The 52068-nt window shown below is 40.0% G+C and overlaps 1 protein-coding gene across 1 annotated transcript; it reads left to right on the top strand.

Moving 5' to 3' along the window:
- Window positions 1-3916: 3916 nt before the first annotated feature.
- Window positions 3917-51795, top strand: CARNMT1 (carnosine N-methyltransferase 1). The gene is made up of 8 exons (XM_036330809.1): window positions 3917-4371; window positions 13452-13647; window positions 14707-14870; window positions 34708-34848; window positions 35785-35963; window positions 37494-37607; window positions 47499-47602; window positions 49249-51795. Exons 1-8 carry the CDS (start codon window positions 4127-4129, stop codon window positions 49348-49350), a joined length of 1245 nt encoding a protein of 414 aa, XP_036186702.1. The 5' UTR covers window positions 3917-4126; the 3' UTR covers window positions 49351-51795.
- Window positions 51796-52068: the final 273 nt, after the last annotated feature.

Raw genomic sequence — 52068 nt, forward strand, 5'->3', positions numbered from 1 at the left:
GAGGGACCCCCCCGGAGTGCACAAATTTTTGTGCACTGGGCCTCTAGTCTACACTAATAAAAGAGAAACATGCAAATTGGTGTCACTCTGCCACACCCTCCAGCCAATCAGGATGAGTATGCAAATTAACCCAACAGAGATGGCGGTTAATTTGCATAAGCAGGCACGGAATGAAGACTGAAGACTGAAGACGACTGAGGACTGAAGAGGCTTGGCTTCTCTGCTGCGGTTGGAGCGAAGGCTTGGGTCCCGAGTGCCGGAGGAAAACCGGTGCCGGCAGCCAGGGGAATGAACGCCTATTGCACAAATCTCTTTGTGCAACAGGCTTCTAGTATTCTAATAATTATCCTCAGTTCCTCTCTCTTCTCATCTCACTCAGGGAAACAGCCCCAAATCTTGGTAATTCTACTTCAGAAATCTCATATTCAGACTTTCACCCCCATTCCTGCAGCCACAGCCTTTGTTCAGACTACCTTCATCCTCTACCTAGCTATTACAACAGCCTCTTCATTGGTGGCTTTGACAGCCTTCCTTTACTCCAGTTCTAGCTGTCAGAGTTATCTTTCCAAAGAGTAAATAGTTTCATGCCATTCCCTTGATTAAAAACATTTATTTGACTTTACATATCCTCTAACATAAGGACACATCATTTCTGTGGTATTCTAATCAAGAGAAGACACCAGCCAAGCCCAGCTGAGTAGCATCGTATGAAAAAAAAATGGTCACAGTACTTTTCCAAAGTGTTAAGATCATGAAAGAAAAAGAAAGACTGAAGAGATATCCCAGGCAGACAGATAAAATGAAGGGAGGTGATGACTAAATAGAATGCCAGATCTTAGATTGACTTCTGGAACAATAGAACATTAGTAGGAAAACCTGTGAAATGCATATAAATTCTGTAGCTTAGTTAATGCTACTCTACCAACTTCTTAATTTTGACCATTGTACTATGATTATGCAAGATGTTAACATTAGAAGAAGCATCACACTAGCATCATATGACAAATCATGACTGCTGGACTTCTCACACTTATTCACAATTTAATAGTCTTACTTGGGATCACATATGATGAGGGAGGTGAGGTACCATAATCCTTCAGTGCTTAGAATCTGTCGTAGTCTTTATCTAGCCTACTGATGGAAATCATAGGATAAAAGAGCAGGCTTCTAGGGTAGGGGTATTGTGGAAGGAGAAACCCAGTCTCCTTATATATTTCTTTGTAATTTTGGATACAACCTTTGTCATCTCTTTTGTTGTTGTTGATTCAGAAAGGAAGCGAGAGGGAGAGATAGAAACATCAGTGATGAGAGAGAATCATTGATTGGCTGCCTCCTGCAACCCCCCTACTGGGGATCGAGCCTGGCAACCTGGGTAGGTGCTCTTGCCCTTGACCCGGGACCCTTCAGTCAGCAGGCCAATAATCTGGCTAAGGCTGTCATCTCTTTTGATTCTTCTCTTTAGTTATCCCCTATATTCAACTCTATTTTTTCTTCCCTAGAAAATACCATCTGGATTGACCTTAAACTCTTCCTTTCACTATTACTTCTAGCATAAACCTTTATCACACCATTTTAGAATTATTCGAACAACCTCCTCATGTGATCTTCCTGACAACAGTTTATCCCCTGGCTTTTGTCTGATTAAGCATTCTATAATACTACTTTTACCATATCACATTGCTGCTTCAGAATTAAAATGAATCTCCTTGGCTTAGTGATTCATCCAAACTTTTCTAATTTTTAAAGGTTCTAATAATTTTATACCACATGAATTAGTAAAATGTTTCCCCCCCCCTACTTCATCATATGGGTTATAATCAGTTCAGTTTTTGCCTTCCTCTCCACCTAGCTTATGTTATTACTCCCAAACTACACCAAAAATTGTTGTGCTTCCCTGTCCAGAATAGACTATACCTTTTGGTAACATCACTCAAAATTTCCTTTGGAGACCATTAAACCCTTATCTCAGTCCATGGTTTGGATGGACATGTGACCTAAACCTGGCTAATCAGAGAACCCTTGGTCACAACAATCAGTTCAATGAAGAGCACACAACTCGAGCTGGTCCAATGAGAGTCCTCAGGGGCTTTGGGGACTTTTAGAAAAGAACAGTGCTCTTTCAGCACTACTAGAAATAGCAACTGACAGATTCCTGATGATATCATTTGAGCTTCTAGATTTACCTATGCATGATCTTTTCAGTAATAAGAAACAAATCCTCCCCTCCCCCTTTTGTCTTAAACCAATTTGAATTGGTTTACAAAGAGTATTCCCACATCTTTGCCTCTTCAATTAAAGTCATCCTTAGAAATTTAGCTCTATGCCACTTTCAAACCATTCTCCCTTTTCTTAATTCCCATTACAGTTTACTTAATCCATACTATTTTAACACTAAATCTTCTTAATTGTTTAATGTTTTCTAGCTTTGTACCACAAGCTTCTTGAAGGCTTGGATCCTGAATTACATTTCTCTTGTGTTCAGAACACTTTAGGATTTTTCACACTTAAGATGCAGGTTGACTGGTAAATTCTTGGATAAGTTACTTTTCTTTAGGAAATCAATGGTTAGAATCTTAAGAATAAATGAAGTCTGGGCAAGTTGTTGTTGATCAGAGCTCAGCTCTTTTGGTAATTTAGTTCCCATCTTACTGATTTAAAAACAAAGATAGCAGGAAAGGGGAAATGATATTAGTGACTATGTTATAAAATCACACTTTTAGGGCATTTGGAGGGGCCTGATAATAACATTAATCATACTTTCAGGGCATTTGGAGGGGCCTGATAATAACTCCCAGTTTTAAAATGTAGGTTTTATTATTTATTCAGGCATGGTGAGACCATGAGATCAGGAGACAGCTGCCCTTGACAAGAGAGTTTGCTCCTTACAAGTACCCAAGAGGAGGGGATGCTACACATGCAGGGCCACACTGGAAGCACTAGGATCAGCCATGAGGCAGAAAGAGTGAGGGTAAAGCATGGGTACAAGCCTGTATAGTGGTTTCCACAGGAAAGGAAAGGCAAAGTAGAGTACGTGTGTTAGGATTGACTAGTTGGAATGATTTTAGCAGGATTTGGGGTAGAGACTGTCTCAAATTGGTGCCTGGCCCTGGGTTGATCAGGGAGGGGAATATTGGCTTGGTGTGTAAGAATCTGACTAAGGAGGTGGCTGTGGCTTCAGGCTTGGTCGGTTTGCATATGAAAGGTTCTGGGAATTTGTTGCTCTCTCTAGGTGTTAGCTAGCCCTGGGCGGGGCAGTCCCTTCCCAGGAGAAGCTTTGGGTGGCAGAGCGTCAAGAATACAGAAAATAAGAAAACATAGTGAATATACTTCTCTATTTCCCACCTAGATGCCAGTGCATTGTTAAGGGCCACGATTAGATGCTAGTGCCTCGCCAATGGTGAGGCATTGGGGCCCCTGTGCACTTTGGTGGTCTTCCAGGGGCAGGTACCGCTTAGAGTTAGGTTCCTGCCTTTTCCTCTGCTGCCATCGCCAGTCAGGGCCCGATTAGGCTTTTCACAGGTCCCTAGACACGGACAAGATGGTAGTGTTCCTCTCCCCTTATGTAAGTAAAAGGAGAAATTCCTTTAGGAAATGAATTAAAACTTAAATTAGGGAGAATTCAAGACCTTCCTTCTAGACTTTGTGAAATAAAAATTCCGGATAAATTCATCAAAGCTTAACCTGTTGTTCTGCTTTTCCCTCCGCTGTCCTTTAGCTTCTTGCCTGTTCCACGATCCAGCAGTTGCAGGCTCTTGAACTCCACCCACGAGGCCGCTGGCAGGTGTCAGGCCAGCACCACCCGGGAATTCCTCCATCGCTCCTCCCACCCGGCCCTCTGCCCCGCCCACTGTGCGTGTCGTCGTGGCGTCACGCGCCGTCGCCCAAGGTCGGCAGCCAATGAGCGCAGGCGGCCGCGGCTCGCCGTCGTCCCCTCGCCTGGTCTTGCGCGCTGGGTCTGGGAGCCGTGAAGACCCGGCGGAGCATCCCGCGCGGCTGGAGGCCGGAGGCCGGCGGAGGCGGGGCGCACCGCGAGCAGGGGGCGTGACGAGAGGAAGGCCGAACAGCCGCCACCACGCTTTCCTTCGCGGCGAGACGCAAGCGAGCCAGGCTGAGGGCCGCGGCAGCGATGCAGCGACGGCGGCGCCTCTCGCCGCCCGCCTCTCGGCTGCGGGAGGACGGCGGGGGCGGGGGCGGGGGCCGCGACGGGAGCGGGGAGGTGGAAGTGCAGTTCTCCGCCGGGCGTTTGGGCTCGGTCGCGGTGGACTCGGCGGCGGCGGCGGCGGCGGCAGCCACGCGCAGCACGGAGGAGGAGGAGGAGAGGCTCGAGCGCGAGCACTTCTGGAAGATCATCAATGCCTTCCGCTACTACGGGTAAGGAGCCCGCGGCGGACCCCGGCCCGGCCCGTCGGAGCGCCCGCTGCGCCCCCGCGCTCGCCCTCCTCCCTCCCCCATCCCCCGGCCGCCACGCCTCCGGGATTCCCGGCCCAGGCCGCCTGAGCTGACCTCGGGGTCCCCGAGTCACCTCGCACCGTCCTACCCCCTCTCGGCCCTGCTCACCCGTCCGCTGCTCTTGTCTTCTGACCGCAGGATCAGATTGGCTCTCCTGCCTTCCATCCCACGTGGAAGGTCTGGCTTTGAGGCCGGTGGGGGTGATCAGAAAAATGCTGTGACGATTGCAGACAGAAGAGGGTGGTGGTAGATTGTCCAGTGCCGGGCATGATTGTGTTGTCGATGGTCTCCAAACTGAACACCCGCAGAGCCCAAGTTCACCTCCACGTGGGATGCGGCAGGACGCGTTTCCGCAAACTGGCCAGTTCCTGTGAGAACAGCCTGAGCTTCCCACCCCACCCCACCCCACCCCCTGGCGCCGAGGAAGTGCGAGCACGTTGGTGGGGAGCGATGAGTGATGCGGCTCAGTGTCTCGAGCTAGCTGGTGGGTGAAATGGGGTCGGAGGTGGTCCGGGTGTTCTAACATTTGCTAATTAAGGAGGGGCTGGAGAGAAGGCACGGTGAGAGCCACCTTTGCGATCTTTTATTTTGCAAATATGTATCGAATTCTCTGGGTGAGCCTGGCGTGGTGGTAGGGCTTTATAGTTGGCTAACTTCTACTTTTCTTCTAGGTGGATGTTCAACTAAGCTTAGCCACAAAGTTTTAATTTAGAGATCTGAATGGGACTTAAATCAACTGGATTTGTAGGCAAAGAAAAGTAGTATTTTATTCGTGTAAGAGATGAGTCCACTGGGGGACATATTCTGAGTCTGCGGTTGTAATCAAACATGACCTTCCCCGTGAGAAAAATGGTTTCCCTAGATGGGCTTCTGCTGTGCTTTATGCAAACTTTTTTTATGTTGCTTGACTCTGACTTTCCCAAGGGCAGGGACAGCCTCATTTATTTTTATGTCACCAGTGCTTGCCATAGGTTTTTGAAGCTCTATTTTTAACAAATAGGAAATAATAGCAAAGAAATACATGTCATTCCCAAGTAGTCTGTCAATTTGTGAACAGTTGGTAAACTAGTCCATTATTATTCTGAATTTAGAAACTCGCTCAATAAAAGCTTAAAGTTGTTTAGAATCTGATTACATTTATGACATGAATTTTTGAAGTTCAAAAATCTTTTTAAAAAATATATATTTTTTATTTCAGAGAGGAAGGGAGAGGGATAAAGAGATAGAAACATCAAGATGAGAGAGAATCATTGATGGGCTGCCTCCTGCATGCCCCTACTGGGGATCAAGCCCGAAACCCAGGCATGTGCCCTTGGCCAGAATGAACCTGGGACCCTTCAGTCCGCAGGCCGAAGCCCCATCCACTGAGCCAAACCGGCCAGGGCTGAAGTTCAAAGATCCTGATGACATAATTTACTAACTAAACATAAGGATAGGAACCATGAATTGCATTAATTAAAGAGCCCAAAAGGAAGTTAGTAGTATGGGGATTTTATTTAGCATGAACAGAGGAAGGAAGGCAGATAACCAGAGGATTGAATTTGATGTAATTATTGTGGCAGGAGAAGCAGCTGACATTAGATAGCTAAGAGTGGTAGATGCAGAAAAGTTCTGTGCATTTTACTATTAAAAAATCTAGAAAGAATATTGGGGAATGTCTTGGGAATATAATGGACATAATTAAAATGTGTGTGTGCACCCAGTTCTAAAATGTTAGGACTAATTTAGAAATGATATTATAATTAGGTATCAGATGGACCTTTTTGTTGTGGGGGCAGAGGGACTTTGACCTGAATCTAGGAGCCAAGTGTGGCAATATAAAAAAGAGCAATTGTGTGCATGTTCTAGTAGTGATACAGTTTTCTATACTCTCATCCCTCTCCTTTACCAGTTTAATGTGGGATTGAGGAAAACTTCATTTTTTAAAAACAATCCTTTTTATTTATGTACTCTCTGATGAAACACTTTATATCTTTAGACTGAAAAGTATATGATTAAAAATATACTTCTTAAAATATCACTGAAAGGATTAGCGTTACAGAAAGCATCGTGTAGCAGAAAACACTGGATTGTTACATTCCAACATTTTATGATTTTCTAGAGTTGCGCTGTTTAATACCTTGGCCGCTAATTACATCTGGCTAAATTAAAACTTAAACTAATTAAAACTTAATAAAATTAAAAATGCATTTCCTCAGTCTCAGTAGCCAGAGTTTGGTTTTACTGCTAAATGCCTTTTAATATATATGAGATTTAGATGAAAGTCATAGGGCAAGAAATGTCTTTTTATTAATGTTTTCTCTTTCCAGTGGCTTCCAATGTTGTACTTCCTACAGATTTTACTTAGATGGCATTCTCTAAAAATGACTATAGCATTGTAATGCATAGCAAAAAAAATGTTGTTAGCCTTAAAATACTACTCTTGTTATGAAGAAGATACCTAGTTACATGGAAAATATTACAATTGAACGATCAAAGATCTTGTCAGAATTGGCCAACTCTTGGAAACAGCGGTTAGGTGAGATTTATTTTTTAGAACTGAGATGTAGAGCTCATTTTTACAGGTGAGGGGATAGGCATATGAAGAGGTGAGTAACTTGCCTAGGGTTACACAACCAAATTGTGGTAGCGTCTGGCTTGAAATCCAAAATCATTTACTAAAATTTTACCCTTATAAGCAGTGATACTAGTAAGACAATTTTAACCTTGGGTATTTAATACATATTTTAAATGGATTGAAGCAGACTTTCCTTCTGAAAGGTATGCTTTCCTGTGTGGAATTCTAGAGTTCAACAGGTTCAGAGGGATGGGTCATTGACCTTGGCCTTCGGCTCACACCCAGCATAAACCCACCCTGATCAAAGGCCACTGAGTCAGAGTTAGGGTCACTGCCTAGACCAGCCTTCTAGAGAGAGCTGGAGGTAGAGACACCCTTACAGAAGTCAGCTGCTGACTACTTTCTCCCCTTAGCTGCCAAAAGATGTGGCCTTATTATGCTGATTGAGTTCAGAACCAAGGAGAGTCTGAAGGTTATAAAACATTCCTTCAAAGCAAGCATGTCAAACTCAGAGGCTAACACGGACCAAATAAATAAGGTTTAAGTTTCTGTGGGCCACAAAAAACCCCAAATGCTTCTATTTTCATAGAAACATAGGTTTATTTCGATAGAGAAATGCTGAATACAAAGGGCTGAAATAAACGAGTCATCATTAACATAAAATAATAGAAAATTTAAATAAAAATTAATATTTTTCTTGAACATTAACTTACCAGACACTGAATTACTGCACAAATTAATAAGCGTAATGCAAATGAACCTATTTTTCTTTTTCTCTGAAAGTGAAATATTTCCTGTAGTGCACACCAAACAAGTCAGTCCAAGACTAATGACATGGCAATAGGCTGCTAAAATATTCACTGCTAGTATTAGTGGAGAGAAATGGTGCGCCTGTGCGGATGGCGCCTAAGGGAAATTAATGCAACACGATTATAGTAATCAGTCATTAGCGAACGTTGTAGTTTGTTAATAATTATGTATAACAGGATATTGTAAAAATTAAGTTACAAAATTTTTATTAAAACGCTTCTTACATACTGTTATATTGGCTGGGCCACAAAAATATTAGTTGTGTGCCACATGGGGCCCGTGGGCCACGAGTTTGACATGCTTGCTTTAAAGTAAGGTAGGCAGACTTTTTTATTAAAAGGCTAGGCGATGAATATTTTAAGCTCTTGGGACTAAGTGGTCTCTGTTACAACTATTCAACTCTGCTCCGGTAGGTGAATAAGTGGGCATGGCTATGATCCAGTAAAACCCTTTTTACAAAAACAGACCAAGTAGCCAGGGGTGGGGAAGCATGTTTTGCCACCCCTGTCTTAACACACACTCAAAGAATTGTCCAACACACTCAAAAAAGAGCCTGGAGGCTCTGGCTAAAAATAAATGATATTCAAGTGTCCTAGGATTTACAAACTGGAAACACCACTAGGCAAAAACTCAGGTTTTTTTTTTTGAACTCAGGTGTGTTTTGAAGAAAAAAAAAAGTTAAGAGTTCTTATAGTAAAATGTGCATTTTTGAGAATAATCGGTCCTGTATTCTCTGCACTAGGATTGGTCCTGGGTATGTCAGGCATTCTGGATTATGGATGTCAGGTGGTCTTGATACATGAGTCCGTCATTGAGTGATCATGCATGTCCAGGCATTACTGCAGAACTGGAAAATTCAAAATGTTAAGTTCCAGGCTGATTAAAACAACAATAAAATAATTTCCTCAGACCTCAACCTGATTTTAGTAATTTCATAGCTTGACTATATAGTGACTCCATTTTATTTCTTCACTCTCTTCCTCATAAGCATTTCCAGAATAGTGAAGCTATCCCCAGTTATAATAGTACAGTAAGGATTGGACTCTTCTCGACTTTGGTAAAACCTCACTTCAAGAGAGTCACTGTGGATGTCTGTTAGGGATAGCTTGGCATATCAGTAAGTAACCAAGGGTTAAGGGATATGTTACAGCTCATCCCACGCTGTGTACTTACATCACTTCTGTAACAGGAATTGACAGCAAAGATGTTAGGTTTTTCTGACCAATCCATAACTTACTTCAGCTCCCCTGCTATCATGGAAATAAGTAGTCTCCATAGAGAACAAAAAGTGGCACCTAGATTGCCTCACTGAACATTTATTGATTGTTTTTTACATGTGGTGACATATGGAGGTTAAATAGTGACAAAGGTGAGACTTGTATTTTAGAAGAATTCATCTGATGGGGAGGTTAGGTTGGGGACAGCATTCCTAGGTAGCAGGCCTCTCAGTAATCATTGGGAAACATAATGAGGGCCTGAGCTAAAGCATTGGAGAGGGGTATAATTTTCAGATAGTTTTATGAAGTAGAATCAAAAGGATCTTGTGCTTAATTGATTGTGTGGGCTATGAGAAGAGGCATTTTAAGATGACTTGTTAGTTTCTGACTTGAGTATGGTATGCCACTCATTGATACCAGCCACGTAGGAAAAAGTACAAGTTTTTTTGGTGGGACGTGCTAAATTCATTTTGGATATGTTGATTTTTGAGCTATAGTGAGAGAATGATTGTGGGGCACCCAGTGTCCAGGAATACTAGAAATGAAGTACTAAAAGACTACTTAATCTCTTGACAGTAAATTGTAAACTTGCAACTCTGCAACATACCATGCATGGTCTCCTTAAATAGTTCCGTTAGTGTCATACTCTACTGCTGGAAATATAAATTGGTACAATCTTTCTGAAAATCACTTTGTATCAAGAGACTTAAAAGTACTATCCTTTCTGACCTGGTCATTCTTTGGGGAATTTGTGGTGATTTTTTTCTCTACACTATAGACAGATTTGAACACAAAAATTTATCATATGGGCAAGAGAAAGTATCTAGATGCCCAGTGTTTGGGAAATAGCTAAGTAAATTTTGGTTGCATAAGGTGAAATGATGAACTATCATTGCAGTCATTTGCCATATAGTCATTTGAGAACCTTTTTCTGACCTGGGAAAATTCCTCTAATAAGGATAAAGACTTACAAATGCTTCTAGAACTTGAATATGCATATGGATAATTTGGAGATCTTGTCAAAAGGCAGATCACATTTCAGTAGGTCTGGTGTAGGGCCTGAGATTCTCCATTCCTAACCACTTCCAGATGATCTGCTGTTTTGTCTACCTACCACATTTTCATGAGAAAGGTGCTAAATGACTTTGTCTTAAACAACAAAACAGAAATATGCCAACAAGTTAGAAGTGGTTGCCTCTAAAAGAGGGATTTATACTTTTAATTAAAAGAATACTTTCACTTTTCTGCATTTTCCATATTTTCATTGTCAACATAATAGTTTTATTAATTAGATATGCCTACTATATTTAAGCGCTTAATGACTTGGTTTAGTGGCCAGAATTTACTAAATCTCAATGGATGATAGTTTCTGTACTCATCGTCACCACTGTTGTTCATGTTTTTATATATGAGACAGTGGAGGACAGAGAATGGAAGTAACTTGCCAAGGGCCACATAGTAAATAGGGGACATTAGCTGGATTTCAGTCCAGATCTATTTGATTCCAGAGCTCACTATTATACTGTCTGGAGAGGGATGAAGCAAAAGAGCAGACATCAGTACAACCAATCACTGTCAATTTGATCTTTTCACATTGCCTCTAACCCCTGAATACCACCACACCCGAGCTCCCAAAAACATGTCTAGGTTTTTACTCAAGTTTTATAAGAAGCTTCTTCAGAACTTCTTTAAATATTACTGTTCAGAAACTACAGAGTAATTTGGCATAAGGTAAAAATGAGTTGTTTGGATGAATAGAGAAATCCAGGCAACCAAATAAAAATGTATTTTTTAATATTGAGTAAATAAAGAAACATACACGTTTATTTGTTTTTATATGTAAAATGTAAAAAAAATGGTGCAGTGAACACCATGAATCTACCACCCAGTTTTAAAAAAGAATAATATCCTATCCCTTTCCCCTCAAAGCACATCACTTTACTGAATTTTTGTTTCCTTGCTTTCCTTGTAGTTTTTCTACATATGTTCACTTCCTACAATATATTGTTTATTTTTACATAAAATGAAATTATACGTTAAGTATTTTTCTACAACTTGATTTTTTAAGCAAATATTTACATTCCTGAGTTTTATCCATATTGTATATAGCCATAATTTATTAATTTAACTGCATTTCCTTGTGTGACTATACTGTACTTTGTTTGTTCACTCTACTGGTGATGGACCTTTAGGTTGTTTCCAGATTTTTAGTTTGTTATATCTAACAGTGCTCTGATAAAGCTTTTTCATGTTTCATGGTGACCATCTGCAGGAATTTCTTGAGTATGTGTCTAGGAGTATAATTGCTAGGTCATGTGGAATGTGCATATTAAGCTTTACTAGGTAATGCTAAATTATTTTCCAAAGTAGTTGTACTAATTTATGTACCCACCATCGATCAGTATATAAATATCTAATTATTCCACTATTTACCAACATTTCAGATAGACAGGCTTTTAAATTTTGCCCATCTGATTGAAGTAAAATTGCATTTCACTGTGAGTATAGCATTTAACTTTTAAAAATGGATGTTTTTTTCATTTTTTTTCTAAATATATTTTTATTAATTTCAGAGAGGAAGGGAGAGGGAGAGACGGATAGAAAAATCAATGATGAGAGAGAATCACTGATTGATTGCCTCCTGCACGCTCCCACCGGAGATTAAGCCCACAACCTGGGCATGTGCCCTTGACCGGAATTCAGTCCGTAGGCCAACTCGCTAGCCACTGATCCAGACCAGCTAGGGCATGATGTTCTTTTCAGATTTTATAAATAGGTAGTTCCCAACGTGAAACTTTTAATCCTCACCTGAGAATATGTTTTTCATTGATTCTAGAAAGAGAAGAAGGGGGAGAGGGGAGGGGGAAAGAGGGAGAGAGATGGGGAGAGAAACATTGATGAGTTGCCTCATGCACATGCTCCAACCAGAGCCTGAAACCCTGGAATGTGACCTGACTAGGAATGGAACCCTTGACTCTTTGAGATTGTACTTTAGCTGCTGAGGCATACCTGACAGGACATAGTTCTTTGGAAACTTTAAGAATGCAAAGTGTGAATATTGTCATGTAAGATGCTATCGAATTTCAATTTTTAATTTGTTTACTACTTTTGTGATACATAATCCTGTATAATAAAGCCCTAATATGCAAATCTATTGAACCGCGAAACGACTGGTCTCTATGACGCACACTGACCACCAGATGCTCAATGCAGGAGCTGCCCCTTGGTGGTCAGTGCACTCCCACAGAGGGAGCACCGCTCAGCCAGAAGCCAGGCTCACAGCTGGCGAGCACACACAGTGGCGGTAGTGGAGAGCCTTTCCTGCCTCCGCTTCAGGCGGGCGGTAAGAAGTGAGGGGTCCAAGACCGCAAGAGGGTACAGGCTGGGCTGAGAGATCCAGCCCTCCCCCCTACAACACACAACACACACACACACACACACACACACACACACACACACACACACAGTGCATGAATTTGTGCACCAGGCCTCTAGTATCTTTTATGATATTTTGAAAAATTCAACTTGGTTGGCTCTTAGTTTATTTCAAAACACGTTTTTATCCTAAAGCAATTTCAGAGCAGCATTCTGTTAACTTGATGGAGGTTTCTAGGGCATTCAGCTACTTTTGCTGAAAATTTCAAGTTTGAAAATTGAAATCATAACAATAAACTTATTGTACACTAATTTTCTGTAATATTTTGTCCCCCTCTTCTCATTGGTGTTTATAACTTTTACTGGTTATAAACAGTTTGTCTTTTGTTTGACTGCTTAGAGAATTTGTACTAAGGTAAAAACATATTAAGACTTTCTAAGTGGATATCCTTTAGGGCAGCAGTTGTCAACCTTTCAGACCTCATGGACCACCAGTGGTCCGTGGACCGCTGGTTGGCAACTGCTTCTCCAAAGGTATCCTTAAACCAGTGGTTGCCAACCTTTCGGACCTCACAGACCACCAATAGTCCACAGACCACCAGTTGGTGACCACTGCTTTAGGGAACCAAAAGATTGTGACAGTACATTATTCAACACTAAAGGCCTGCACGAAATTCGTGCATGGCAGGGGGAATCCCTCAGCCTGGCCTGTGCCCTCTCTCAGTCCCGGACCCCTTGCTCCTTACCACCTGCCTGCTCGCTGCTCCTTCCTTAGCACTGCTGTGGAGGCGGGAGAGCCTGGCTTCTGGCTGAGCGGCGCTCCCCCAGTGGGAGCACACTGACCACCAGGGGGGCAGCTCCTGCATTGAGCGCCTGCCCCCGAGTGCGCGTCATAGCGACCAATCATTCCACCATAAAGGTCGCTTAGGCTTTTATTATGTAGATTTTAAGGGAATAATTGTACAGAAAGACAACCTTAAAGTAAGATTGGCCTCTGCTGAGAATTTTTTTTGCCAATTTAAAAAACACCTTTTATGTTTTAGCACCAGTATGCATGAGCGAGTGAACCGAACAGAAAGACAGTTTCGATCACTTCCAGCTAATCAACAGAAACTCCTTCCTCAGTTTCTTCTCCACTTGGACAAGATCCGGAAATGCATTGATCATAATCAAGAAATACTACTGACCATTGTGAATGATTGCATACATATGTTTGAAAATAAAGAATATGGAGAAAATGTATGTGAAATTTGTTCTATTTGTTTTTATTTTAGAGTTTAATCTCAATATTTTGAGGTCTTTATCTTTCTGGATTTCATTTTTATAATTTTGCATTGGTCATTTGCTCTACTTAGAGAATGTTTCCACTTGTGTACTCAGTCATTTGATTAGGCTTAATAGAACAGTATGCCAAAAACTGGATTTGTTAACTGACTTTTTTCTTTAAATACTAAGATAATTCTTGGCATTTTGATACACTTTCACGGTGTTCTGGCATATAGAGTAGTGACTTAAATTTTTATAAACTACTTTAGTAGTTATGTAAAATTACTTTCCCTTGCTAAACTCATTGTTCCCAGTATCTTGTATCTGTTGATAGTCATCTTTTGTTTATTTTATTTTATTTTCAACCCTCACCCAAGGATATGATTTTCATTGTTTCTAAAGAAAGGGGAAGGCGGGGAGAGAGAGAGAGAGAGAAACATCAATCAGCTGCTTCCTGCATGTGCCCCAACCAGGGATTGAACCCACAATATGGGCATGTGCCCTGATCAGGAATCAAACCCATGACCCTTTGGTGCACAGGATAATGCTCTAGCTAACAGCCATACTGGCCAGGGCAAGTCATCTTTTAAGAAATGATTTTCACTTATAAAGCAGAAGGGACTGGCAGTAATAGAAACTGAAGTCCTCTTTTTTATCCACAGGATAGATACAGTTGGGCCACTCCACTGTGAGCCTCTCCATGCTGCCCCATCAATGACCTGGAAGGACTTTCTTTTCTTTCTTAGAGAGAGAATGTTTGATCTCCATAGCAATGCTGGTCCTCTCCCGAGTAAAGACTGCTTAATTATATGGTGGTTTCATGATTAATGGACCATAATCTATTGAGGGTAGAAGTGAGACCACCAAACTTTTCATTTAGGATCGCAAGCTGCACTCAAACCCTGCTGAGGTGAGAGGCCAGTGATTTATCCACTAAACCATCTATATAGCCTCTTAGTAGCATGTTTATTTAACTATATTCAAGATTGATTACTTTTCTCAGAAACTAATTGATTTCTCTTTTTTAAACAGGGGAATGGGAAGATTATGCCAGCATCTACATTTGACATGGATAAGTTAAAATCCACATTGAAACAGTTTGTGAGAGACTGGTGTGAAAGTGGAAAAGCAGAAAGGGATGCCTGCTACCAGCCAATCATTAAAGAAATTTTAAAAAATTTTCCAAAAGAGAGATGGTAAATAGTATCTTGTTTTTAACCAATTTCTTTAAGATATGTAAGCACTGAGTTTTTCTATGAGGCATTTCACAGTCTTGATTCATTTTTATAGTTACTTGTGCCTGTATTTTTTTCATGTGTGGGTGTGTGGTGGTATATTTGTTCTTGGATGCTTTATGTGAGGTTGCAGTTAACGTGAAAAAATTTTGCTTTAGCACATATTGGAAATTAAATAATGAGAGGGTTAGATTGAATGTTCATTTTCAATGCTGTCTTTATCATTTGCTTTATGGCAGAGCAGAAAGCTGCAAACTGTTTTAATTTTCCTCATTATGACATCCTTGTAAGCAAATGAGGGATTGATACCTTACAGCAGATTCTTTACTTTTTTATGTTGAAACCTTGAACAGTCTGAAGCCTATGAGAATAACATACATAAATGTATAAGATAGAATACATAGGATTCCCAAGAAACCAGTTATTTTGAAATACAGTTATCAAAAACTTAAAAAGCCGCTCTTTCTCATGTATTGCATTAAAATCTAGCAGTAAGAATTACTGTATTTTGAAAATACTGAACAGTGCATATGTTATTTTGAGAATTTCAGTAACTAATATGAAGTGAAAACGTGATTTCTATTGTTGATAACAGTACAGGTACTCCCAAAACTACTATTTGTTGCCTGCGTTTATAATTGAAAAGTATCAGTTAAAGGTTAATGAAATTAAAGCGTAATTTTTTTCCTATTCCCATCATAGATTCAGTGAATTCTTTCCATAGACCCCTTGGGTCTCTGGATATCAGGTTAGAAACTCCTGATGAAGAGATTATATAAGGAGAACCACTGGATGGAATTCAGGTTTTCAGATAGGTTCCTTTTCCTGATCTCCTTCCCTTCTTCAGTGATTGACATCTTTAAGAAATTTCAGTGTGTGTGTGTGTATGTGTGTGTGCCTTCTTTCTCTCTTTTAAAGGAAGTTTTTATTTTGAAACTAGAGGCCCAGGTTATACGGCATCAGTGCACTGGGGCGGGGTGAGGGGGTGGGGGGGAGGCAGTGCTGTCCCTCTGCTGGAGCATGCCTAAGCTGCACTTGGACATCCTTAGCATCTTTAGCGCTGCTGCAGAGGCAGGAGAGGCTCCCGCCACCACCTCTGTGCTTGCCAGCCGTAGCCCAGCTTGTGTCTGAGCGGTGCTCCCCCTGTGGGAGCACAGTGACCACCAGGGGCAGCTCCTGCGTTGAGCGTCTGCCCCCTGGTGATCAGTGTGCTTAATAGCGACCAGTCGTTCTGCTGTTCGGTCGACTTGCATATTACCCTTTTATTATATAGGACTAGAGGCCCGGTGCACAAAAATTTGTGCACTCGGGAGGGCGGGGAGGGGTCCCTCAGCCCGGCCTGTGCCCTCTCGCAGTCTGGGACCCCTCGGGAGATAACAACCTGCTGGCTTAGGCCTGCTCCCGGGTGGCAGAGGGCAGGCCTAATCTCTAGGTGCAGCCCCTGGTCGGGCTCAGAGCAGGGCCGATTGGGGAGTTGGGGCGCCGCCCCCTGTCATGCACAGAGCAGGGCGGATCGGGAGGTTGCGATGCCACCCTCAGTCACACTCAGGGTAGGGCCGATTGGGGGGTTGGGCACCGCCCCCTGTCACGCACAGAGCAGGGCCGATCAGGGGGTTGGGGAGCTCCCCCCTGTCACGCACAGAGCAGGACCCATCAGGGGGTTGGGGCGCTTTCCCCTGTCAGGAACAGAGCAGGGCCGATAGGGAGGTTGTGGCCCCGCCCCCTGTCACACACAGATCCGCAGGGCGATCAGGGGGTTTGGGTGCTGCCCCCTGTCACGCTGATCCCGGTGCTGGGAGGCATATTACCCTTTTACTATATAGAATAGAGGCCTGGTGCATGGGTGGGGCTGGCTGGTTTGCCCTGAAGGGTGTCCTGGATCAGGGTGGGGGTCCCCACTGGGGTGCATGGCCAGCCTGGATGAGGGGATGATGGCTGTTTGCAGCTGGTCACACACCCTTCAGGGTGGGGGTCCCCACTGGGGTGCCTGGCCAGTCTGGGTGAGGGGCTGAGGGCTGTTTTCAGGCTGGGACTGAAGCTCCCAACTGCTCCTTTTTTCTTTCTTTTTTTTTTTTTATTCTGGTCCAGCTTTAGCTCGGAGGCTTGGCTCCAGCTCTGAGGCCTCAGCTGCTGAAAGTAGGTATCTGGTTTGTTTCGGTTCTATAATCGAAACTCTGTATCAACTCCAGCTCTGAGATCCCGGCTCGCTGAAAGCAGGTTTCTGGGGTTTTGTTTAGATTCTATATTTGTTACAATGTTCAAACTGCAGGCTCAGAGTCTGGCAAGCAGGCGGGGAACGTTGGAGTCCTCCGTCACTGAAGCAAGCAAGCCTCATGTTCAGTTTAAGCTGCCTGGCTGCCGGCTGGCAGTTAATTTGCATATCGCCCTGATTAGCCAATGGGAAGGGTAGCAGTCGAACACCAATTACCATGTTTCTCTTTTATTAGTTAGGATAACTTTAGAATTACAGATGTGATGTATGAATTTGTATAGAGAGCTCTCATATACTCTACCTATATTCATAAATTCTTAACATTTTACATTTGCTTTATTATTTCTTTTTTCTACTTTCCTGCCTCCTACTCTCCCTACTTTATATGTATGTTCTTAAGGACAATGATATTCTCTTATATTCTCTTAACACATTGTTTGCGGGTAGTTTTTATCGCACGCTAACAGGTGGCGCGGGCCATTTTTGCTAATTTTTTGCGCAAATGGCAACGTTCAGTAAAATTACGATAACTTTAGTTTACCTATTTATACGTTACCCGCATTCTACCGCTAGTCTATAAAAAACGTATTAATACGTGTCCCGCGCTCTACTACACTGGTAGAACGTATAAATACGTAAAGCGTATAAATACGTTTCCTGCATACAATGTGTTAATATAAACACAGTGCAATTATCATATTAAGGAAAATTAACTATGAATACTGTTTTCTAATTTATAGCCTATATTCAAGTTTCATAAATCATCCTGATAATGTCCTTTATAACACTCACTTTTCTGTCCAGTCTAGAATCCAATCTAGGATATTGTAGTACATTTGATTATAACATCTTAATCTTTTGTTTCCTTGTTTGTTTGTTTGTTTGTCTAGAACAGCTGTGGGCAAACTATGGCCCGCGGGCCGGATCCGGCCCATTTGAAATGAATAAAACAAACAAAAAAAAAGACCGTACCCTTTTATGTAATGATGTTTACTTTGAATTTATATTGGTTCACACAAACACTCCATCCATGCTTTTGTTCCGGTCCTCCGGTCCAGTTTAAGAACCCATTGTGGCCCTCGAGTCAAAAAGTTTGCCCACCCCTGGTCTAGAACATATATTTTATTCTCTTAGAGCTCTAGAGATCAGAAATCTCAAATCAGTTTTTCTGGACTAAAATCAAGGTTTTAGCTAGGCTGAGCTGCTTTCCTTTAGTCCCTTGGTTCCCTTCCTCCAACTTCAAAACCAATAGTATAGATAGCATCTTGCTTCAGTGCCACATTGCCTTCTCTTGTCTAATGTCCTAGTCTTTAATCTGGAACAGTTCCTTGGCCTTTTGCCTGAGTTTATGACATTGACATTTTTGAAGAATACAAGGAAATTATTTTATTGAATTTTCCTGTTTGACACTGATGTTTCTTCATGATGAGATCTAGAATACATGTCCTCTTTGAAAATAATAAAAACTTGTCTCTGCTCCTAGAGGCCTCGCAGTTCTGTATCTTGTGGGTTTTTCACAAATGGCCACTTTATCAAGTTAGCAAGAAAAATCTAGAACAGGTAGGCTCTAAATGGAGTCTTTCATAATGTAACATAAAAAAATCACAGGAGTTGCCCTAACCAGTTTGGTTCAGTGGATACAGCGTCGGCCTGCGGACTGAAGGGTCCCAGGTTCGATTCCAGCTAAGGGCATGTACCTTGGTTGCGGGCACATCCCAGTAGGTGTGCAGGAGGCAGCTGATCAATGTTTCTCTCTCATCGATGTTTCTGTCTATCCCTCTCCCTTCCTCTCTGTCAAAAATCAATAAAATATATATTTTTTAAAATCACAGAAGTGATATAAGTTGGTTAGAAGCAATTCTATGTCCTTTACACTTTCAAAGGGAGGGGATTATAAAAAGGAGTGAACACCAGGAAGTGGGGGCCACTTTAGTATCTGTCTGCCACAGTTATTGCCACGTACCCTTTAAGGGTTTTGCCTTCCTACTAGCAATTTATGGAAGTGCCTGTTTGTCAACATATTAGTATTAAAACTTTTGCCAGTCTAATGGGTGGGGAATTGTATATTGGCATAATTCTATTTTGTATTTCTCTTATGAGTGAAGTTATCATCTGCATATGTGTAAGGGCCATTTTGTATCTTTTTTTGTTTTGAGAATTATATATTCATGTCTTTTTTCTCCTCATTTAAAAAAATTAAGAGAGATGCATATAACAGAAGTAACTGTTTTAAACTCAATAATTCAGTGGCATTAAGTACATTCACAATGTGCCTCCTTCACATCTCTCTAGTTCTACATTTTCATCAACCCCAAATAAATCCTGTACTCATTAAGCATTACTCCCCATCCCTTCACCCCACCCCCAACTTTGTTTGTCAGCAGTTTGAATATAAGGTGCCTAGATGTGGGTTTCTTTTTTTTTAATATATTTTATTGATTTTTTTTACAGAGAGGAAGGGAGAGGGATAGAGAGAGTCAGAAACATTGATGAGAGAGAAACATCCATCAGCTGCCTCCTGCACACTCCCCACTGGGTATGTGCCTGCAACCGAGGTACATGCCCTTGACCGGAATCGAACCTGGGACCCTTGAGTCCGCAGGCTGACGCTCTACCTACGAGCCAAACTGGTTAGGGCCAGATGTGGGTTTCTTTGTTTATCCTGCTTGGGGTTTGCTTTGCTTCTGGAGGTTTGGATATATATCACCAAATCAAACATTCTTTGCTCTTGTCTCTTCATGTATTTCTCCTCCCCTTTTCTCTATTTCTTTCTCTTCTGGGACTCCAGGTACATTAAACGGTGACATTGTCAGGTTTGGTATGGCCCTTTTTCCATACTGCCCCCTAACTCTTTTTGTATATTACTTTGTATAATTTATATTGACCTTACTTGAACTTGACTGATTCTTTATTATGCCAGTCTGTTGATAAACCTCACTGAAAGACTTATTTCTGATACATTAAAAAAAAACATTCTAGCACTTCAGTATATACATATATTTTGGTGGTTCCCAATGTGGGGCACACATCCCACGGGGGGCAATTTGATTTTTAAGGGGGCCAATTTGAGAATGAGTTATTAACAATGAATTTTTTGCATTTCTTATGGTTCTAGGGGCCTCATAGACAGTATATAAATATATGTCGTGACCTATTTATGCTTTCAGTTCTCTATTATGTTTTGACACTTTGCTATTTTTTTATATCACTTCATATTATTTTTGTTTTTAAACAATTTCTTAGTGCTTTCTTCCTCAGTACTAGTACTTCAACTATCCTTTCATTCTTTTATTTTTCTCTTTCATGGATGCCATGTTCTTTGGAAGCTTGTTTTAGACCAAGTTAGTGGCCTTTTAGGCTTCCTCCACGTGAATAGGAGTTTACTTTTTGAATAAGAATTATATGTCACTGCGGGAAGCATCAGGATTTTAGAGATACTTAGATGGGGCATGGCCAAAAAAAGGTTGGGAACCACTGATAGATTTTGTCGTATGTGTGTATTTTCTCTGTGCTGAAATTTCCTATTTGTACATGTGATCTGCCTTTTCCACTTGATTCTTTAACATTTTTAATGGTTATTTTAAAATCCCTGTCTGATAATCCTAACATATGTGCTATTTGTGGGTCAGCTCTGTTGAAGGCTTCTTCTCACAACAGTGGGTTACATTTTTTGCTTCTTTGCATGTTTCATAATTTTTTTATTGAATGGCAGACACTGTATGTACAGGAACAGTGGAAACTGAAGTAAATAATATTGACAAACAGAAAAAAAAGCATTCCTCCCCTTTTTAAAAAAAATATATATTTTATTGATTTTTGACAGAGAGGAAGGGAGAGGGATAGAGAATTAGAAACATCGATGGGAGAGAAACATCAATCAGCTGCCTCCTGCACACCTCCTACTGGGGATGTGTTCGCAACCAAGGTACATGCCCTTGACTGGAATCGAACCTGGGACCTTTCAGTCCGCAGGCTGACGCTCTATCCATTGAGCCAAACCAGTTAGGGCAGGCATTCCCCTTTTTCTGGCATACCACTAGTGTGGGGGGCTGGGTGAATCTCAAATGTTTTTAATATTTAATATTCTACATGTATTAGCTGCCTTCATCACTTAAAATTTTGTCCATAAACCTTGCAACTAGAAATGTGACAGTAACAATATTGCTGCTTTCTATAAAAGGAGAGTTTCTAAGTTTTCATCTGTGTAATGGCTGCTAATCTACCTGTTTGAATACCTGAATGTCTGTTTGCTATGTAGATTGTGTTTAGCTGATTAAGTATCATAAAAATCACCCACTGTATTTTGCTTATCACTAGTAATCTATATATATAAAAGCCTAAGCGACCATTACAACCAGTCAACCGAATGACCAGTCAACTGGTTGCTATGATACGCACTGACCACCAGCAGGCAGACACTCAACATAGAAGCTGCCCCCTTGTGGTCAGTGTGCTCCCACAGCCAACCTCACACGGTCCTGATTGCCGGCCAGGGGACCCCACTGGTGCACGAATCCGTGCCCTGGGCCTCTAGTTTTTTTATATTCTGTGCTATAATTACCTTTTGAACAGACAGTTGAAGTGATTATAGATTTATTTTATACTTATGATTCCTATATCACTTAAAACTTTATTTTTGCCGAAACTGGTTTGGCTCAGTGGATAGAGCGTCGGCCTGCGGACTGAAGGGTTCCAGGTTCGATTCCGGTCAAGGGCATGTACCTGGGTTGCAGGCATATCCCCAGTGGGAGATGTGCAGGAAGCAGCTCATCGATGTTTCTCTCTCATCAATGTTTCTAACTCTCTATCTCTCTCCCTTTCTCTCTGTAAAAAATCAATAAAATATATTTAAAAAAAAAAAAGAAAGAAAGAAAAAGACATTTAAAAAAAAACAAAACTTTATTTTTATTCCATTGTTGATGACATTTATGACTACTGATTTTCAATTCTATAAATATTTCTTCAGCAGATGTAAAGTGTTCTAGGTGGGAGACCCAGAAATAGCTCAGTAAGTGAGTAATGTTGGAAGCATAATTGAATTTATTATTATTATGTTATTAGATGTAAAAACAACAAAAAAAGACCATTGCTTATTTCTGTGTTTCCAGATATCTAATGTATAAGATTCAGGAGTAATATAAGTAATAATTCATTGCTCTTTTTTGGTTGTGCCCTGTAGCTATCATTTAGGAAGATTTCGGTGATATGTTTTACTAGAGGCCCGGTGCACAAAAATTTGTGCACTCGGGGGGGGGGGAGGTCCCTCAGCCTGGCCTGTGCCCTCTTGCAGTCTGGGACCCCTCAGGAGATAACGACCTGCTGGCTTAGGCCTGCTCCCGGGTGGCAGAGGGCAGGCCCAATCCCTAGGTGCAGCCCCTGGTCGGGCTCAGAGCAGGGCCGATTGGGGAGTTGGGGCGCCGCCCCCTGTCATGCACAGAGCAGGGCGGATCTGGAGGTTGCGATGCCACCTCTAGTCATGCTCAGGGTAGGGCCAATTGAGGGGTTGACACTCAAGGCAGGGTCAATAGGGAAGTTGCGGCGCCACCCCGTCACGCACAGAGCAGGGCAGATCAGGGGGTTGGGGCGCTGCCCCCTGTCATGCACAGAGCAGGGCCCATCCGGGGGGTTGGGGCTCCATACCCTGTCACACACAGAGCAGGGTTGATCAGGGGGTTGGGGAGCTCCCCCTGTCACGCACAGAGCAGGGCCGATCAGGGGGTTGAGGAGCTCCCCCCTGTCACGCACAGAGTAGGGCCAATAGGGGAGTTGGGCACCGCCCCCTGTCACACACAGAGCAGTGCGGATCAGGGGGTTGGGGCGCTGCCCCCTCTCATGCACAGAGCAGGGCCCATCAGGGGGGTTGGGGCTCCGCCCCCTGTCACACACAGAGCAGGGCTGATCAGGGGGTTGAGGAGCTCCCCACTGTCACTCACAGAGCAGGGCCCATCAGGGGGGTTGGGGCACCGCCCCCCATCACACACAGAGCAGGGCGGATCAGGGGGTTGGGGCTCCGCCCCCTGTCACACACAGAGCAGGGCTGATCAGGGGGTTGAGGAGCTTCCCACTGTCACTCACGGAGCAGGGCCCATCAGGGGGGTTGGGGCACCGCCACTGTCACACTCAGGGCAGGGCTGATGGGGAGGTTATGGCTATACCCCATCACACACAGAGCAGGGCCCGTGGGGGGAGGGGGGTTGGGGCGCCGCCCTCTATCACCACAGAGCAGGGCCGATCAGGTGGTTGGGGCGCCGCCACTCTCACTCAGGGCAGGGCCGATGGGGAGGTTATGGCTCTACCCCATCACACACAGAGCAGGGCCCGTGGGGGGCGGGGGGTTGGGGTGCCGCACCCTGTCACACACACAGCCGCAGGGCGATCAGGGGGTTTGGGCGCTGCCCCCTGTCACGCTGATCCCGGTGCCGGGAGGCCTCTCAGCTCCGCTGATCCCAGTGCTGGGAGGCATATTACCCTTTTACTATATAGAATAGAGGCCTGGTGCATGGGTGGGGCTGGCTGGTTTGCCCTGAAGGGTGTCCTGGATCAGGGTGGGGGTCCCCACTGGGGTGCATGGCCAGCCTGGATGAGGGGATGATGGCTGTTTGCAGCTGGTCACACACCCTTCAGGGTGGGGGTCCCCACTGGGGTGCCTGGCCAGTCTGGGTGAGGGGCTGAGGGCTGTTTTCAGGCTGGGACTGAAGCTCCCAACTGCTGCTTTTTTTCTTTTTCTTTTTTATTCTGGGCCAGCTTTAGCTCTGAGGCTCTAGCTCTTAGGCTTCCGCTCCTGAAAGCAGGTATCTGGTTTGTTTCGGTTCTGTAATCGAAACTCTCTATCAACTCCAGCTCTGAGATCCCAGCCTCCTGAAAGCTGGTTTCTGGGGTTTTGTTTAGCGTCTATATTTGTTACAATGTTTGAAACTGCAGGCTCAGAGGCCGGCAAGGCAAGCGGGGAACGTTGGAGTCCTCCGTCACTGAAGCAAGCAAGCCTCATGTTAGTTTCGAGCTGCCTGGCTGCCGGCCGCCATCTTGGCTGGCAGTTAATTTGCATATCTCGCAGCCAATGGGAAGGGTAGCGGTTGTACGCCAATTACCATGTTTCTCTTTTATTAGATAGGATTATGTCTGGATTGAAGATTAGTTATCATAGATGAGATTTAGTGGTCTTTGACCCTTTTTTCACATGTAATAATTCCTTGTTAGATAAATTATATGTAAATACCTTCTCCCATGCTGTAGGTTTTTTCACTTTTTTGATAATGTACCTTGATGTGCAAAATTTAAAAATTTTGTTAAGTCCAGTTTATATATTTTTTTCTTTTGTTGCCTTTCATGTCACATCTAATTCATTGCCAAATCCAATGTTATGAAGATTTTCCCAAGTATTTTCTCATAAGAGTTATAGTTCTTAAGTTTAGGTCTTTGATTCATTTTGAGTTAATTTTTGTGTATGGTATAAGGTAAGGTCTAACTTCATACTTTTGTTGTTGAGGTTTATTTATTTATTTATTTTTATTGTTTATTTTTTTAACTTCATTCTTTTAATGACTATTTAGCCCTGGTCAGTGTGGCTTAGTGGTTTGATTGTTAGCCTGCGCACCAAAGCTCTTGGGTTAGATTCCTGGTCAAGGGCATATACCTGGGTTGCAGGTTCCATCCCTGGCCCCCAGTTGGGGCATGTCCAGGAGGCAACCAATTGATGTATCTCTCTCACATCAATGTTTTTCTCCCTCCCTTCCACTCTGTAATACTCAGTGGAAAAAAAATCCTTGGGTAAGGATTAATAATGAATGAATGAGGCTATCCAGTTTCCCAGCACCCTTTGTTAAAAAGACTGTCCTTTTCCCATTTAAGTGTCTTGGCACTGTTGTTGAAAATGAATTGACTGTATATGCAAGGGTTTATTTCCCGGCTCTCTATTCCATTTGTCTATATGCCCTTATGCCAGAACCATACTATTTTAATTTATTTAGTTTTGTAAGTTTTGAAGTCAGGAAATGAGTCCTTCAATTTATTCTTTTTCAAGTTTGATTTGGCAACTTGGGGCCCCTTGCAATTCCATATGATTTTTAGAATAAGCTTTTCCATTTCTGTGGAAAAAGCTGTTGGAATTTTGTTAGGGGTTATGTAGACTGTTTTGGATAGTAAAATAGCTTGACAATGTTAAAGCTTTTTATCCATGAATACAAGACATCTTTTCATTATTTAGATGTTCTTTAATATCATGCAGCAATGTTTTATAATTTTCAGTCTTTCACCTCCTTGGTTAAATTTATTTCTAAGTATTGAGTTCTTTGTTCTTTTAGATGCTATTGTAAATTCCAGTTTTTAAAAAATATATTTTATTGATTTTTTACAGAGAGGAAGGGAGAGAGATAGAGAGTCAGAAACATCGATGAGAGAGAAACATCGATCAGCTGCCTCCTGCACATCTCCCACCGGGGATGTGCCCGCAACCCAGGTACATGCCCCTGACCGGGACCCCTCAGTCCGCAAGCCGACGCTCTATCCACTGAGCCAAACCGGTTTCGGCCCATTTTCTGATGTACAGAAACCCAACTGATTTTTGTGCTGAACCTTGCAATTTTGGTTATTTATTAGCTCTAGTAGCTTTCTTGTGGATTCTTTGTGATTTTCTACATATAGGATATGTCATCTGTGAATAGAGATAGTTTTTAATTTCTTCCTTTTCCATTAGAAGAATGGCTTTTGCCTCTATTCTTGAATAGAGGTGAAGGAGGCTCCTTATTTTGTTCTAGATCAAGGAAAAGCTTTAGTCTTTCACCATTGAGTGTGATGTTAGCTGTGAGTTTTCATAAATGCTCTTGATCATATTGAGTTATCCTGTATTCCTACATCTTGAGGGTTTATGTCATGAAAGGTGCTGCGTTTTGTCAATGCCTTTTCTTTGTCAAATGAAATTATTGTGGATTTTTTTTCTTCTATTAATGTGCTATATTACATTGATTGACTTTTCCTTATGATGAAACACCCTTGTATTACTGAGATAAATCCCATTTGGTCATGGTGAATAATTCTTTTTATATATTCTTGGATTCTATTTGCTAAATTTTTTTGAGTATTTTTACATCTAAATGTATAAGTGATATTGATGGTTTTTTTCTTTTGTGAATTTTTTTCTTGTGATGCCTTTATCTGACTTTGGTATGGGAATAATGCTGGGCCTCACAGAATGAATTAGGAAGTGTTCCCTGCCCTTCAGTATTTTGGGGAGAGTTTGAGAAGAATTGGTGTTTATTATTATTTTTTTTTTAAATATATTTTATTGATTTCTTACAGAGAGGAAGGGAGAGAGAGAGTTAGAAACATCGATGAGAGAGGAACATCGATCAGCTGCCTCCTGCACATCTCCCACTGGGGATGTGCCCGCAACCCAGGTACATGCCCTTGACCGGAATCGAACCTGGGACCCTTCAGTCCGCAAGCCGACACTCTATCCACTGAGCCAAACCGGTTTCGGCTATTTTTTAAATGTTCAGTAGAATTCACCAGTGAGACTACCTGGTTTAGAACTTTTCTTTGTTGGGAGGGATCTTTGCCTATTTACCCATGGAATGTTGGGCAACACTGAGGTCTGCTTCTAATTATTCTTTATAAGATATGAAATCTTCCTTATATGACTTGTTTCAAAGACTCATGGCTTAAGTTGGAATAAACAGCTAAAAATTACAGTTTCTAAAGGCTACCTCTGTTTACTTTAATAAATGGTACAGGTTATTTTGTTATTTTTAACAAATGGTCATTATAAAAATGGTCCTACATGACTTATTCTACAACTACTAGAATTATCTAATTTCTTACATTTGCAGTTTTTAAAATTTTTTTATTGATATTTAGAGAGAGAGAGAAACATCGATGTGAGAATGAAACATCAGTTGGCTGCCCTAACCTGGAATCAAACCAGCAACCATTTGGTGCACAAGATGACACCCAACTGAGCCACACCAAGCAGGGCTCAGTTTTTTTAATATTTTAAGTTTTATGAGCTTTTATAAACATTGTTGCTTTAAAAGGGCATTATATTCTTAAAAGTTTCTAGTTGGTGCTCTCAATGTGTATATTCAGTGCTCTGCACTATAATAGACAATAGCTTAATAGCTTCTGTAAACATAAAGGCCACATATTTCTCAAAATCCATAATATCTTTGTTTCTGAAATGAAGGTTAAACATTCTTTGAATAGGTAAAACGTTTCACAGGGTTCAAAATTTTAAAGGTTTCAAAGGATAGAAAGCCTCTTTTCCATAACTGTTAACTAGCCACTCATTTCCCTTTCTTGGAAGAAATCAATATTATAAAAGTGGACAGGAATTTCTAAATTTTAAAATGAAGGGTGCCAAAATATCTATCAAACTCTTTTGCTATTCTTCAAACTATTGGAAAAATTACACACTTCTTCCTGTATCATTCGTTTTGCATGTTTAATTTAAATTGGTTTCCTCATAGTAGATAAGATGAGCTATCAAAAACCTTTAAAAAAATCAAGCTACTAAAGCACAGTAAAGTCCATATCCATATTAGAGTCATAACTCTTCCATAAAAAGTAAACCCAAAATCCCAGAAAAGAGGCCTAATTATAGCCCTTCAAAATCCAGGTTGATTAGACAAATGCTGGTCAAGTTTGGGTCTCAGAGAAATTTCCAGGATCCTGTTTGTTACAGCAGGCATTCAAGGTCTTTACACTTGGCTGGATCAACCCAAATTTATGTCAGCTAGCCTTTCGATTGTGTTCTCTTCTTTTTGAAATTTCAATAAAGGCCTTTCTAATTCAGCTGTTTATAAAAGATAATTTATTTAAATATGTATAGAATGAACAATATTTGTATCATTAAAATATTTTTTTCTATGGAAACACATTTGTCTTATCAGTTTATCTAATTCATTCCTGTTTAGAATTTTTAAATGCCTGGGTCTGCAAGCACAAGCAGCTTTGAAGTCACAGGTTGATCTGTTTGTTATATAAGGAAATGCTATTTTTATTGTGCTTAATACAGAACTCTTCAGTAATTATTCGGTTAAAATTTGAGTGCTATAAAGCTTATAGTTGCTGAGGAAAGATTCTTAAATTTGAGTCCTAATTGAAATGGCAAGTCACAACCATTTAGACTCATATACTCTTGTATATCCTATAAACTGCTGGATGAAAATCCTGAAAATAGAGCATCTTGATTTCATTAACTCATTCTATTTTAGAAGAATTTGAAGTGATATTTTGTTTGTGAAAGGAAACTCTGATAGGTCTTTACCTTTCAATATATGTCTAACACTCTAGAAAGATACCTGCATACTATTGACTATATTGAATTTATTTTATATAGTTAGGTGTTTGGAAAAAATATGCCGAGCTTTAAAGAAACATTTTCCAGCCTGGCTGGTGTGCTCAGTGGTTGAGTGTGAACCTATGAACCAGGAGGTCACGGTTCGATTCCCACTCAGGGCATATGCCTGGGTTGCAGACTAGATCCCCCATGGGGAATGTGCAGGAGGCATCCAATCAGTGATTCTTTCTCATCATTGATGTTTCTATCTCTCCCTCTCCTTTCCTCTCTGAGATCAATAAAAAATTTTAAAAATTTTTTTAAAGGAATATTTTCCACTTAGATTAAAATAAGGAATATGAGGTATAATTTATGAAAGGATTCTTTTAGGTGAAAGAAAGCATTTTAAAAGAGAAAATGGAGGAAATTTAACTGCCAAAATATAAGAGTAGCATAGAGACTAAAAATAGATTTATCTCATCCTGAAAGCCCTCTTAGTCCAAAGACATAGAAATCTGAGATTTCAAGCTCATACAATTCAGGCTGGAAGAGGCCAAGGGGGTGGGAGGGAATATCTGTGGTACTTCCAACAATAAAGGTTTTTTTTAAAAAAAGAATTCATGTACTTACAAATCTACAGTAATAACAATTCAAGACTAATATAGAAAAATAGTGTAAGGAGACAATTCACAGGAAAGAAATACAAGATGCTCAATCTCATAAGAAAATGCAAATGTAAAAATCACACTAGGATGTCATTTTTCATTCATTTCACTGCAAAGATTTAGAAGTTACATAACTATTTCTGACAGTGTGAGGAAACATGTTGCTGATGGAATAAATTAGTAAAATTTTATGGAGGCAACTTGATAGTCAAGAAAAATCACATGCATATCTTGACTCCTGTGATTCAAATTTGGAGAAGCTTGCTACAGATGTACTTGTGCATGTGGAAAATTATTTATGTTAAGGACATTAGTTTTAATGTTACAATAATAAAAGATGAAACAAAGGGCCAGCTAGTAAATATTTTAACCTTTGCAGGCAATGTGATGTACGGGGACTACTCAGCTCTGTCGTCTTGGGAATGCAGCCACACACAATACATAAATGAAAGGGCATGACTGGCTTGCGGGTCATAGTTGCTGACCCCTGTATTAAATGAAAGAAGCAAAATGAAGAACTTGAAATATGAACTATAACAGAGGTATGAATGAAGTAGTGAAAGCATTGAGAAATTAGTTCAAGCTTTGCCTGGGATATTTAGAAAAGACTTCATAGATAAAGGTGATCATTTAAACTGAGTTTTTATGGGTGTGTAGGTGCTCTAAATATTAAGGTGAGAAAGTGTCTTATGCAATTGGTGAGAAGTTGTTTGGTTGCTAGGTGGAATTTTTTGTTGGGAGTAAGAGGTAAGTTGGGACCATATTTTTGAAGGGGCTAGATATTAATCTGGTTTCTAACTCATTTTCTCCTTTGAATAAAAAATATTTCAACACCTAGCTGTTAACCTTGACATTTTGATATATTAACTTCAAAAAATTTTGTATTTTTTAAAAGAAACATTACATATGCAGTTGAAACTGCCCTCAAATCATATATAGAGCACATTCTCTCCAGAGATAACATTGATTTGTTACTCTAATCATACCTTCTTATATTAACTATATGCTCATATACTTCTAAACCAGTGATTTTTCAACCTTTAATCTCATGACACACATAAACAATTACTAAAATTCTGCAGCATGCCAAAATACACATTCTTTGTTGATCTGACAAAAAAAGATATAATTTTGATTCATTCACACCAGACAGCTATTGTGTTGGCTGTTGTCATTTTTATATTTGACAATCTAAGGAAAAAAAGGTCAGTGTCCCTGCCTAAATAGGTTTTGTATGTTTTAAAATTCTTGCAGCATACCAGTTGAAAATTACTGCCCTAAACAATACAAACATTGTATTGCTCTATATGTTTTAAAAGTTCATATAATGGTTTATGATGTCATTTCACAATTGTTTTTTGCTCAGAATTGGGTTTTTATGATTTTGCAGTATGGACCAACTGGGTTAATAGAAATATAATGCAAGCCACATGTGTTATTTTAAGATTTCTAGAAGCCACATATAAAGGTAAATAAAAACAGGTGAAGTTAATAATATACTTCATAACCCAGTAAATCTATATAAAAATATTTCAAGTTATAATGAGTATGCAAGATTATTGAGACAGTTTACATTCCTTTTTAAAACTAAGTGTGAAATCTGGCATTATTTTATACTTGCAGCACATCTCAGAAATAGCCACATTTTAAGTGTTCACTAGCCAGCTATACATGATTAGTGGATTTTACTATGTTGGACCATAAGTGAATTGCTGTGATTCAAACAGAACTTAACCCTTTTGGTGCTTGAAGGTAGTGCCTCCTACCACCAGGGGTCAGCTATGTGTCATGCTGACACAAGAGGAAGTATTTTGTGTGTTAGAATTTGCTATTCAGCAGCTGCAATGCAAAAATCATTCTGTGCCCAATAAAGGAACTCTCTCACAAGAACATTTACTGCTGGTACAATAATTGAAGCACAAAGGGTGGTGCATATGTGATCCACAGCCTGTTCAGACACACAAGGCTCTGTTCTGTCCTTACAAATGCACCCTTCTCCATTCTTGCTTGTCTGGAATACACTGTTATCCCACTACTAGAGGCCCAGTGCACAAATTCGTGCATGGGTAGGGTCTGGCCAGCCCACCCCATGGGGGTGAGGGGGGTGGTCATAGGCGGGGCCAGCTGGGGGAGGGGCCGTGGGCAGTTGGCTGGCTGGCCCCGCCCCCTGGTCGAACTGATCAAACTCCTGGCTGAGGGGACAGTTTGCATATTTGCTTTTTATTATATAGGATTATCCAGGGGTGTTACATTTATACTAAATATATTGTTTCACGTCAGCTCTCCATAAAGGTCTATACTTAGATTTATATTTCTCTTATTCTCCACAGAAATACCTTCATAGAAATGTCCTAGACTTCATAAGGATCCATAGCAGAAACTGCTTTTTAGAGTGCCTTAGTTTCATATGCATTATAATTGGAAGGATGTTTCATTATGCTGTTAATAGCCCTTTTATAAGCACCCAATGAAAAACTAGCTAAGAACAAAGAACGAGGGGATATTCTCTCCATCTCCCCCATTCATTGCTTGATTCTTAATTATTTTTCAATTATTTGTTTTAATGTATATCCTTTTTATATGCCTACAGAAATAAACCCTTTTTGATATAATACAAGTAATTGGTAGATCTATAATCTCTATTAAGGCTTAAGGTAGGGCCTTGCTAGATTCTGCATTCCATGACTTACTGACAGCCTTTTAATAGCAGTTTTCTACAGCAACATTCTGCCTCAAGGTGGGGGTAGAGAGTTCTATGGCCCTGATTAGTTAGGGCAAATTTCACAATAGCAGCCATAGTTAACTTTCCTTCAGTTAAAACAATTGTTGGTATCATTATTAACAAAAACTTTCCTTAAGGATAGCAGGGTTTCTAATTTCTGCATTTTTCCCCCTAAGATATTTAAATTGATTTTGAGAGAGAGAGAGGAAGGGAGAGGGAAAGAGAGAAACATTGATGTAAGAATGAAACTTGATTAGCTGCCTCCTGCACACTCCCTTCTGGGGATGAACCTGCAACCTGGACATGTGCCCTGACCAGGAATCAAACGGGCAACCTTTTGGTGCTTGGAATGACACCCAACCCCTGAGCCACACGCTATTTTTCATTAACACAGTAAAAAGTACTTTTCTTGGTGCTATGAAATTTAGCACTTGTAGATTTGGTTAACTACCACTACCAAAAGGGTACAAAACAGTTCCATTATTACCCTTCAAAAAAATTCTCATGTTGCCCAGCTAGTGTAGCTCAGTGGTTGAAGGTCGACCCATGAACCAAGATGTCACTGGTTTAATTCCCGGTCGGGGCACATACCCGAATTGTGGGCTCGATTCCCATTGAGGAGCATGCAGGAGGCAGCTGATCAGTGATGTTTCATGATGTTTTTCTCATCGATATTTATCTTTCTCCCTTCCTCTCTAAAAAAAAAAAAAATCAATTAAGAAAACTCCTCATGTTTCCCTTTATAGTGACACACTCTCCCCACCTTTAACCTGTGGTAACTGCTTATCAGTCACATAGTTTGTCTTCTTGAGAATATCATATTAAATGGAGTCATACAATATATTTGTCACCTTTTGAAATTGGCTTTTTCACCCAGAATGCCATTGAGACTCTCATCTGTGTTCCGCATGGTGATGTTTTATGCAGATCATTAGCCATTCAGAAATTATTAGTGATTATTTTTATAAAGATTTAAGTATTCAGTTTACTTCCAAATCCTTTTACTTTCATTACTTTGGTTTTTTTTAAAAAAATTCTTATCTGAAAACAGCCACCCGGGATGTTTTGATTGGGCAGATGGGAACTAAAAAGAAAATAAGTGTGGAGAGTAAGGGTTTGTGTGGGTGGTAGGGAGTGGAAAATGGGAGGAGAGGCCTGGGTGGGGTTCCATGGTGGAAGGTCCTTTATATAAAGCTTAGCAGAGTTCTACATCTAGGAGCTTTTCACATTCTAATAAAATTTTGTGTATTTTTGTTAGGTAACCAATATAAGTAGGATTGAGGAGATGCCCTCATTAAAAATTTAATGAGGCACGGCCAGTGTTGCTCAGTGGTTCAGTGTTGACCCATGAACCAGGAGATCATAGGTCCATTGACAGTCAGGGCATATATCCAAGTTAGAGGCTCGATCCCCAGTAGGGGGCTTGCAGGAGGCAGCCCGTCAGTGTTTCTCATTGATGTTTCTATCTCTCCCTCTCCCTCTCTCTGAAATCAGTTTTTAAAAAGCATAAAACAAAAACAAATTTAAGTGTTCACGCACATGTACACATGTATAATCTAGAATGAGAAGAAAGCATTCTATTTTATTTTAGTGAAAATTGTTATGTAACACCTTGGAATTAGTTTGTCTATATCAAGGATTAAAGAATGTTTTACTAATCATAATAAGCTTATTTGTCAAAAATCATTTTTAACGAATTTTGGTTTATGCCATATCGTATATGTAAAATTCAACAGTGAAACAAATTAAACTTTGTTAAGATTTTTATACAAATACATGTTCCATGTGTAAGTATTTAAGACTGAATGCCCTGGGCAAATTCCCACCCTATTGTATTTGTAGACTGAATTTTCAAAAGTTCTTTAGTTCTGTTTGTTTTTTATTTCAAAGTGGGAAATGCAGAGGTTATCATATGGGGCTACTAGTAGCCCTGCTACTGTTTGGACCACACCAAACTAAGGACCATGTAGTTTAAATATAAAAAGAAACACATGGGGCTAGATTTGGAAATTGGATTTGATTTACTAGTATATACTAAGTTTGGGGAATACAGACAAAAGATAAGTTCACTTTTAACTGCCATGATAGCTGATTATACACATTTTTCTTTGGTTTTCAGTAAGAATACCATTTTAGTTTCCTTAAGGTTACATTTACTTGCCAGGAGTCCTGAGAAAGGTTCTTGCTTTGCTAAGGCAAATTTTTAGCAGTTTGAAAGTGGAATGGTGGATTTTATAACAAAGGATATTTGTGGTAGAGTGATGCAAATATGTGGAGAGAGCAGTGTGGTTGTGTTCTTCTGGCTTGGTGTGATATTATTTGCTATTATATATGCTCAATTAGAAAGTAGCTCCCCATTTTCCCCATAAAACTATCCCCCCCCCCCACCTTCTAGATTCTTTTAAAGATATACCTGACAGCCCTAGCTGGTGTGGTTCTATGGTTAGAATGTTGTCCTGCACAGCAAAACATCAAGGTTCCATTCCTGGCCTGGGATGCGTGTGGGAGGCAGCCAATCAATGTGTCTCAAATAGATGTTTCTCATTCTCCCTCTCTTCCACTCTCTAAAACTTAATGGAAAAAATATCCTCGGTTGAGAAGGGGTAAAAAAACACATTAATAATAAAAAAGATATACCTGACATATTAAAAGTTATAATTAATCTATTTAATTACATAAACCATTGTATTATAGAATTTAGAAATGAAATTATGTTTTGTTTACTGTCTCATGATAAAATAATTTTGTTCACCTCTTTGTATGTATTGGGATCCCTTTGGGATAATTTTAATAGTTGTTCAGGCAACAGCTACTAGGGATATGGGGGTCTTCATACCAAAGATTTTAGTTGTTAATATGGATCTTTGTCTTTTTTTTCTTTTTCTTTTCTTTAAGGGGTTGGACATAATTGCCTTATTTCATTTCAGGGATCCTTCTAAAGTAAATATTCTGGTACCTGGTGCTGGACTAGGAAGACTGGCCTGGGAAATAGCTATGCTAGGTTATGCTTGTCAAGGAAATGAATGGAGTTTTTTTATGCTATTTTCTTCCAACTTTGTACTCAACAGGTATTTAATTTACTTTTTGTTAGAAATAGTAATATTTCAGAATCAGATTGACTTACCTATTTTTGAACAATTCTGAATTTGAAGATAAGTACATAGTGTTTAATTATGATATATACCATAAATATTTCTTATATTAAATTGGTTATACAATTGTCACTTTAATCAGTTGTCTAATTAACAGACATTTGATCAAGATGGGTTAGTGACTTTAGAAAGTGACTTGGCATTCCATGAAAATGAAATTATTTCTGTGTGAATTTCAGGACTAAGTATGATCCAGGAAGGGGTATTTTCTCATTGTTCCTTAAACTTCTTCACCCTTTTGTTTCTTCAGTATAGTAAGAGTGCAGTATAGTGATCATATCTTTTGTCCTTACGTTTCTTATTAAATGGCCAAGTAAGATCACGTGACTGAGTTGGAAAGATCTTTCAGAACTTCTGTGGCCTCTTAGTAAGCAGTGGAAAAGAGTTGTTATTTTTAAAGCCAGAAGAGGTGTGTTAGAGAAAAAAATAAATAGCTGCCTGTTTAAGTAATATGTTATTTTGGTGGCAGTATGAGTTGGGGGATAATAAGTTAAAATGGAGAAGGTTGTACAGAGTAATTAAAATAGGTATCAAACAAAACCCATAACATTAAAAAAATACTTGGACTGGTTTTTACTTGATTTTGAAGTTTGGAAATATATTTGTAAAACTTGGAATGAACAACACATTCATATCTCAGAATTTAATTTTTTTCTGTCTTCATTCATGATTGGTTACTCATCTGCATGTATATGTGCATTTCCAGATAATTGGATGGGATATAATAGTAATACTTTTTAAGTAGTAATTAAATAAGTAAACTTTTAATCAAACAATATACTTTAGTGTTTAAAGTAGATTTTCTTGGTAACATATTTAGTTAATACTGAATTGTATGCTTATATTTTGCAGATGTTCTGAAATTAATAAATATAAGCTTTATCCCTGGATCCATCAGTTTAGCAATAACCGGAGGTCAGCTGATCAGATTCGACCCATCTTTTTCCCTGATGTTGACCCCCACAGTCTTCCTCCTGGTTCTAATTTTTCTATGACAGCAGGAGATTTTCAGGAGATATACTCAGAATGCAGTAAGTTTAAAGCAAACATTTTAAAGGTCTATCCATTCTAAATTTAATGATCTAATTTTATACTAAGCTAAAGTTCTGGTCATCCATTTTGATGGCAGAATATAAAGTATACTTCAATGACAATTTAAAATAATTTGAAGGTCATGCATGTATAAGGCAATGATGGGAAATATAAAAAAGTATAAGATCCTACAATTAAGAAATTTATAATCTATTGGGTTTATAAATAGAAGCCAACATGTAAACAACGTTCAAATGAGTAATGGAGGTAAGTTAGTGTGAGAAGGGAGTTCTCTGTGGAGAGGCTGTGACTTGAAGGATAAGGAGGAATGGCATTCCAGGAGATAGAAGTACATAGATACGAATGAATAAGGTAATTGAGGATGGTAAACAGCCTGGGAGGGGAAGGGAAGTCTATTTGGAGATTTAATGGAAATATGGGTAGAGAAGAAGGTTGGTTCCAGATTGTGCAGGACCTTTACAATCAGGCTATGAAGTGTGGAAGAAATTTGTGCTAGGCATTAGAGAAAGGGATAGGTAAGGAGGGGAGAGAGGAGGGGAGTTGTCAGTGAAAGAAAGAAGAATGAAATGCTGAGGGGTCAACAAGTCATTCATTTAACAAATATCTGTTGAACTTGCTAAGTGGCAGGTATGTTCTAGGCACTGGAAAGACAGCAGTGAGCAAAACAAAGTCCTTGTACATGGGAACTTATATATTCTTAAAGGGAGAGAGAGGCAATAACAAATTAATATTATGAGGAAGGAAACTATGGCAGGAAAGAGGATGAGGAGGGTCTGGGGAGGGCCTGCTGTTTTATATAGTTGTCAGGGAAGGTCTTTCTAAGAGCAGAACTTAAAAAGTAAGTGTATGCATACAGGCTTTCTGAAACCTTTCAGAATTGGTATTAACATTGGTTGAAAGAAATCAATTTAGAATTCAAATGACTATTATTTCATTTTCAATGACTTTAAATGAAAGCAGTTAAATAAACTATAGATAAAACATATCATTTGGTAAAGATATATAGCAGTGGTTCTCAACCTTGGCTGCACATTAGAATCACCTGGGAATCTTTTTAAAATCCTGATTTCTGGGCCTCATCCTCTGGAAATTCTGTTTCTTTGTTACTAATGTTGTGGCTTCACCCCATAACAAAGAAACAGAATTTCCAGAGGATGAGGCCCAGAAATCAGGATTTTAAAAAGATTCCCAGGTGATTCTAATGTGCAGCCAAGGTTGAGAACCACTGATATATAGTGATACAGGTATCAAAAATGATTTCCAAATTGATTACTTTATCAAATTATTAATAAAAACTTAATTGTAAAGTATCTCATAAATGATTATTTAGTTATCTTGATTATAGTAGTTGATTGGAAGAGTTTAGCTTCTATATCCCTGCAGTTAAATGAAATATTAATATTCTGTAAGAGGAACCTGGTACATTTATGGAATTAATTAAAAGTTAAAATAACAAAAAAATTTAAAAATAACATTACAAATGTAGTAATTTGATTTTCCTTGAATAGATGCCTGGGACTGTATTGCTACCTGTTTCTTCATAGACACAGCTCACAATGTAATTGATTATATTGACACAATATGGAAAATACTCAAGCCAGGTGGAATTTGGATAAATCTAGGTAAGTTTATCAGTATTTATTAGGATCTTATGCATTAATCTAGTAGCTATAACTATCCTATATTTGGTAACTTCATGGTATCAAATAGTCACAAAAGTTATAATTATGCTGTATTCAATTTAAAACCTCTGCATTTCCCTTTAGACTGCATCCTACTTGATGGTGCAGTTCCTCCAGTCCTAGCTAATTCCTCATAAGTAGTTGGAGCCCTCAAGTTGTATATTTACACTAGGTCAGTCTCACAGCATTCATAATTTCAGAGCACTGATTATTAACTTGATGGTAATCATTACCTCATCTTTCCCACCTTCCACTTTATGGAGACAACAGTCCTGTTTTTTCTATTATGAGACACTAGTGGCCCAGTGCACAAAAATTCGTGCACGGGGCGGGGGTTCCCTTAGCCCAGCCTGCACCCTCTCCAATCAGGGACCCTTTGGGAGATGTTCGACTGCCTGTTTAGGCCCGATCCCACTGCCTCTGCCTCGGACCCCACCATCATGGCTTTGTCCAGAAGGAAGTCGGACATCCTGAAGATGTCCAGTTGACCTGGTCTAATTAGCATATTACCCTTTTAGTAGTATAGATTTGAGGGAAAGCATTTGCCTCTCCCATGGAAACGTCCTCCCTGTGCATATACATACTTGGAAAAGAGTAAGCATAACTTTTATGAATATCATGAGGTTAAAAAAGAATAGAAACATAATTTCACATATGAAGAAAACTTACTGCCTTCTGATGGAAAGTACTGAAAATCAAATGATGAGTATGGCCCTGCTGGCATGGCTCAGTGGTTGATTCTCTCATTATTGATGATTTTCTTTCATCGTTGATGTTTCTATCTCTCTATCCTTCTCCCTTAAAAATATACATTTTTTAAAAAGTAATAAATATGACGTGATCCCTTCCATCCAAATTATAAGGGAAACTGCCAGTGTTATCCTCTTTTTTAATCCTTTTTCTTTAAAATAAAGGGAGAATAATGGTATTATCAAGGTAAATATAATTTTCTTTTTGTGTGTTAAGAGGTTAATATACTACTTAAAAGTCATATCTACATTGTTTGAGTCCTTAGCCTTCAGGATTTATTAGTGGGTTCTGTCACCTGCTTTTAAATATATATATATATATATATGTAATATACATATATTATTGATTTCAGAGAGAGGGAGGGAAAGATAGAAACGTCAGTGATGAGAGAGAATCACTGACTGGTTGCCTCCTGCACACCCCCTACTGAGAGCAAATAGCTGTACAATCTATCCTATCTAATAACAGACAAACATGGTAATTAACCATACCTCCGACATGCTTCCCATTGGCTAATCAGGGTGATATGCAAATTAACTGCCAACCAAGATGGCGGCCGGCAGCTGAAGCGAACAGGAGGCTTCCTTGCTCCAGTGATGAAGGAAGCCAAGGTTCCCCGCCTGCCGCCACCCAGCTCTGAGCTGCATTCTAAGCAACTATGTTGCAATTATAGAAGCTAAACAATCCCCAGAAACCTGCTTTCAGCCAGCCGGGCCTCAGAGCTGGAGTTGCAACAGTGTTTGAATTATAGAAGCTAAACAAAGCCCAGACACCTGCTTTCAGCAGCCAAGGCCTCAGAGCTGGAGCCAAGCCTCAGAGCTAAAGCTGGCTCTCAGCTCCAGTGACAGCCATAGAAGGTAAATAAATCCCAGAATTTAAAAAAAAAAGAAAAAAAGGAGAGGTTGTGAGCTTCAGTCACCCGCCAGCCTGAAAACGGCCCTCAGCCCCTCACCCAGACTGGCCAGGCACCCCAGTGGGGACCCCCACCCTGAAGAGGTGTGACCGCTACAAACAGCCATCATTCCCTCATCCAGGCTGGCCAGGCACCCAAGCGGGACCCCCACCCTGATCCAGGACACCCTTCAGCCGGCCTCCACTTGTGCACCAGGCCTCTATCCTATATAGTAACAGGATAATATGCAAACTGACCCTAACAACAGAAGGACTGGGAATGACTGGTCACTATGACACACACTGACCACCAGGGGGCAGATGCTCAATGCAGGAGCTGCCCTCTGGTGGTCAGGGCACTCTCACATGATGGCTGCCGGTACAGCGGTGGTGGTGGGAGCCTCTCCTGCCTCCTCAGCAGCGCTAAGGATGTCCGACTGCAGTTTAGGCCTGCTCCCCGCTGGCAAGTGGACATCCCCCGAGGGCTGCCAGGCTGCCAGAGGGATGTCTGATTGCCATCTTAGGCCCAATCCCCCGGGGAGCGGGCCTAAGCCAGCAGGTAGTCATCCCCTGAGGGGTCCCAGACTGCGAGAGGGCACAGACCGGGCTGAGACACCCCCCCCCCCCCCCCCGCCCAGTGCACAAATGTTTGTGCACCAGGCCTCTAGTATATATATAAAGTGTCCCCTTGGGAGTTCGATCACTCGCTATAACATGCGCTGACCACCAGGGGGCGGCGCGGACCGAAGGAAGGCCCCCGGCCAGCAGCTGGGGAAAGGAGGCCCCAAGGGAGGCCCTGGCCAGCAGCCGCTAGGGACCCTACCTGAGCATGAATTTCATGCACTGGGCTTCTAGTGTAATCATAAAATGAAACAAGTATCTCAAACCTTGGGTCTTCTTTAAAAGAAAACTCTTTCCCAAGGAATAATTGAAAGAAGACATTACCTACTGGGTATTTGTTCACTGTGGATTAGGCATTGTGTTAGACACTTATAAATACCTTGTTTAATCTCAAAACAGTCCTATGTTGAAATGGTATTATTGCTATTTTATAGTAGAAAAAACTGCATCTTGGTTAAGTTAGTGGTTAAGTATCTAGAAGAAAGGTACTGGAGAGTCATGCTTACAGCCTAGATCCAACTCCTGGAATGTGTAAACAGCTATCTCTGCAGGCTTTTGCTGGGTAAGTTTATACTTAAGCATTAATCTGTGTATTTATGTGATTAAAATTTTTGATCCCAGTTACTGAGTTATAGTAAGGTTTTGTGTATTTCCAAAGCATTCGACTTAACTTTCATAAGAACACTTTTTTTTTTTTGAACATTTATTGGTTCATTAATATTTTGTTTATAATAACAAATTATAACTGCCTGGAATAAATAAAATTGGCCCTTAGTTAAGAGTAGATGTACTGGGAAGGCCTGTGACCTGTCGTGAGCATCAGAGATAATGGGGCATGATGGTTTTTAATGGGAGATCAGTTAGAAGAGCTTCCACTCTTTCTTACCAGAGAATTTCTCAAAGGATTTTGAGAATTGGGATGGAGAAACACTGTCCTTAAATACAGTTATTTGGAAGGTTAATATTTTGCAAATAAAATTCTTTCAATATATAAGTTAAAGAATTTAAAAGAATAATATCTCAGAGTCAGTTTTTCCCTAAATATCAGTATGCTCCAGGTATCTATCTATTGTTTTTCACCTTTTATGCCATATATCATTCCTTACTTCGAATCAGGGATTACTCCTACCTAATCCCATTGCCTCTCTTATTTGAATTCCCAATCTGAATCTAGTCCAAATCTCTCTCTTATGCTCCAAACCACTGTGTCCAAATTGGATGCACCACAAATACTTCTAAATCTGTGTGTGTCAAGAAAATGATGCCCATGCTTCCCCCATGCCTTTTCTGTCCCATCATCTGAGATTCCCACAATCAGAAAACCAGAACTCCTTTACCCCTTGGCACACTTATCTGTACCCGGCTAGTCTACAAATTGTATCTTGTAAAGCTCCTCAATAGCTCTTGAATCTCTTCCTGTCCCAGGGTTTCTCTGTTTCGGCACTAGTGACATTTCCTGGGTAGACTATTCTTCATTGGGGGTGGGGAGGGTTCTGAACACTGTAGGATGGTTAGCAGCATCTCTGGCTTCTACCTACTAGATTCCAGTAGTGCTCTCCCAGTTTTGAAATCCAAAAATGCCATTTGAGAACCATTGCTCTAACCCCATAGTAGCACCTGAGTCCAGGCCCTCATCATTGCTTGCCTGGATTATTGCAGTCGTTTCCTTCAGGGCATTCCTGCCTCCAGGGCATTCCTCCCTCTGCACCCCTTTCAGTTCCCCATATTACCAGCAGAGTGATCTTTACAATGTGTGAACCCATTTCTGTTGGACTCCCAGCATAAAAGCCTAGCTTTCTTGGTAACCTAAACTCTTCAGGATGTGTTCAGTGCCCTTTGTGATCTTTCTTCTGTCTTGTGTCTTGGCTTCTTTTTTTTTAATTAAGGTATAATTGGCATACAACATTATATTAGTTTCAGGTGTACAACCATGGTTCAGTATTTATATATATTTTGAAATGAGTTTAGTAAACATCCATTACCATACATAGCTATAACTTTTTTCTTGTGATGAGGACTTTTAACTTAGCAACTTTCAAATATGTATATTAAATACAGTCACTGTGCTATACATTCTATCCCCATGACTTATTTTATAACTGGAAGTTTATACCCTTTAACTCCTATTACCCATTTTGCCCACCCCCACCTCTGGCAATCATCAGTCTGTTTTCTGTGTTTGTGAACTTGTTCCTTTTTGTTTTTTTTAAGATTCCACAGATAAGGAAGATCATATAGTATTTGTCTTTCTGACTTATTTTACTTAGCATAATACTTACAGAACCCATCCATACTGTTGCAAGTGGCAAGATTTCATTCTCTTTTATAGCTGAATAATATTTCATTGTATATACGGCATATACAACATTTTATCTGCTCATCCATCAGTGAACACTTAGGAACCAAGCTCATCTTGTACTTTCTCTGCTGAGCCCTGAGATCGGCCTTCCCCCAGGAATCCCCCTCACCCCCACCAAGGATTCCTGGTTCCTTTTAGTGAGGAATGATGATGATGATAATCTAGATTCTATCACTATGATAGTATTACTTCTAGGCCTTTTCAGCAGGTAGGGGTAGGAAATATAAGTGTCTGTCTATGTCTATAAAGATCTTGAGTTCATACTGATTGAAACCTTTAGTTCGAAAGCAACACTTGGTATCGAGTATAAGGCTGACAGATAGCTTTTAACATATGCAATAGATCATTTCAATAGCTTTTAGCTTCTGTTTTTGCTGTTGAGAATTCCGCTATCTTAACTGTAGCTTCTTTAAAGGTAATCAATTTTGTTTTATAAGACTTTTTCTTTGTAGTTTTTCAGACTCAATATTATATCTAGGTATGAATTTTTCTCTTTCAAACCTGTATACAATTTATTGGGTTATTTGAATCTGTAAATGGACTTCTTTCATCAGTTCTGAAAAATTCTCAGCTTAAAAGGGTCTCTCCTCTTGCCATTTGAGACAAGATTAGCACCAAAATAAGTTAACAGTTACAATTTCTTCATATAACTACTCTGCCTCATTCTTTTTCTTTCCTTTTGAAAATGCAATCAAATGTCTTAGGCGCCAAACCACTATGTCCAAATTGGGTGCACCACAAATACTTCTAAATCTCTTATTCTAGCTTCCATATATTTTAATCACTTCTTTTTTCTTTTAACTGTCAGGGTAAAAATGGCATCTAGGTTTACCTCTACTTAATTCTCTGGGTTCCTACTAATTTCTTACTAACTTGCCAGGTATTCTATATTTTTAAGATTTTAAATTTCATACCCCAATTTTAATTGTTTTCAGTGGGAGCATTGGTCTGAATAACCTAACCTGCCTTTACAAGAAGTAAAAGTTCCTTTATATTTTTTTAATTTTTATTTTTTTACAATGAAATATATTTTTTCTTTTTAATTGGAAAGGGAGGAGAAAGTCTTTAAGAGAAAACTACCCAGAAGTGAATTAGACAACATAAATGTCCACGTTATAAACGAGTAAACATAAATGGCCTATGTAAAGGGGAGAAGTGTTTTATCTTCATTGCTGGTCACAGTAATATAAATGAGATTCCACTTTCCACCAATTTTGTTAGGTAGGTTTTTTAATTTTTACTTAAAATTTAGATAAAATACAGAGAGATAGGGTATGCTTAGATATATTGCTAGTAGGAATATAGTAATAAAGCATTCTTCAGGAAAAAATATTTGATAACATATGGAAAAATCCTAACTATTCACACATTTGAATAGAGATTGGCAAATTACAGCCTACAGGCCAAATCTGGCCTACAGCACATTTTTGTATGGTCCAGCAATAAGATTATTTTTCACATTTGTAAAGGTTTGTGGGAGGGGTGGAGATAAAAATAATGATATGTGATTGAGACTGTATGTGCCCACAGAACCTAAAATATTTGCCATCCAGCTTATTACATAATTGCATTCACTATTGCACACCTTTGTTACATTACTTATACTTGTAGAAGTCTGTTAGAGGAACATAATAAGATATGGGCAAAGACTAAAGACTGATTAAGGGACAAACATACTCAGCAAAAACTTAGACTGAGCCTACAGTAATGAAATGGGTAAATAGTCATAGGACAGCCATATAATAAAACCATTTTCCATAAATGGTTAATAAAATAGGGACATGTTTCTAAAGAAAGGTAAGATGCAAAACTAAATATGTGATATCCAAATGGCTCTTACTAATGCATCAAGGAAAAACTGCAAGGAGATACAGTAAGTTTTCAAGCAGTTATCTGTCAGTGTTAGGATTAGAGATGGGTTTGATTTTCATGTTTTCTCAGCTTTTTATTATGAACTTGCAATGTATTTATGGTCAAGGGAAAAGTGTTCCTTTGTTCCTGTTAGGTCAACTAAAAGAATGTGAAAAGACATGAGAGTTGAGAAAATAACTCCTTAAGGAGTAACCCCGTGATTTATTCATCTTTATACTAGTGTCGCAGTGCACGGATTTGTGCACATTGAAAGGAAATTAACTAGGAGAAATATTTTAATATCTCTATTTGCATCTTGTTCATGAAAAGAAAATAGGATTCTACCAAGTCTCCTATCTACCTACTCCAGGACTTCTATGAGGATCAAACGAGATGAGGCATGGGAAAACACTTCACAAACATTTGATTAAACTGTAAAATGTTTGCATCAGGCTATAAAGCAAGTCAGGTTCCTGGGCTGAAGAAACTCCAAGGAGGCTAGTCGCTAGGGAAAGGAAGCTGGAGTTGCTAGGTGATATCATTACCCAGCACCCAGAGCCACTGTTTCTGGGCTAAGCTGTAGGCCGCATTTTGCACCATAGGGTCTTGGCAGCGTTGGCTGCAATTTGATGGTGTTTCGCTCCAGGGTGATAGCAGGCCTGTGTCCCACTTGGGGGAAGCCGAGTGTTGGTTTGTCGGAGCCAGGTCCATGGTGCCATTTATTCTTAAATGGCCAGTGTGCATCATGGCTCCTGCGTTGAGCATCTGCCCCTAGTGGACAGTGCATGTCATAGCTACCGGTCAGATGGACAGACACTTAGCCTTTTATATACAGTAGGTCCTCGGGTTACATCAGAGATCTGTTCCTGTGGCGTGACATAATGCGATTTTCGCCGTAAGTCGGAACCCACCTACATCACTCACATGGAGCACATACACAGCAGTAATGAAGTGAAACAGTAAAAAAAATTTAAAAGATAACAATCCCTGACCTTTAGTTGTGGTAAATAAATAATAAAAAACATAAAGCACATATGTACATATGTTGAAATGACAGAACTTTTTTTTTTATAAATAAACTAGAGGCCCAGTGCACGAATTCGTGCACTGGTTGGGGGTCCCTCAGCCTGGACTGCACCCTCTTGCAATCCGGGAGCCCTCAGGGGATGTAGCAGTGCATGAAGCAGCAGGCGGTCAGGGAGGAGCCCAAACCAGGCCAGGCACCACGCCCTCCCACTCATCTCAGCCCTGCTGCACCTGCTCCTGCCGCTCGCCACTTTGTAGTGCTGCCACAAAGGTGGGAAAGGCTCTCGCTGCATAGCTGCACTCACCAGCCATGAGCCCGGCTTCTGGCTGAGCAGTACTCCCTCTGTGGGAGTGCACTGACCACCAGGGTGCAGCTCCTGTGTTGAGCACCTGCCCCCTGATGGTCAGTGCACATCATAGCAACTGGTCAACTGGTAGTTCGGTTGTAACAGTCGCTTAGACTTTTATATATATAGATGGGAGACGGCGACGTAATCGCGAAACAACGTACGTCAAGTCCGATGTAACCCAAGGACTGTCTTTATATAGATAGATACCCAGTACCAGGCATTTGCTAGGTGCTTGGTAAATGTTCATTTAAGGAGTGAGTGACTAGATAATAAATATGGAAAACTGCTCAGTCTCAAGGAAATGCATAGCTAAAGCTTGAGATGGAGCTTTCTAGATAGAACAGAGCATGAGTAGAGGTAAAACATGGTCTGAGTATGTAAGAATTACTGGAATGTTTTCATGTGGATATAGTGAAACAGTATTGTTGGAGGCCTTTAAAATAGAGCAGGAACAGCATACACTTTAGAGCTGCAAAGACTGCCATGAGGCTCTACGTTCTTATTAAAAGGCTTCAAAGGCCCTGGACTGTGTTGCTAAGTGGTTAGGGCATCAGCCTGTGGACCGAAGGGTCGCAGGTTCAATTCCTGGTCAAGGGCATGTACCTGGATTACAGGTTTATTCCCTGGCCCCAATCAGGGCACATGTGGAAGGCAACCAATCGCTGTCTCTCTCTCACATCAATGTTTCTTCCTCTCTCCCTTTCCCCCTCTCAATGGAAAAAATATCCTTGGTGCAGGGGCGGGACTTCAAAAGCTTCCCAATGGCCTAGGATACAGCAAGTGCTCAATAAATGACTCATGCTACTGACAGTTTTACTAGTACTAATAAAACTAACAGGAATTTAAGCTTGATGTAATTTAATTGGGAAATGTATTTTGAAAGACCACTAATATGTAAATTATATGTAGTCACTTTTGTCTAGTTGTTTATATAGGATAAAAAAGAGGGGAGAAAAATAAAAACTTTTTAACCCTAAGTATGTTCTACAGAGTGGTGAGCCTTTTGGGAGCAGAAACTTTGTCCTGTTTGTTACGTTTACCTTCTGTGATTAAGCACATTGTGTGAGGAGTAAAAAAGGGATGGGTGTTGTGAGTTTGTCACGGATTTATAAATAACCCAATGAAAGGTAAGGAGAAGATTGTCTAGATTAGTCCTGAAGTATAACTGTAGAATGATAAATGTTGGCTGGATGAGACTGATGGATTAGGGAAAATTATAGATTAAAAGATTAGAAAATTAGATGATAGCTTCTTTTTATTTATTTATGTCTAGTTTCTTGGATATGTAGAATGAGAATAGAAGGTTTTAAGAAGTTTGTAATAGCTATCATTTACTTAGTGCCTTTTATATGCTATGTATTTTACATATTATCTCACATTAAAGTCATGTAACAAGTGGGGCAGAATTAGTGACTTGCCAATCGGAATTAGTGTTAGAGCTAGCATATGAACTGTGCATTTTTAAAAAAAAACTGCTTAGTGTCATCCCTTCATTCCAGATAGCCTTGCTTCCAGCTCTCCTCACTACCCTCTACCCCCAACCACCTGCTGGCATAAGGACCCCTTTTGCTTTCATGTGATAAGCAATTTGTAGCTATCATTTTGCATTTATATATGGAATTATAATTGCAGTATGCCTTTGGAATTTGGGGACTTATCATTCTCTAATTCAGCTAATCCTTCAGTAACATAAGAGTTACAGGTGTAAGGTCCACGATGTGGAAAATCACAACATAAGGCTGGTATACTAGAGGCACCTACTCCCGTAATATAGGCCCAGCACTCAGATGTCAGTTTTCAGGGGTTGTGGTTTCAGGGCCAAGGTTTCAGGGGTCTGGAAACATGTCTTTGGCAAATGTAAATATTCTTTAATTCTGCTTTTTATAAATTACCCAACTTATTCAACTTGGAGCTCAGTCTAACATAGCTGCTAGTATATGTTTATATTAAAGTAAATTCATTCATAGTATCTTTAAACCATAGGTCCTCTGCTCTACCACTTCGAAAATTTGGCGAATGAACTTTCCATAGAATTGAGCTATGAGGATCTAAAAAACGTTGTTCTGCAGTATGGATTCCAGCTAGAGGTAAGGATGGAATGAAGCATTGCCAAAGCTTAACTTCCAAAGCACACAAGAATGGTGATATTATGGCATTTACAGGCTTTACCTTTTAACTGCTGTTTTCTCATCCATAAAGTGATAGTTTTTAGAATTATGACGATTTGGGATAATGTGTATGTAAAGGAAAACTATATTCCTGGTATAATCTCCTTTCAATAAATGGTAGCTGGCTATTATCATAATATTGACCTTTGTAGACTGATAGTTACCAAGTAGACTAGGCACTGGGGAATCAAGTGTGGATGGAAGGCAGGAGCAAGAGGGATATTGTTTACTATATATGCTTATGTACTGTTCAATCTTTCAATCTTTCTTTATTGTGTGCATTATTATACAACAGGGGTGGGGAATGTCCGGCCCATGGGCCATATAAGGTCTGTGAAATCATTTGATCTTGCCCTGCCAAAGCATTAGGGATGAGTTAATTAAATGTTTCACCATATATAGCAGCTAACTTTTAACTTGATAATTTTGTATGGACTGTGAATAATGTTATAAATGTCCAAATGGCTCTTAGCAGAAAAAGGATTCCCCACCCTTGTCATATGGTTTTATGATACTTTGACTGTTATGTTTTGGCTATGTTTATTTAGAAACATCCCATCCCTTTAAGATGGCCACCAGGGGAGGGCAGTTGGGGGCAACCAGGCCTGTAGGGGAGGGCAGTTGTGGGGGGACCAGGCCTGCAGGGGAGGGCAGTTGGGAGCAACGGGGCCAACAGGGAAGGGCAGTTAGGGGCGACCAGGCCGGCAGGGGAGGGCAGTTGGAGGTGACCAGGCTGGCAGGGGAGGGCAGTTGGAGGCGACCAGACTGGCAGGAGAGGAAAGTTGGGGGTGATCGGGCCAGCAGGGGAGCAGTTAGGCATCGATTGGGCTGGCAGGGGAGTGGTTAGGGGGTGATCAGGCTGGTAGGCAGAAGCGGTTAGGGGCAATCAGGCAGGCAGGTGAGAGGTTGGGAGCCAGCAGTCCCGGATTGTGAGAGGGATCATAGATTCGAGAGGGTGCAGGCTGGGCTGAGGGACACCTCCCACCCCCCATGCATGAATTTCATGCACTGGGCCTCTAGTCTATATATCTAAAAGCTTAAGCAACTGAACAACCGGTTTACCGGTCACTATGACACACACTGACCACCAGGAGGCAGACGCTCAACACAGGAGCTGGCCCCTGGTGATCAGTGCACTCCCATAGCCAACCTCCCACAGTTGGGCAACCTCCTGCAATTCCTCCCCTGGCTGGCCAGCCCCAGTCGACCCTAATTGGGACTGGGCGAGATGGCCCCGATCGCTCCCGATCACTGGCCAGGCTGAGGGATCCCACCCTTGCACAAATTCGTGCACCAGGCCTCTAGTATATTATAGTAGCTTAATAGCTCTGGTGTTTGACTGTGAGAGTGAACCCCAGTTCCACCACTTAGTAGAGTGACCTTGAATAACCTGCTCTTTGTAAAGTAGAATTAATAATAGTACCCATCTTATGGTAGTACTTGTATGTAATAATTGAATTAATATCTAGAATATATGTAAAATAGCAACTGCCACTTAAAAGTATTCAATATTTTTAGTGTTATCATCATGGTAGTCATCATCATTATGATTGTTTGCATTGCAGGTGGAAAAAGAATCTGTCTTGTCAACATACACTGTGAATGACCTCTCCATGATGAAATACTACTATGAATGTGTCTTGTTTGTGGTTCGTAAACCACAATAATGGTCTCAAGTGATATCACCAGGAAAAAAGTTTAATAAGAGCAAATCCTGAAATAAACAACTCAGAATCAACTATCAAATGATAGGACACAACCTCAAATCAGTGGTGCCTTCTTATTCCTAACAAAGTTTAGAAATAGTGTCTATTTTCTTAATATGTCTATTGCTTTTTCAGAAATATACTATGCCATGAATATTTGTACTACACAAGTAAAAGTGGAGGAAGTATCTTCGAGTTTACTTTTTCCTTGAAACCCAGAATTGTCTTTCAGTAGAAAAAACTTTATCTCTAGTGTTTTCATGAAGCTGTCCGTTCCAAGCTGCCATGCTAATGACTAATGGTATTGAAGTAATAACCTCCTTTTTTTTGTATGTATTGCACATGTTATTTTTAGAAGAGTCTAAGGATCCTCTTATTCATCATCTGGAATTGAGACTTTTATTCACTTGGACCTAAGCAATCTATACATAAAATGTGTGTCTTTTATTCTTTTATTCACATCTTTTTTTTTCTAGCTCAGTTGAACTTAGGGAAGCATCAAACCCTTCATTTTTATGAATCACTGAACTTAAGAGTATCACTGGCCAGTAAAAATGCATTGAAATAACCAAGAAATTAGTAAGTCTTTTGGCCTCACTAAACTGAACACTTTTTGAAAGCATATTCATCATGGATCACTCTGAAATGTATGAAGATCTTAACAATCTGAGTAAAAAAAATCCTTTATTAAAGGTACTGTTAGGGAACTGGGGAAATAAGAATAAAATCTGCTCATTTGAAATGATTTCAAACTATAAATGAATACAGTCAGTGAGATGTTTACAATAATGTCTTTTCTTTAGATTACCTGGCTACAAAAGCAAGCACTTTTTTTTCATTAAAACAACTATATACTAGTAAAAACTGTCATGATAGTATTAACATGGAGAAATTTTGAGTATGAAATTCAGGGATAAATTACTGTCCATGTCTGTGTCTTCAATATTGTAAGCAGCAGCCATTAATATAATTTCAGATTAACACCAATTTTGTTCCCTGATAGCTAGGGCTGAAACAGTCTATGCTGTTTTAAATTTCTACCTCTAGCAGATCTTTATTGGAGGGAGTTTTCCTTTGTATTTTATGTTAATCATTCTGTTTCCTGTAGCTTGGAAAGTAGAGATGACAAATATAATGTTTTAACCTTTTCTTGGAGAAAAGTATGTTTGAATATTTTTATAGGTAATTGTGATGGCATTAAGCGACCTCTGTGGCAATTAATCTCAGTAATGTACTGGAAGCATAAATGTCATGTTTTATTAGGAAAACTTACTTGTAAGTTTACACCTTTATATGGTCATTTGGGTTGGGGGAGTCACTACATGATTTGACATCTTACCAATAGGAGCTTTTCTGCATATAGTAAGGGAGCTCTTGTGCCCTTTATGCAGTAAAGAAATACATGAAGCTAATATGACTTGTCGATTTATGGAAGCCTATACCTATTGAGGTTTTTTTGGTTGTTGTTTTGTTTTTAATTATTTCTCTTTTTTGGCAGATGTTCTTTAGTGGGAATTCTCATTTTCTCCCACATGAATAAACTTGAAATAAATTGCTCCCCAAAATTATTATTAAGAAAGAGAATTAAAAGGAACGTAGGTATTTAAAAAATCTACTGAAAGAAATGCATGCTGGTTTTGAGTGTTTTAGAAGAGCTCTTTATTCACTGACTGGTATTCACTTTTTTGTGACCTTGTTCTTCTCAGAGGCAAAAACAAGTTGACACATGGGTTGGCTTTATTACTTAACACTTATGATATCAGGTTTTATTCTTTAATAATGTTACTTATATTTATAAATTATAGCTTACATTTTAGTTAATTCTGAAATCAGTTTTGTTTTTTATTTCTCCCTCATATTATGAATATTTTTAATGTTCTACATTGCTTTTTTTCTCTCAGAGCTTTTGCAGTTGATATATTCTAAACTTGAAGATTGTGATATTAATCAGTAATGGAAATGTCACTGGAGGATTTAATTTTGTATTTCTTATATGTAGTCCTACTAAAGTGTGTAAGCCTTAAAAGTCTTTTAATTTTTCTTAAATTAGCTTTATACACAAATGTTTTCATTCATTTTCATAAAGCTGGAGGAGATAGGCCATTCTGCTTATTGGGTTTTTTGTGTTTTCCATAATCTGACTGAAGTAGTGCAGGTTAGGGTATGTAAAGCACGTGAGCAAAGTAGGACATGTAAAATATAAAGAGAAGCTGTATAAATCACAGTATAAAATTATGAAGTTTTGGAATTGTAAAATGTACTGTATTTATATGTAATTCTCATTCTAAAAGATGCCACAAAGGCTGAATTGGAAGCTTCATCTCTGCATGAAATTTCCTATATTTTTATGTGTATGATGGACTTGATTTTTCTTCATTAAAGTCTGCCAATTGCTATGAAACAATATATGCTTGGTTGTTTCCATTTAAATTAGTGGTAACCATAGACATGGCAATTTTAATTAGTTGAGCACATATACTTTTGAACCCTTGGATTAGCTTCTGTGTGTGTCTAGAAAGTCAATAATATGTGTAATTGGTCTTTGATTATGCTAGGCCGTATCCTAATTAATCCCAATCTTTAGTTTTGTTAAATAATCGAAAAAGACTATAAAGGAAGAAAGTTCCAGGACCAGCCATTAGAAGGTCAAACATTGGATTTGGCCCTTAGATATTCTGA

The sequence above is a fragment of the Myotis myotis genome, unplaced genomic scaffold (genome assembly GCF_014108235.1).
Source record: "Myotis myotis isolate mMyoMyo1 unplaced genomic scaffold, mMyoMyo1.p scaffold_m19_p_12, whole genome shotgun sequence".
Lineage (NCBI taxonomy): Eukaryota > Metazoa > Chordata > Mammalia > Chiroptera > Vespertilionidae > Myotis > Myotis myotis.

Bases quoted from the DNA above. Each gene is read 5' to 3' on its own strand.
- CARNMT1 (XM_036330809.1), top strand. From the start codon at position 4,127: ATGCAGCGACGGCGGCGCCTCTCGCCGCCCGCCTCTCGGCTGCGGGAG. The intron at 4,372-13,451 runs GTAAGGAGCCCG...TTTATGTTTTAG, and splicing joins AATGCCTTCCGCTACTACGG to CACCAGTATGCATGAGCGAG. The intron at 14,871-34,707 runs GTAAATAGTATC...ATTTCATTTCAG, and splicing joins AATTTTCCAAAAGAGAGATG to GGATCCTTCTAAAGTAAATA.